General features: G+C 33.8%; 4 protein-coding genes and 3 pseudogenes across 5 annotated transcripts in view; 2 read left to right on the forward strand and 5 right to left on the reverse strand.

Moving 5' to 3' along the window:
* Positions 1 to 8,293: 8,293 nt before the first annotated feature.
* Positions 8,294 to 10,789, reverse strand: LOC143573673 (G-type lectin S-receptor-like serine/threonine-protein kinase LECRK3; annotated as a pseudogene).
* Positions 10,790 to 13,291: 2,502 nt separating this feature from the next.
* Positions 13,292 to 16,035, reverse strand: LOC143573669 (G-type lectin S-receptor-like serine/threonine-protein kinase LECRK3). Its single transcript, XM_077058484.1, has one exon. It carries the CDS (start codon positions 15,713 to 15,715, stop codon positions 13,328 to 13,330), a length of 2,388 nt encoding a protein of 795 aa, XP_076914599.1. The 5' UTR covers positions 15,716 to 16,035; the 3' UTR covers positions 13,292 to 13,327.
* Positions 16,036 to 18,293: 2,258 nt separating this feature from the next.
* LOC143573685 (G-type lectin S-receptor-like serine/threonine-protein kinase LECRK2) lies at positions 18,294 to 21,049 on the reverse strand (annotated as a pseudogene).
* A 1,770-nt stretch (positions 21,050 to 22,819) lies between these two features.
* On the reverse strand, positions 22,820 to 25,320 carry LOC143573686 (G-type lectin S-receptor-like serine/threonine-protein kinase LECRK3; annotated as a pseudogene).
* Positions 25,321 to 37,899: 12,579 nt separating this feature from the next.
* LOC143573674 (uncharacterized) lies at positions 37,900 to 38,295 on the forward strand. Its single transcript, XM_077058487.1, has one exon. It carries the CDS (start codon positions 37,900 to 37,902, stop codon positions 38,293 to 38,295), a length of 396 nt encoding a protein of 131 aa, XP_076914602.1.
* Positions 38,296 to 39,656: 1,361 nt separating this feature from the next.
* On the reverse strand, positions 39,657 to 47,980 carry LOC143573687 (linoleate 13S-lipoxygenase 2-1, chloroplastic-like). The gene is made up of 8 exons (XM_077058497.1): positions 47,599 to 47,980; positions 45,808 to 46,076; positions 44,776 to 45,022; positions 42,969 to 43,289; positions 42,322 to 42,407; positions 41,965 to 42,075; positions 40,815 to 41,122; positions 39,657 to 40,698 (listed from the first exon to the last, which is right to left on the reverse strand). The coding sequence occupies exons 1-8, from the start codon at positions 47,978 to 47,980 to the stop codon at positions 39,672 to 39,674; spliced, it is 2,751 nt and encodes a 916-aa protein (XP_076914612.1). The 3' UTR covers positions 39,657 to 39,671.
* Positions 47,981 to 70,828: 22,848 nt separating this feature from the next.
* LOC143573671 (protein FAR1-RELATED SEQUENCE 4-like) overlaps positions 70,829 to 72,089 on the forward strand; it is a 4,226-nt gene continuing 2,965 nt past the window's right edge. Inside the window, exons 1-2 of one of the 2 annotated variants that reach the window (XM_077058485.1) lie at positions 70,829 to 70,948; positions 71,720 to 72,089. The exon at positions 71,720 to 72,089 is cut by the window's right edge and continues 1,721 nt beyond it. In XM_077058485.1, the coding sequence (XP_076914600.1) occupies positions 71,819 to 72,089 (271 nt within the window). In that variant the 5' untranslated portion in view covers positions 70,829 to 70,948; positions 71,720 to 71,818. Of the gene's footprint in view, positions 70,949 to 71,546 lie in introns of those variants that run through there. The other variant, XM_077058486.1, reaches the window with a different exon arrangement.

Below are 72,089 nucleotides of genomic sequence, written 5' to 3' on the forward strand. Positions count from 1 at the left end.
CTATAGTGTTCAATTTCACTTTAGAATTAAAAAAAAAAACGAATTGAAAAATCTAGGGTTCGTCGGACAAATTAAACAGTCGAATTCGACGGAAGCATGAACTGGATTGTCAGATCCGACTGTCTTTTCCTCCGACGGTTCGTCCTGCTAATCGGTAGGCCAAAACCTTAAAACGTCGTATCCGACTGTCTTTTCCTCCGACGGTTCGTCCGGCTAATTGGTCGGCCAAAACCTTAAAACGTCGGATCCGACGGAACATCAGGCAACGTGGCGCATCGTGATAGGCTACAAATTCTGTTGTATCAGGTATTGTTTCGGTCGGACCCGACGGAAAAATATGGCTAGTTTGGGAATTTGGTTTGGTCTTGGGCCAGAATTTGAAAAACTTGGTAAAAAATGGCTATTTTGGGATATTTACTTATAAAAAAACATACAACTTTGTGGACGAAGAAGAACCATAGGCGGTGGCGGTTGATGGTAGGGGTGTGCACAAAATTAAAAAAACCGAACCGAAACCGATAAAACCAAAAAAACCGAACCGAATTATCAACCGACGGTTCGGTTTTGAACTTTAGCAAAAACCGATATATTGATTTTGGTTCGGTTTTGTATTTTGTTAAGAACCGAAAAAACCGAACCGAACCGAAATAAACAAAAAATTGAAATAACCATAATATCTTATCCGTAACCATTAAAACAAAATCTACTGACAACCATTTTTTTAGTTTTAACATATTGTTAATAACAAATATATTTGGTTGCTACATATGGTTAATAACTAATAATACTAGTACTTTTAGTTTTGATTGTGATTATTTATTTTAAATGTATCTTTTATTAGTTTAAAATATTTGAATATCAGGTATTCAATATTCTATTAATCATTAGTTTAGAGAAAAAAATAATGCCCAATTTCAATATCTTAGGATAAGTTTTTTTTTTGCCAAAATGTTTTGGTATGATTAGCAAAACAGAAAAAACCGCATAAAAAAACGAACCGAACCCAAAAACCGAAACCGAACGTTTTAAAAAATCATAAAACCGAAATTTTGGTTTTTGGTTCAAATTTAGTCAAAAACCGCACCGAACCGCACCACACACACCCTAGTTGACGAGATGAATCATGTTAAATGTTTGGTCATCGCCTATGCAATTCGAGTTTCCCACGAACACACAGTTCAAGTTTCAGGGACATATGCTGCCATTCATTTTGAAACTGGAGCGATAGCGTTTTTTAGCAAAGATTATGTCAAATTGGTAATCTGGTTGTTAAAGGGCATATGGTTTTTGTTTGGCGTCCACATTTGTCCTTCACTGAATCGTTATATTTTAACATAACTTTTTTAAGTACAACATGATTTGTGAACGAACTTGTGATTTCCTTATGATTTAACCGCCATGTTGGCAAATGAAAATGGGTGAACTTGTACGTGTTTGGTTGGGCTGATCCTAATCAACTCGAGGGTATGCAGCACACGTATGTCATGTCCCCCAAACCCAAAAGGGCTATTGGCAGGTGAGTTATTACTTAAACAAGTTAGAGCCTAAAAGTGAGCTTTATTAATAAAACATTCCCGTGCTGAACTTAAACACGCCCAAGCTAGAAAATAAGCTTATTTAATCTGGGGTGTTCGGTTTTCGGGTGTTGTTTAATCAGGTTTTGGGCTGCATCGAGTCGGGTTTGATATTCTTTTTGTTGTTTAATCAAGTTTTGGACAGTGTTTTTCACTCAGGTTTTGGTTGGCTTCGGGTTGGGTTCAGTAAGTGAGTTCGGGTCGGTTTCAAACGGGCCATATTAAATAAATAACTAACAGGAAAATGGGTCGAATAAGTTCAAGATATACTAAATCATTTTGTTAAAAGATTTTGCTTATTATTGAATAATAAAAGATATCCATTGAACACCATTTATTTTTTTGTAAACTTTCTCCAACAAAAAGGTCAAGTTTGGCCAAAAAGGTCTATTCCACCTGTTTGGCTAAAAATTTTAATCGAGCCGGTTGGCTTAAACGTTTTATTTGGCCCGTTTGACTAGAACCAAGGAGGAAATTGGTAATTTAGGGTCAAGTTAATGGTATTTGGAAACTGAAAAAATCGAAAATCGAACTGAAATGAAATCAAAAAAACTGAAACCGAACCGATATGGATGAAAAAGCTGAAACCAAAACTAAACTGACTTAAAAGTAACTTAAAACTTTTTTTGTCGTGTTTGAGGTTTGACCCATATTCCGACTTTTGACCGAGTTGGACCTTGGCGAGTACTGGTGGCCGAGTTGGGAAAAGACGGCAAGGTTGATGTCCGAGGACCTTGGAATCGCCGATTCCAAAGTCTTGGAATCCGAATTTTACAACATTGGCCCAAATGTCCTTACTATTTTTTAACTGCATCAACACTTTTGGAATTGGTAGATGATATGCTAGTAGAAACTGCAACTGATAATTAAACATCACAAACAAGTAGGGTTATGCTTCCCAATCTGTTGTGGCATTACGTTGTCGGGTTATGATGCGTTGGAGATTGCTAACAAGATTGGAATTATCTAAGCTAAAGGTTTTATTCCTTCAGTCAAAAGTTGTATTTTGATTTTCGACATTACTGTTTTGTTGTCTTGAGTAGATTTAAAAATTTCTTATGTTTGTTCAAAAGTTGTTAGTGGATCATATTTTTAATTTATATATTTTATATTGAAAGTACATTTGTTGTAACTTGAAGAGCTATGTTTCCATATTTGTGATATACTTAACAAACAAATAGCAGTATTTGTTACATGGTGATCTGAAGTTTCAACACAATCCTAGTTTAAATTTATACTTTGTCATTATGGTATTAAAATAATTGGTTTGTTTAGATTGAAAATATAAGAAAAATGCTGATGTGATTATAACATGATAAACGATAAACATATATCAAAAGGATTGATAAAATAAAACCAATGATGACCGCATAGTATATTGTCGGCACCGCAACATCGCGCGAGTCTCCGACTAATATATATATATATATATATATATGTATATATGAGAGAGAGAGAGAGAAAGTGAAAATATGAGGGCCCACCAAACCACCACAAGAGCGCCGATCGTTATGAAGCCGCCCTCTTCTCTGCGCCCCAAGGCGGTGTTCAATCCCAACCCGTCCCAAAGAGCGCCCCATAGCGAGCTGTCTTATGTTTCTTATTTCCTCATAATTTATTATATATAACAGAGACCCACTAAACCAAAATATCAAAACTATCATTACACATTTGAAGATCTTAGGTGATTTGTTTGGGGTTTGGAATAATAATAATAATAATAATAATAATAATAATAATAATAATAATATATTATTATTATTATAATAACTTTGTTTAAATCTATATGATAAGATCAGAAAAATTATTAAAAAAAAAATACTAAACCTTTAATAAATAAACACAAATAAAAAACATTAACGAACACAAACATGTGTAATCGAATGAACATTAATAGATATAAATGTACACATTATCAAATGTTCATGAACACAACCAGAGGCGGACCTATATGTGTCCGATGGGGGGCGATCGCCCACCTTAATATTTCCGATTTTTAGTGTATATATGTGTTGAAATTCCGAGCGCCCCCCTAAAATTTTGTAATTGCCCCCATCAAGTTTGACTTTAGAAATAGGCTACTAAGAAGACAACCTCTTATTTTAATAAACTTTTTGGAAATCCCGTCTATTTTTCTGACTGCTGCAATGAGCAAACGTTTGGAACCATTTTGGAGAAGATAACTATTATTTAAACTTGTAAATGAACGGTATTCTTGTAATTTATCACTAAACAAAAAAGTAGTGTTTCAAAGCAAAAACATTGAGTGACACGTGCACTCTTTCTTGTTACATTAACAAAACTTTGATTTTGCAGTCAATGTAAAATATTTGATAATAATAAATAAGAAGAAATTTCACTAATGTAACATATTTAATAATAATAAAAATGAAGGTTTCTGGTTGATTTAAATTTCTTCTTTTAAGTTTTCTTTGTTTGTAATTTGATTTTCTTATTGTGATCATGCTTATTTATTTATTTACGCGGATTGTCAAAACACTTATTATATCCAAGTGAATTTGATATATTTGTCGTTTAACTCATTTATATTTATATTATTGGGGAAAAGATCCAATACAATAATCCTATAACGTACAATACGTACGCGAATTCATTTTTTCACGAATCGATGCATGAAATCACATCCAAACATCTTGGAATCGTCAATTCATATCCAATCAATCACTGGTTCACCGAAAAAAATAGTTTTGGATGGTTAACCAATCAATTTTTCAATTTTTTTCACAAAGACCGTTTTCGAGCGTTTATGTCACACCCTCAAATTTCGACTAATGGAGTTTAACCGCGAGGCGTGTGATATACCAGGATCTAGCTCATTTGTTATACCAAACATTCAATTCAAATATTCAAAATATTATTTAGGTCTCATTCAATCATGAGAAAACAAAAACTAAACAATACAATTTAAAGTTTTGCGGAAGCGTAAAGTAAATGGTTTAAAATAATAAAACACGTGCTCAAACATGCACAACCTATCAAATGTGAAATAAAAGTTTATGCGACAACTGTGACTCCTGACATATGCAATGCAACCCGCTCCTTAGCACATCTAGCAATCTGGGCAAGTATAAATACTCAAGGGTCAACACGAGGTTGGTGAGTTCAAAAGTTGTAGTAAAATGTAGTATAAATAGTATATGTAGTATACGTAGCATAAGTAGTATATGTGTAAGTAGATTTAGCACTTTTCAAATATACCAGGGTAGCTAACCCATTTACAAGCTACTAGACGTTTGAACCGAAGCTGACTGTCTGTATGCCTTCTTACCAGGTATATCACCAAACACTGGCGCAAGTATGTTAGGACAATTTACACCCGTCCGACCTTCAGTCGAGTTTTAAACCCAGTAGTACTACTTAAATTTCCCCGCAATCCCATCCTAACGGTTCAAGGTATGTAAGGACTTTAAGTGATATGAGGGCATCTAGTATACACTTGTGATATATAAGAAATTACATAAATCCAAAATAAGTTGTTGCGTTTTCCTCCAGAAAACCAGTATGTAAGTACGTCCCTGTTTTCAATCCAGAAAACATGTATAGGCAAATGTTTTGTTTTTTCAATCCAGAAAACAAGTATACTAAAATAGTTTAGTGTTTTCAATTCGGAAAACATGTATACAAAAATAGTTTAGTGTTTTCAATCCAGAAAACAAGTAAGGAAAATGTTTGGTGTTCTCTTTCAAGAAAACAAGCATACGAAAATAGTTTTGTGTTTTCTCTCCAGAAAACAAATTGGTAAAAGCATGAACTCACCTGATATCGCGTGTAACATACTTTTCTCAAAACTAAAAGGATGCACTTGACTCGCTAATCGTTACCTAGTAAAAGTGTTTAAGTTATGAGAATGTGTTCAACAACACATGACTCTAAAACCCAAGTATGGACTCACAAAAACTTGACCCGATGACTCATTGGTGATAATAAGTAATTTCAAATGTACTAGAAGTCTTAATATTTATCCAACATCATATCACGGCAAATAAACCAAATATTTATCATACAACTCAACTTATGATCATTCAGTTCACGAGACAGATTATGGCATGTACTAACTGATTTTATTAACTAAGTAAAACTTAAGGATAAATTATACAAAATTTACCACAGTAGCATATATGAATTAGGTTTCTAAAACAATTTTTATTATATTTTCTCATGCATACAAAATGCACAATAATTCAATCATTGCAGATAGGTACCGACAGTTCAGCAGCTTGCGCAACAAAAAGTGTTTCATGGTTCTCTCAACTCATTTATCCAAATTGTACAAGTCCATTTGGGTTGTCTTCTAGACTTCAAAATTATAAGTTTCAGAACTGAAACCAACCTATTTTAACTTTCCAAGAAAGAGTTATGATGTTGGGAAGACAGACCAGAATCTGACTCCCCGTATCAGCTTTAACACACGTTTTTGTAAAATCATAAAAACAATTCAATACTTGTCCAAAAATTATAAAATTTACATTTCTAGAAACTAGACTCCGAATACTATATCCTAGAATCAAGAATCGATCAATAAGAATCGTTTAACATCAAGTTACAAATCAGTCAATAAACGAGAACGAATCTGTCAGCAAACTGTTGTCATCAAAACTCAAACCTTAACATGTTTATGTCATCCCTAGGTTTCTAAATCATCAATTAACATTATAATCATCAGAGTTACATAGATTGAACATCTAGGGTTTCACAATAACTCATCAAAACATAAAAATTGATACATAAAACTTATCAATTAACATTAGGAATCATGTGAATCACTCAAAAACACCTCTAATTGCAAGATTAAGATTGAATGGATGATGATTGTGTGATGATCAAGCCATATGGGAGCTGAGAGGCTGGTTACGATCCAGGGTTGGGGAATTAGGGTTGGGTAATATGTGATTTAATAAAATATTAATCATATTTACAACAATGACCCTTTTTTAATGAGTTTCGGCTTAAAACGAACCTTTTAACACCAAAGCGAATTATAACAAACCATTATGACTAAAATGCTAACCCAAGGTAGTGAAAATAAAGTCTCATTGATATATTTGCTATAACTATTTTATAAAATCCGAAAACGTACAAATCACGTGCAATCGAATGCAATTTCATGAAATACGCTATAAACTAAACACATAATCATTTAGCAAGCAATTTCACACAGATAATATTATAAACATATGCTTGAGGTACTATATCATAAATAATAGCAAGTTAAGCGAGCATAATGTACTAAATCGTGTAACACATAAAATCATCTAGCACATAACAATTCTATCAAAATTATTTATTCATATTTCATTCGACATTAATCACCAACGCTACTAACAGACTCATGTTTGTGACTCGTTAATGACTCGTGTAAATGTTATGCATGACGTGTAAGATAACGAAGTTTGTGTTAACGGTGTTAATGTGAAAGTGCTGGGTGTCACTGTTTAAGTTTTTGTGAGCGTTTTCTGAGCGTTTTAGGTTTTTGCCTTTGTTTTTTTGTCTTTGAGCGTCTCGCGTACCTACCTTACGTTAAGGCATTAGCGTATAGTAACTGCACCCTATATTATTTATATTATCTAACGAACAATTAAACTACGGGACACATGGCATTTTATGGCCTTAAAATTTTGGTTTATCTCTACAATAATTTGTGAATACGTGACAATGTGATTATTGATTTGAATGGGAATCATGGTAAATTAGTAAGATTTGAATTATTTAATTTAATTTAAAATACGAATTATGAGTCATATAATATAATGATTCCCCAAGAGTAAAGTTGGAGAATCATCTCCTAAAACTCCCGAATACAATGGCCTGACCCGAACCAGAATGTAAACAATTACTATGTACCGATATCCAAACAACCCTTAAAAATTCCGCCCCCCATGAAAAAATTTTCTAGGTTCATCACTGAACACAACTGAACGAACATGACACTTGTTCGTGTTCGTTCATTTAGTTATTCAAACAAAAATTTTTATTCATTTACATTCATTTATTAAACGAACAAACATAAACAAATTTACCACAAAACAGTTCTGGCATAATCATAAGTACTGCATATGAATCGAAGGTACAATACGTGTTTAATAATGATCGTTGATTGGATAGAGGACTCCTGAGGTTGGTTGGATCCGTTTAGGTATGGAGATGGCTCAAGCAGGTCAGGACAGTGATGGTGGGTTAATCTCCAATGTTACACCTAATGGAAAGGACGAGTTTGGTGACGATGCCGAAACTCATGGTTATTCGGCTAGTGAAGAACGAGAGGACAACTTGAGAGCATATAAATTAATACTAACTGGCAACAAATACCATAGACTAGTACTTGCTAATATGGCTCAAAATAAACTAACCCATTAGTTGACCTACTAATTAGACAATGCAAATAATCTACTGCATGACCACCAAGATGCCTGGCTTGTGTATGTTGTTCATCACATGGCCTACATGGGTATCGTTACGTATCTATGCACACTTGTACATCGTTTTATTTACCAACTTGAATGTGTAGAATTTTGGTTTCTAAAACTGCAACAGATATTTCATTAAAACTGATCGGGAGAAAAACAATAATATAAGAAAGACTTTGATACATTTGATATCAACTACATAGTTTAGCTCAAGATATAATAATGAAGCTGCATAGATATAATAATGAAGCTGCATAGGTCAAATCTTTTATTTTACAATCTTTATTTGTTTATTTATGGCTTAGAACTAAGCCTAAGAAACAATACATAGAAAGAAGTACCAAAACATGTGAAATCAAATTCAAGATTAGCAGGTGGTAACAAAGAGAGGGTATGGACTAGAGATCCAGTCACTTCAATTTCTCCTTCAAGCATAAGGATGACCTTTTTCATAGTTGGCCTTAGCGAAGGGTTTTCTTGTACAGACCAAAGACCAACCATCACAAATGCTGTTAGTTTCTCCAAATCATCTAAGGCCTCCAAATCATTCTTGATGAATGCATCCGATCTACCGGCTTGATAGCAATCCCATGCCATATCTGTTAAAACTGCCACATCTTCAGCGTCATCATCGGAAACCACACTCTTTCGGCATGAAATGATCTCTAATAACAAGACGCCGAAGCTATAAACATCAACCTTGGTTGTTACAGCGGTGATCCTAAACCATTCAGGAGCAACATATCCCTTTGTTCCTCTAATTCCGGCATTCGTTTTACTTTGATTAATCTTCAAAAGTTTTGCCAATCCAAAGTCAGCAATCTTAGCATTGTAGTATTTATCAAGAAGAATATTCTGAGGCTTTATGTCACAATGGATGATCTGGTTGCTACAATCTTCATGGAGGTATGTGAGTTCCTTTGCAACGCCAATAGCGATATAAATCCTTTGTTTCCAACTAGGTCTCGTGCCTCCAAATAAAAAGCCTGCCAAAGTGCCATTTGTCATGTATTCATAAATCATTAGCCTCTGCTCACTATCATCACAATAGCCAAGAAGCTGCACCAAATTCTTGGGATGAGTCCTTGCAATCGTGTTGACCTCAGCTTTGAATTCCTTTTGTCCATCTTGGACCACAGTAGTTTCCAGCTTCTTAACCGCCACGATCTTTGTCCCTATTATACCTTTATAGACTATCCCGAAAGCCCCCTTTCCCAATTCATCCTTGAATCCATCGGTAGCTATGACTAGTTCTTGATAAGTAAAACGAGGCAGATTAGTTTCCTCAGTTGCGCTACATGCAAATGGATTTACAACCTTCTTACGAATTTGAAAGAAACCCGCATAAATCACACCAGTCAAAACAAGAATTCCCAACACATAAGTACCTAAGAGGGTTGATCCCACATATATCAAACTTCTTCCAGTTTTATCTTCTCCTGATCCACTTTTATCTTCTCCGGTTCCACTTTAATTTCGTCCGGTTCCAGAAGGACCGTCAATTTTCCTAAATTTGATGGAGGCCTTCACATTACTTGAAGGATCTTTAAATCCAGTGTAAAGTGGAAGCTGCTTCTTCTTACATACGATGCCCTTGTGAATCGCAACTGCACAAAAACAATCTTCCAAGCAGGAAGTTCTACAAGTTTGTTCGTTACTTGGGCCCAGGCTCACAAAGTCGGATCCCGGCCAATCAATATTTGTGAGTTCGATGAAATCAAACACATCGTCCCCATGATTTGACTTGCTTTCATCACAGCTCGGAGTGAAATACGGCTTGCAGTCACCATCTGGGATATTGGGATCAACCAATGAGAACCCCTGTGGACATTCACAGTTTGGCCGATTGCCATCAAGTCTGCATGTTTAACCCACAAGCTTTGCTATATTTAGTCGAAAATATGTTATCCACGGGCACAAAATATATAATTTTCCAACTTGTACGCTCAGTGGTATTCTTGGGATAGTAGTATTGAGTAAAAATCCCATCAAAATCAAGAGTAGCTCTGTGATAGTAATCTCCAGAAGGAAGAGAGTCTCTTGGAGTAAAATAAATTCTTTCGCCGCTCGCTATCACTACAAAAATGTATCCCGTGGCCTCAAAAAGCAGTTGGAAACCAGAATTCGTTGAATTGGCGGCGTCATATGCACCACTAATGTAGTAAGCATTATCAGGGGTGCCAGTAACCATATCTCGAGTATTAAGAACAAGATTCCCATCTGGAAGCAGACGTAATTGGTATCGTCCACCAGTGAAGTTCGTTTTGCCCATTTTGGAGTTGATTACTCCACCTCTAGCCATAACCTGAGTAGGCAACATGGTATCCGCGGGATGATCAAAACTCTCCCATATATTGCGAGAATTGCTACCCGCGATTACAAAGTTACCAGTATCGTTCATATAACCATATGCAAGATCAGAAATGGAGCCAGAAGTCCATAACTCTCTGCCTTGAGGATCACTAAGTACGAGCTCACGCCTATCTATCAGGTCAACTTTGGATCCCGTAGACACTGTTGGACCGCCTTCTGGATACCATACGATGGTTTTATCAGGTATCTTGTCATACCATATGGATAACAAGAAGTTATCGCTGCCTTGCACTTGTTGGAACCCGAAGGCAAATTCACCCGAAGATGAAAGCCATGGTTTGGCATCAGGTGTTGCTGAAAGTGATGCACCAACAGATACAGAATCGTTACGCTGTTGTGCTGCTACAAAATGTAGCAAAATAGTAAGAGAAACGAGACGAATTGGGGTTAAGGCCATTAGAAATTGTTTGAATGGTTTAGAACAGTAACAAAAATAGGAGTTTTGAAGGATGTTTGCTTCTAAGTCACCTGAAAGACTTTCAAGTCAACCCATGCACAGGAGTCTTTTGTTTAGAGCATCCACAACAACAAACCTTCACAAACCGACACATCAACGCCACGTCAGATTCCAAACTTTTCTTAATAACCCAAACTTTCTTCCATAACAATAAACTTTTACAAACCTCATTAAAATATTATTAAAACTATATATATATAATGTATGTACATATGCATGTGAGAGTGTGGAAATTGGACCCACCACCCCCTTGTTTGTTACAGGTTTGCATATTCAAACCTACTCTCACAAACTTTGCACCACAACAATAAGTTGCTTACCTAATTTTCACAATTTACATAAAGTCGTGAGGCATTCAATGTGGAAATTATGTTACACGCTATAGACTAAGTAGACTAAAACATTTTAACTACTACCAAACTTTTGAAGTTTTTTGCATTGAAGTATCTCATATTTATAATCGAAACCATTTTCAAAGGGGGTGTAGATTATTTACACGACCTTAAAATGATTAGCTTTTAAGCTGTCATCTATATCAGTTTAAACTGGTTAGATAAATTAAACAACTTGTTTAAAACTAGAATAAAAGACTCTTTGAGATAAAACCGTTTCAAACCATTTTAACCATTTAAATTAATGGGTTATGGGCCATGCTCTAGCTAGAAACATGATTTTAAGTGTGATAAGGAAGCAAATAAACATGCCATGAGTCCTGCTCTGGTTCATCAATCAACTTAGGGGTGGAAGCAGCCGAGCTTAACAAGCCCGAGCGCAAGCCAAAACTAAAACTCATTTAATAAACAGGCACGTGTCACACACCAAGCATAACCATGCTCACAAGTCTAAACAAAAGCTTGGTTATAGATCTTATTTTATATAAATGCATTACAACTGTTATATTATTAATTTAACTCATAACAAAAATAACTTAATAGTATATATTTTGTTATATAACTAAATAAAGTTCTAATTGTAAAAAAATATTAAATGTTCAATAAATCAGATTCAAGCTAAAGTTCAGAAAATTGTTAATTGAGCTTGAGCTCCGACATAGAGCTCAAAACGAAGAGACTCGGGCTCTGGTAAATTAAATGAGTCGAGCTCAAGCTTAAGATGAGCTACGATTCGAGTCAGCTTGTTCACGCACCTCTTATTCAACTTGCTAACCCGACACGATTGATGAACACCAAGAGTGGTTAAAATCTTAGCTAGTGGTAGCTCAATTATTGATGTTCATTCATTGGGCTATATGCCTAAAGCTGTATGATTGTAACTGGCCAAGTGGTCTTTTCCCGGTCTAAATCATCTAGGAGTACCATTCAAAATATAAAATAAAAAATCTAGGAACATTAATTATAACAAAACTGAACATGAAAGTCTTTCCTCTTTACAGTATTCTAACATCTACGTGTAACTTTTCTTGGATCATTCCAGTTGTCATATTGTTTTCAGAAGAATCCTTTACGATTGATAAAAAGTTAAAAACCTATAAATTCTCTTCACTACCAAATCAAGCAAAAGACGGTTGAGTGCAAAATACATCTGTCATATTTTAAGTCAACACATATTCAAGTGAAGAAGAGTGACTCAAATACTCATGTAACTGTGTTTGTTACTCTGTTTAGTTAAAGTGCCCATTTAGAACTGTAATAAAAATATAAGATCAACCCGGTTACGACTCATTTAAACCATTTATCACTAACTCTTTTGACTCATTTATAATGTCATGTTCAGATTACATGATTTTTAAGTGTTCGGCTTATGGTTGTATTTGACACGAATAGATATATGGGTCATGTTTGGATTCAACAATCCAAAGCAAGCGTGAGCCTAAACTAAAACTCAACCAAGCTCAATTTGGAGCCTTCACATATAGGCTTGACTATGCTTGCGATCCTAAATGAGTATGTTATTTACACACATATTATAGTTACTATTATATATATTAACATAATTACGTAAGAAAAACTATTATATATAAACTTATGATTAAAATAACTACAAGTTTTAATAATAAAAATGTAAAAAAGCTGTGTTTGTATATAAATAAATTAACTAATTATTCAGTAAGTCCAATACAAGCTTGAGCTCTAGATATAAAGCTCAAAATGAAGACAGCCCAACCTTTCGATAAAATGAGTCTAGCTTGAGCTCAGATAAGCTCAGACTTAACTCGTTTACACCCCTAATTCAGTCCACTACTAGACAAGATTTACACCCTAGTTGTTAACAACACTTAAAAAAGGTGGTTTAAATCTTAACTCAGTTATTAATGTTCATTCAGTGGCTATTTATATGAGAATATAACAAAACAGAACATTGAAAGTCTTTCCTCTTTACATTATTTTATCTTCTACGTGTCCTTTTCTTGGATCCTTCCAGTTGTCATACTTGGTATCACTTTCAGAACCATATAAGCAACCCATGAAGTTTATACTTGTTTTCAAAAGAACGCTTTAAGAAACAATATATATAACGAGGTACAAAAACAAAGTAGTTCAATTTGAAGACGAGAAAGAGGCGACAGACAACGGGCATGGACAAGGAGGTTCGGTCACTTCAATTCCTCCCTCAAGCATTTGAATGACTCTTTTCATGGTTGGCCTTAGCGAAGGGTTTTCTTGAACACACCAAAGACCAACCATCATAAATGTTGTTAGTTTCTCCAAATCATCCAAGGCCTCCAAATCATTCTCGACAAATGCATCCAATCTGCCGTCTTGGAAGCAATCCCATGCCATATCCGTTAGAACGGCCACATCTTCGGCATCATCATCAAACACCACACTCTTTCGGCATGAAATGATCTCTAATAGCAAGACGCCAAAGCTGTAGACATCTACCTTGAATGTGACAGGGGTGTTCCTAAACCATTCAGGAGCAACATATCCTTTTGTTCCTCTAATTCCAGTATTTGTTCGACTTTGATTAATCAATAAAAGCTTTGCCAGTCCAAAGTCAGCAATCTTAGCATTGTAGTAATCATCAAGAAGTATATTTTGAGGCTTTATGTCACAGTGGATGATCTGGTTGCTACACTCTTCATGAAGGTATGTGAGTCCCTTTGCAACACCTAATGCGATATAACTCTTCTGTTTCCAACTAGGTCTCATGCCTCCAAAAAGAAAGTCTGCCAAAGTGCCATTTGCCATGTATTCGTAAATCAATAGCCGCTTCTCACCGTCATCACAATAGCCAAGAAGCTGCACCAAATTCTTGTGATGAGTCCTTGCAATTGTGTTGACCTCGGTTATAAATTCCTTTTGGCCATCTTGAACCACAGTTTCTAGTTTCTTAATCGCCACGATCTTTGTCCCTATTACACCTTTGTAGACTGTCCCGAAAGCCCCTTTTCCCAATTCATCTTTGAACCCATTAGTAGCTTCGACTAGTTCTTGATATGTAAAATGAGGCAGATTTGTTTCAACAGTTGCACTACTTAGAAGTGGAGTTCCCTTCTTCTTTTCGGTTTTAAATAGATGCACATAAATAACACCAATCAATACAACAGTTACTAACACCGAGGCACCTAAGAGAACAGATCCTACCAATATCAAACTTTTTTCACTTTTATCTTCTCCGGTTTCACTTTTATTTTCTCCTGGAACAGGACCATTAAATTTCCTGAACTTCAGGAGCGCCTTCACGTTATATGCAGGATCTTTATATCCGTTGGTAAGCGGAAGCTGCTTCTTCCAACATTGGTTGTCCCTGTAAATTGCAACTGCACAGAAACAATCTTTCAAGCAGGAAGATCTACATGTTTCTTCGTCACTCGGGTTCAGGCTTACAAAGTCAGATCCTGGCCAATCAGTATTTGTGAGCTCGATGAAATCAAACACATCTTCTGCGTTACTTGACTCGCCTTCATCACAGCTCGGAGTGAAATAAGGCTTGCAGTCACCATATGGAGTATTGGGATCAACCAACGAGAATCCCCGTGGGCATTCACAGGTTGGTCGATTGTTATCAAGGATGCAAACATTGTTTAGCCCACAAGCTTTGGCGTCTCTAGTCCGACATATGTTTTCTGGTACAAACCATGCGATTTCCCAGCTTGTACCCTGAGTGGGATTCTTGGGATGATAGTATTGCGTGAAAACCCCATCAGAATCAAGTGTGGCTCTGTGATAGTAATCTCCAGAAGGAAGTGAGTCCCCCGTAAGATTAACACTTTCGCCATTTCTTCTCAATATATACATGTACCCCTTTGGATCAAAGATCAACTGGTCACCAGAATTCGATGAATTGTCGGCATCACGAGTGCCACTAATGTAGTAAGCATTATCAGGGGTGCCAGTAAACACATCTCGAGTATTAAGAACAAGATTCCCATCTTGAAGCAGGCGTAACTGGAATTTTCCACCAGTGTAGTTTTTTTCGCCCATTTTGGAGTTGATTACTCCACCTCTAGCCATAACCTGAGTAGGCAACAAGGTATCTGCTGGATGATCGAAACTCTCCCATATATTGCGAGAATTGCTATCCACGATTACAAAGTTACCAGTATCGTTCATATAACCATATGCAAGATCAGAAATGGAGCCAGAACTCCATAACTCTCTGCCTTGAGGATCACTGAGTACGAGCCCACGCCTATCTACCAGGTCAACTTTGGATCCTGGAGACACTGTTGGGCCGCCTTCTGGATACCATACGATGGTTTTATCAGGTATCTTGTCATACCATATGGATAACAAGAAGTTATCACTGCCTTGAACTTGTTGGAACCCGAAGGCAAATTCACCTGAAGGTGAAAGCCAAGGTCTCGCATTCGGTGTTGTCGTGAGTGATGCACCGACAGATACAGAACCATTAGGTTGTTGTGCTGCCACAAAATGTAGCAAAATAGCTAGAGAGATGAGACGAATTGGGACTAAGGCCATAGGAATATGTTTGAATGGTTAAGAATGTACGGTAACATAAATAGGAGTTGTAAATGATGATTGCTTTTAAGTCAACTGAAAGACTTTTTGATAAATCATTTATCAATATACATAAAGTCTTTTGTGGTGACAAAAAGTTAGGTACCTAATGAATGTGACTTCTATGGTTGTATTTTGTTTGTAATTAATTGTGACAATTTCTCTGAAATTTCATTTGGTCCTACATAAAGTTGTGAAGCTTTGAAGCATTCAATGTGGAAATGTTCCACGCTAGAGATCATCTAGACTAAAGATTCAAAACCTAAGCGTTTGAATTTTCTCACCGAAGTTTTTCTACAGCGGTGGTAATTCTTTACACGACCAGAAAATGATTAGGTTTTAGATTCTCGTATCTGTCCTTCATGTTTAACCTTATTAGTTAAGCAATTCGTTTAAAGTTAGAATAAAAAGCTCGTACAATCACCTGTTTTTAGGCCATTTTAAATATTTATTGCGACCGGCCGACTCATTTGATTAATTGAATTAATGGGTTATGGTCACGATCAGGTAACACGATTTCAAGTGTGTTCAAGGACACAAATAAATATGTAATCATGTTCGGTTCATCAATCAACCTATCGGTGTAAACTAGTCAAGCTTAAGCAAGCACTGGCCCAAGCCAAAGATAAAAATCATGTAATTAACGGGCACGCTTCACACACCAACTAATTTAACCTACATGTCTAAATGAGCTTGTTATATAGAAGTTTATAGATTTTATTTTATATAAATGCATAATATATAAATTTATGACAAAAATAACTAAATAGTATAACGTTTGTTATGTAAATAAAGCTTTAATTAATTGTAAGATTATAAAAAAAGTTTCATGTTTAGATAATTAGATATTTTGTAAATCGGATTCAAGCTTAAGTTTGGGAAATTGTCGACAAAGCTAAGCTTCAACTCCGACATAGAGCTCAAAACGAAGAGATCTTGAGCTCTGGTAAATTAAACAAGTCGAGCACGAGATTAGATGAGCTCCAATTCGACCATCTCGTTGGCACCTCTGATTTGGCTTGCTTACCTGACATAATTGATTGACACCAGAGTGGTTAATTAAAATCCAAAAAGAAATACCGCCAAGCGCCTTTTGGCACGTATTCATAAATCAATAACCGCTCCTCACCATTATCACAATAGCCAAGAAGCTGCACCAAATTTTTGTGATGAGTCTTGCAATTTTGGAAATATTAATGTGATGAAACAATTTTTTTTAAATAAAAGTTAGACCGAAAAGTCTGAATTTTCTTTTTGTATGTGATCTAAACCGACCTTTGCTGAATTGAAAAACTAATACTTAGAGAGAGACAGTCTACCCAAAAACTTTCCGACCCACATGAATTTTTTTTGGGTCTGCAACATGATGATGCCGAGGCTAGAGGTGCACAAAAAACCCGAACCCGGAACCGGACCCGAAAAAAAACCCGGAACCGGTTTTTCTAAAAACCGGGTTTTTAATACCCGACCCTACCCGTAGGGTACGGATAGGGTATGACTTTCAATGTTGAAACCCGAACCCGAACCCATACCCGATCTAAACCCGATAATACCCGATACCCGGTTCTAGGTATACCCGAAACCCGAAACCCGGTTTAAACTATACCGAAACCCGGTTCTAGTTATACCCGAAACCCAGGTTTTTGCATACCCGAACCGGATTTTTTGCATGCTAGGATATTAGTGTTTGTGCACATGTTTTTGTGTGGCTGTCCACAGATCTATAGTCGTTCTCCAACGGATCTTTTTGCAGCACGTATATGATATAAATACTTGTTTAGAGCAACACCTTTTGATATACCAAACAACAACTGAAAACACATAAAATATATGTTTTTTGTATCATTGTTTAGTTGTTTATGTATGTTTGAATGAATTTCGAAGTTTGTATGCAAAAAAATGGAGTTAGGATAAAAAAATAAAGCAGACTCGTTAATAGAAGAAAACTGTAGAAAATGGGTTTTTTTTAATACCCGGAAAATAGGGTATTCAAAACCCATAAAAGGGGTTTTTTTCAACACCCGAAAATAGGGTCTTCAAATACCCGGGTATTGAAGACCCGGTTCAATACCCTACCCGAACCCGGTACACAGGGTATGGTTTTTCAAGCCAATACCCTACCCGAACCCGACCCGATTATTGTTAATACCCGATTTTTGAATACCCAATCATACCTGAACCCGGTTCCATACCCGAACCCGGTTTTTCATAATACCCGATTTGTGCACCTCTAGCCGAGGCTAGTGGTGATTCGGCTAGTGACGCGAGGACGACTTGAAAGCACTTTATGATCCAGTTTGAGGAGGAATGAGAGGATAACTTGAAACAATTTTCTAATTTTTATTCATGCAGGAAACATATCGGTATCATGACGTATCTATGGCCATTTGCACATAAGAACTTTAACAAATTCTTTATTTAAGAAGAAAACAATAATATAAAGAAAAAAATTATACATTCGATATCTTCTACATAGTATAACTTTCAAGATATAATAATGAAGCTACATGGTTTAGAACTAAGCTTTATATATTTATGTATTCATGGTTTAGAACTAAGCTTAAGATACATAAATAGATGTATCAAAACATGGCTGATCAATTTGAAGATTAGCAGGTGGTAACAGAGAAAGGGCATGGACAAGGAGGTTCGGTCACTTCAATTCCTCCTTCAAGCATCAGGATGGCCTTTTTCATAGTTGGCCTTAGAGAAGGGTTTTCTTGCACACACCAAAGACCAACCATCACAAAAGTTGCTAGTTTCTCCAAATCATCTAACGCCTCCGAATCATTCTCGACGAATGCATCCAGTCGGCCGTCTTGATAGCAATCCCATGCCATATCTGTTAAAACAGCTGCATCTTCAGCATCATCATCGAAAACCACAGTCTTTCGGCATGAAATGATCTCTAATAACAAGACGCCAAAGCTATAGACGTCAACCTTGGTTGTGACAGCAGTGTTCCTAAACCATTCAGGAGCAACATATCCCTTTGTTCCTCTAATTCCGGTATTCGTTTTACTTTGATTGATCATCAAGAGTTTTGCCAATCCAAAGTCAGAAATCTTGGCATTGTAGTAATCATCAATAAGAATATTCTGAGGTTTTATGTCACAATGGATGATCTGGTTGCTACAATCTTCATGGAGGTATGTGAGTCCCTTTGCAACACCTACTGCGATAGAACTCCGGTGTTTCCAACTAGGCCTCTTGTCTTCAAAAAGATAGAATGCCAAAGTTCTATTGCTCATGAATTCGTAAATCAATAACCGCTTCTCACCATCATCACAATAACCAAGAAGCTGCACCAAATTCTTGTGATGAGTCCTTGCAATTGTGTTGACCTCAGTTTGGAATTCCTTCTGGCCATCTTGAACCACAGTTTCCAGTTTTTTAACAGCCACGATCTTTGTCCCTATCACACCTTTATAAACTCTCCCGAAAGCCCCCTTTCCCAATTCATCCTTGAACCCATTAGTAGCTTCGACTAGTTCTTGATAAGTAAAACGAGGCAGATTAGTTTCAACAGTTGTACTACTTAGAAGTGGAGTTCCAGCCTTCTTCTTGTGGCTTTGAAAGATACACATATATATCACACCAATGAATGCAAAAATTCCTGTCACAGATGTACCTATGAGGGCTGGTCTCATGAATATCAAACTTTTACTTTCATCTTCTCCACTTCCACTTTTATCTTCTCTGGGTGGGCATTTACTTCCTCCTGTTCCAGAAGGACCATCAACTTTCTTAAATTTTAGTAAGGCCTTCACATTATATGAAGGATCTCTAAACCCATTTGCAAGTGGAAGCTGCTTCTTCCAACATCGGTTGTCCCTGTAAATTGCAACGGCACATAAACAATCTTTCAAGCAGGAAGTTCTACAGGTTTGTTCGTCACTTGGATTCAAGCTCACAAAGTCGGATCCTGGCCAATCAGTGTTTGTGAGCTCGATGAAATCAAACACGTCTCCCACATCGCTTTCATCACAGCTCAGAGTTAAATTAGGCTTGCAGCCAGCATTTGTAGTATTGGGATCAAGCAATGAGAACCCCGGTGGGCATTCACAGTTTGGTCGATTGTTATCAAGGTTGCAAACACTGTTTAGCCCACAAGCTTTGCTATCTTCAGTGCACATGTCTTCTGGTATAAACCATGAAACTCTCCAGCTTGTACCCTCAGCGGTTGGGATGGTAGTATTGAGTAAATACCCCATCAGAATCAAGAGTAGCTCGGTGATAGAAATCTCCGGTAGGAAGTGAGTCTCTCGTAAGATTAAATCTTTCTCCATTTCTTCTCAATACATACATGTATCCTCCCACATCAAAAATTAGTTGGAAACCAGAATTCGATGTGTTGTCGGCATCACGAGTGCCACTTACATAGTAAGCATTATCAGGAGTACCCGTAAACAGGTCACGAGTATTAAGAACAAGATTCCCATCAGGAATCATTAATATTATTATAATTAGTAGTAGTTTTTATATAACTGTTAAACTTTGATTTCCTTTATTTTGCTTCATACACATGTACTTAGAGCCGAGGGTCTCTCTGGAAGCCACCTCTTTATTCCTTTGGATAGAGGTACGGTGTGCCTACATCCCACCCTCCCCAGACCCTACTTATAGCTTTGCTGTCGGTGGGATTTCACTGGGCATGATTGATTGATTGATTGATATTCCCATCAGGAATCAGACGTAACTGGAATCTTCCATCACTGAAATTTGTCTTACTCAATTTAGAGTTGATTTCAACAAGTATATCAATAACCTGAGTAGGCAATATGGTATCTGCTGGATATTTAAAACTTTCCCATACATTGCGAGAATTGCTACCCACAATTGCGAAGTTACCAGTATCATTCATATAACCGTACGCAAAACCCGAAAAGTTCCCAGAACTCCATACCTCGTTGCCTTGAGGATCAGAGAGCACGAGCCCACGCCTATCAACCAGGTCAACTTTGGATCCTGTAGGCACTGTTGGACCGCCTTTTGGATACCAGATGATGGTTTTATTAGGTATCTTGTCGTACCATACGGATAACAAGAAGCTATCTTTGCCTTGAACTTGTTGGAACCCGAAGGCAAATTCACCAGATGATGAGAGCCACGGTTTGGCATCGGGTGTTGCTGCGAGTGATGCACCAACTGGTACAGAAACCATTAGTCTGTTGTGATGCTACAAAATGTAGCAAAATAGCTAGAGAGATGAGATGAATTGGGAGTAAGGCCATAGGAAAATGCTTGAATGGTTTAGAATAATTAATAACAAAATTAGGAGTTAAATTAGATGATTGTTTTTAAGTCAACTAAAAGTCTTTTAAAGATGAAGTCTTTTGTGGTCACAAAAAATCCTACTTATTGACCAGAGTTATGTGGTCACAATTTCCTTGACTAATTTCCATTTCCACACGGTAGGAGGCATTGTGGAAATTTAGTACTAGGTTAATGAAGCTTTTGAAATTTCTCAAGTTGAAGTTTCTTAGATGTCGAACCAGTAATAATTCCTTACACGACACGAAAAACTTATTAACAACCTTATACCTTCATGACATACATAGGGTCGAAATATAAACAATGCTGTATGTATCTTTTTATGTTATGTATATTATTAAATTAATTCTATATCTATTTGATTAATCGAACCGTCCCTTACCTAATTAGATTGTTTACTGCACACTCTCGCAAGCACAACACACATACATAACCTTTGTGTTGAGTAGAATTGATATATTCAATTTGGATCTAACAGTTTACGCCCCTGATTCAACCTGCCTACATTGGCACCCTAGATATCAGCAACACTTAAAAAGGGGTCAAAATCTTAGCTCAATTATATTAATGTAACCGAAAATCAAAGATTATCGAAAGCTTCGGCTAATATTCCTAAAGAATTAGCCTTTTATGATTTGTTTATTCATTGTCCAAACATCTGGGAATACAACAAATTGAACACGAAAGCTATGCAAAATCAAATATGGCCGCTATTTGAGATATAGGTTATCGCATTGGGATAATAGTAATTTTAATATCATGCAAAAAAAATTATATATGTATAAAATGTAAAACATATATAATATTTATTAATAGTAATATCGAAAGACAAAACACAAAGGTGCCAATACTTGAAACATAATCTAACCATTAGCAATGAAACAGAGCAGTAGTTAACTTAAGGAGTTCTGGCAAGTTTCGGAGACATAAGTTACATCTGAATACATTTTCTTCTCTTGTTATTATCTTCAAGTTGTTGATGTTTTTAGGGTTCATCTTCATCGAGTTGATGAATACCTGTTAGTTTTAGAGAGTTGATTTTAGATGGTATTAGTGTAAATCAGTTTTTGTAACTGGATTTGTGGTTGTTCAAGTTTAATAAAGATCTCGTTACAGTTTTGACAGTTGTGCTGGAAGCAAAGATCGAGCACTGATGAGATAAACTGAAGTTTGGTTTAGGATTAATTGAAGTTTGGGCTTCTTCCAAAAAAAGCATTAGTATGGGCATTTTCTTAATTTGGCCCAAAAATAGCCATCCTGAAAAATCGGTGCTATGACCACTATCAGGGAATCAAAATAACGGTCAAATAGCGGCCAATAATATCGGTTCCGCTATTCTGGACCGCTGTTTGAAAAGCTATTTTGCAATGGGACGCTAACCGCTATCCCACTGCTATTGACTGCATATATACCAAGTCAAGCAAAGACTGCAGCTTGAAGTACAAAATTCATCTGTCATTTCTTAAACCAATTCAAAGCAACACACCTTCAAGTGAAGAAGAGATGTTTCAAGTACTCAACCCATGGTTATAAAATAATCATCCTAAGTGCAGGTTCTGGAAGGTAAATGAAAACGTTAGTGACAGCTCTAACAGATAAAAAGAATTTTCAATACTCTATTAACAAAGTTGTCACAATAAACAGACCAAATGCACATTAAACCTTCAATATGCTAACTGGTTAATTCAGATGGTGTTGTCCAAGTACAATTATCTCAAGAAGATTGACAATAATAACAATTTAAGATTGACACCTTAATAAGCAACACATCGATTCAGAACATATATACCGATTGATGTTTTATAAGTTTACCCTTTTTAATTACATACTTGATAGATACTAACTAAACATACTTTGGCATATTTACATAGACGACCTAACAGATTGAACGATAAATAAAAACAGTTATACAATGAAAGGGGACGGACAAGGAGGTTCGTTCACTTCCACAACTCCTTCAAGCATCTGAATTACCTTCCTATGGTTGGCCTCAAAGACGGATTTTCTAGTACACATCAAAGACCAACCATTAAAAAGCTTTTTAGTTTCTTGGCATCATTTAAAGCCTCCTCGTCATTCTCAACAAACACATCCAATCTCTTTTCTTGATAGCAATCCCATGCCCAATCAGTCAATATTGCTCCATACTCATCACCACTTTCATTCTCCTTCACACTCTTTCTACAAGATATTATCTCTAACACAACACACCAAAGCTATACACATCAACCATTACCGTAACAGGGGTGTTCCTAAACCATTCAGGAGCAACATATCCTTTTGTTCCTCTTATTCCCGTATTCGTTCGACTCTAATTCATCAACAACAGCTTTGCTAATCCAAAATCAGAAATCCGAGCATTGTAATACTCATCAAGAAGTATATTCTGAGGCTTTATGTCACAATGAATAATTTGCGTACTACACTCTTCATGAAGGTATGATAGCCCCTTTGCGGTGCCTAATGCTATATTGCACCGTGGGTTCCAACCGGGTCTCATGTTTCCAAAAAGAAAGCTTGCTACGGTTCCATTACTCATGTACTCATAAACCAGTAGCCGATGCTCGCCATCATCACAATACCCAAGCAGTTGAACCAAGTTTTTGTGATGAGTTCTTGCAATAATATTCACTTCTGTTCTGAATTCCTTCTCACCATCTTGAACCATTCTGTCTAGTTTCTTAACTGCCACGGTCTTTGTCCGTATTACACCTTTATACACTATTCTAAACGCCCCTTTTCCCAGCTCATCCTTGAACCCGTTAGTAGCTTGAACAAGTTCTTTATATGTAAAACGAACCAGATTCGTTTCAACGCCTTGGTTGAGCTTTCTAATCTTTTTATCATAGATTAGGAACATACCAACACAAATTGCAACAATTAAAACTATGTTTACAAACACAGAAGTACCTAAGAGGGTCGATCCCACGATTATTAAACTTCATCGACCATCGTTCGCTCTCGAAAAATGAGAGTTTCCCGGAGGATTAATATCTCCTTTTGGGAATTTCACAAAAGCTTTGACTCCAAGTGAATAGTCAACCTTTCCATTGGAGAGTGGAATCTTCTTCTTCCAGCATTTATTCCCTCTGTAAATTGCAACAGCACACAAACAATCATTCAAGCAGGAACTTTTGCAGTCGGTTTCACTAGTTGGGGTTCAAGATGGAATAATCAGCATACGGCCAATCGATATCCATGAGCTCAATGAAATCGAAAGTGTCCCCCTTGGACCCACCTTCCTGACAGTTTGGAACAAAATATGGCTTGCAGTCACCATATGGATTTGTGGGATCAACCAAAGAAAACCCTTTCGGACACTCACATTTCGGTCGATTACCCTGACTAAGGCTGCAAACATTGTTAAACCCGCAAGCACCGCTATCTTCAGAACCACGAAAACTATGGCATATGTTTTCAGGATATGACCATACAATTCCCCAACTTGCATTGGCAGTGGAATCTTTGGGGTGATAATATTGAGTTAAAACCCCATTAAAATCTAGTGTAACTCTATGGTAATAATTTCCAAATGGAAGTTCTTGTTTAGGAGTAAGATCAAATCTTTTTCCGTTTCTTGTAAGTATATACAAGTATCCTATTGAATCAAAGATCAACTGCTGACCAGAATTTGATTCATTTGTAGGATCATTGGTTTTGGTGGAATAATAATCAGTATAAGCATAACCAGATGCTATATCTCGTGTATTAAGAACAAGATTCCCGTCTTGAAGCAGACGAAGTTGAAACCTTCCTCTAGAGAGGTTTACTTCGCTCATTTTCGAATAAACAACTCCATTTCTGTCCAAAACTTGAGTTGGCAACATAGTATCTGCTGGATAACTGAAACTTTCCCTTATCTTCCGAGATTCGTTACCAAAAACCATAAAGTTACCCGTATCATTCATAACAGCATACGTGATATCTGAAGCAGGCCCTGAAGTCCATATGTTTCTTCCTTGAGGGTCACTTAATAGAAGCCCACTTCCACTAGTTAACTCAACTTTTGATCCTGTGGATACTGTTGGACCGCCTTCTGGATACCAGATGATGGTCTTTTCGGGTGTTCTTTCATACCATATGGATAACCAGAAGCTATCATTGCCTTGGTTTTGTTTGAAACCGAAGGCGAATTCACCAGCAGATGAAAGCCATGGTCTGACATTAGGTGCTGCTGTTAGTGATGCACCGACACGTATAGAAACATTTGTTCGTTGTGAAGAAACTAAAAATGGAAGGAAAAGTGTTAATAATAATAATATCAGAAATATGAGTGATGAGATCCTTTGCATTGTAAAACAGTAAAAACTAGACGATTGACTCAAAAAGATAATGATAAAAGATTTTTAAGTCGTAAAGATATCTAGTCTTGTGTTATATACTCTAGCTAGCATATTGTAAATAAGTATATTAACCAGTTTCTATGTACTGATGGCTAATTAATAAAGAAAATCCAATCATGTTATAACATGGCGTGATAGGGCTACGGCTTTGAAATGCAGACTGCGTATCTCACCCAGCGAGACATGGCCTTAATTATAACTAGCTTTAGAAGGAACACGGCTCTCATATCAACTTATGGGTTAAGAATAACACTTGTGTAGCTTCTATACATGATAATTATATAACTAGTCTAATATTAGTATTTGACAAATAATTTTGATTTATAGATATACCTTCATGAAGAAAGGCGATCTTATAAACCAACTAGACAAATTGTATGTGAATGTGGTAAAGGTTACATAGTAAAATCTAGGGGTGTTTACAGCTCTTGGTTTTAACGGTTTTAGTCAATCGTGAACCAAAACGTTAGCAACGTTCATTATTATTATTATTATTGAATACTGAAACCAAGATGGCAGCCTATTAATCAAGAAAAGTCAATCATGTGATCACAAATAGTCAATAACCAGTCAAAACTGTAACAAGGTGATGGAGACTAAACACAAAATCAACATAAAAAGTAATAAATTTATTCATGTAATAGATTAAGAAGCTGGTCTCAGTCTAACTTTTGATTAAATAAATCCGGAGATAAATGAAGAATCATAGCTGATGGCGTGAATGTATCTACCCTCTCTAATAAAGGAATCAACAATTAGACACGTGTCATCTTCTCAATCACCCGTGCTTTCTTTTTCCCGCCCATATATTTATTAAGGGCTTATTAATTTCACGGGTTATTATATTACCAAAAAATCATCATCTCAAACACAGTCTTTTCACAATTGTGTCGGGTTCTTCATATGTAATTTCTAATCTTCTAATCGCCTCCCCAGATGATTCTTAAAAACGATGTTGTCATATGGTGACAACATGGTCAATCGATGAATGGTAGTCAATTGATGCTTTAAGGTATTCGATTTAGGGATAAATCTGGTTACAATGGTAGATGAACGAAAATTTAGTGGTTTTTCGTATTCCAGTTCGTTGATTTCATACAAGCATTAGAAGTTCACAACTATCATCTCTCATTATTTTCATAAAGGTATTCAATTTTCAATTACAATTACTCTATTTGGATTTTATTTTCTATATATCCCTATGTGTTTTAGAGATTAATCTTCTTGATTTGGCTTTTATGTGTTTTTAGTGATATTTGATAAAATTTAGACACGTGATTTTTTAACTAAAGTTTGAGGCACACCACGTGAACGCCACAATGAGATTTAAATGGAAAATATGACATTAAACATGTATATGTATCAATGTATCGTAAAAATAATGTTGTTTCATGTGAGGATTGAATTTAATGGTCTTACATAACGCATTGTAATGTGGTGTGTTGACTTGAAAATTAGTTACTCGATATGAAGCTTATGAAAAATTTGGTAAAGTTTGGAATTAATTTCATTAAATGTATTGTTGTTGTCCATGTTGCACAATTACGGGCCGAGGTTTGTTACAGGTATTAGATAGTATTCGTTTTATACGACTGATCATGAACCCGTTAGGCAGATTGCTAATTCTATACTTTTTGTATTTTTACTGTTCACTTTGATTATATATATTTGTTGTGTGTATTCAGCCTGTGTTGAATGGATAGGGTTGCATCATTCTTTTACTATATTCGAATCACTAAATTGTCATAACTGACTTGCTTTAATAACTAAACTGAGTGTTAAAATATCACATTAAACTTTAATGTAAAAAAAAAGGTTTTTATCGAATATCCCTGATTAAGTAGTTTGTTTTTTTAGTAACTTGCAGAAACTATGGTTGCATCATTCTTATCAGTCCCGTTTGAACACTTTAGGCGATCTACATAGATTACTTGGTTAAAATGGTGATGTGGCAAATGATTTGCTATTATCAACCACTGGTGGCAATAATGGAGAACCCAAATAGGTATGATTTGTTTCAAAAGGCGTAATGCAAGTCAACTTAATTTAACCTGCAACTCAATTTACATATCATTTTAATCCAAATAGCAATACAAATTGATCATAAACACCTTATGTTTATTAATCTATCATAAAACTCAATCTACATATCACTTTCTTTTAAAATTTTTAGGATGCATAACCTAAGTCAACTTAATCATAAACATCAAAAGTCAAGCTCGCGTGTTCTATGAATATTTGAAAGACCTAAAGTTTCTATCATTATGCATGTTGATATTTAAGTTAAAATGATATCTAGATTGAGTTGCATGTTAGATTAATATACATAAAGGTGTTTGTGATCAATTAGTATTTCATATAATATTTGAATCTGGAATGACTATTGATGTTTTTGAAGGAGGCAGTTTTTTCACATGGGCAGCTATACGTAGCATTATCTCGAGTGAAAAGTAGAGACGGACTTAAACTATTAATCTTTGACAAGGATGGTATGTTACCAATGCAACCAAAAATGTGGTATACAAGGAAGTATTTAGAGAGTTAAATAATTTAAAATTACCTATGTGTAATGTAATTTGATTCATGTATTGACTATGGTTTGCAATTTATTTTATGGAACACTTTAGTTGTTATGATGGTATCATATTTAAGCTTACGCATTTAAATTTTGTGTTTATAATTTATTCATTATATTCAGGACGTTTAGGTGGTTCGTTGGCTAATATCATTTTGTTTTTTTCTAATTAAATTACAATTTCATTGTTTCAGATTGTTATATTCTCCATCCTGTTAACACCACCAATAATTTTTTGTATCATTAGTTCTCTGAAGTCTCATCACAAAGTCAACCAATCATTACAAGCAATTTTTATAAAACATATATTAACATATATTCAGTTTTAATTAGTCAATTGTTCAGTAATGTATAATTCTTGATTCGTATCTTTAATAACCTAAGGTCAATCTAACTTCTCCAAAGTCCATCAATCATATAACAATATAAGTTCCGATCTCTAATTTAGTCAACGTTTAAATGCATTTTCTACCCATTAACTTTTATTTTTTTATTCAGGTATGACGTGTCACAAAAAGTGATTAACAAGAACGTTCGTGTTACTTCAACCAATATCTAATTTGTTTTTTTCTTTACTATTATTCAAATTTATTTTCTCTGATCCGTGTATTACACGGGTTACTAACCTAGTGTATACATAAAGGAAAAGTCTTTCTTTTGATTCATCAATTTAATCATAAATAATTCACCCTTTAGTAATCAAATTATTTCCACCGTCATAACGGAAGAAATAATTACGCCGCATGACTTGTACGTTCGTTGAGTGAAAAATATACACTCCGTTAGCATGCGTAGTTGTAGTTCTGATATATATACTATATAGCGCCTAAAATAACGCCTATTTTTATTAATTTATGAAGAACGAATGTATGTTAGCAACTTAGCATATAGTTGTAGCGGGAGCTTTTAATTTTTAATTAGATAATTTCATATATACCCTTGCATATATAGAAAATATCATATATACTCACTCAAAACTAAAAATATCATATACGCCCTTACAAAGTTATTTATGTATCATATATACCCAATGCATTAAAAACAAATTAAAAAATCACCATATTACCTTGGTTCGATTATATGCGATAAAAGGTTTACAATGTAGAACATTCGACGCGATAAACCTTTGAAAGGTTTGCAATTTTGAAAAATTGACGAGAGACAATTTGGTGGTTGTTAAAGATGAGAAACGTCGATTAATATTAAATTAAAAACAGTGGGTATAAACATATGATGTAATGTGAAGGGGTAGAATGTTCTATTCATTAAAAAAAATTGGCAAGTATGAAAGTTAAAATTTTATAATAATAACAGTAAAATTGTCATTTATTAAATTGTTGTTAATGAATGGTGGTATATATTATACTTTAACTATTTGGTAAGGGCATAGATGATATTTTAATTGTTTTGTAAAGAAATATATGATATTTTAAGTTTTGTTTGAATATATATGGTATTTCTAATGTTTATAAAGGTATATTTGAAATTAATCATTTAATAAAATTAGTTGGGTGCCCACGCGGTACGTGGGGTGGGCGCGCAACCTGACATCAACCACATAATCAGCGTTAATACATGATCCACTTAATGACAGTGCACACATAACTCGAATGTAGGCGTGTAATTCATGCAAAGGTAGTATGCGTGTAACCGATGGCTAAATCAAGAAGCAAAGCCGAATATACATTAATATAAAATTAATTAATAAGTTTTTGAACCAACATGTTTTGTTCCAAATCTCGTTCTGACGCGACACTTTTCTAATCTTAAACCTAACCTGACTCCTTTCGACTCAAAACTGTACCAACACGAACCAAACTAGATTAACCATTTTTTTATCGATTCGTTCATTCCCTAATTTGGTTTTACACATGACCTGAGCTCGCCTGACTCGATTTGTTTCCGATCCTAACCAGTAATCACATAATATGTTAATTATTTAAAGTTAAAGAAGTATAGCAATATCATACTCAAATTAAAGATAATAAAATGCTCATTTTTATGATGTAAATTTAAAAATAAAAAATATTAGTGTGTGAAAAAGTTATGGCCTCTTAAAAAATCATGGGATAGTTGGTTTTGAATAACGGTTAAATGTGTAACTATTATATAAATTAACAAAAGTTAATAAACGTTCAAGTAAAATTTCAAATATAAAAGCTTGTAGCTTTTTATCAATGCTAGTAGTAGTAGTGTTCAAATTTGGAGTTTTTTCTCATAACCTAAAAGCTTCAAGCTCTTTCAACAAAGGAAAACTTTTTATTGATTGTGAGTTTTTTCTTAAAATCTTGAAGCTGAAATTCAAGGTAGATTGAATGATTATTTTTTTTTTGTTTACCAAATGACAATAATGCTCTTGAAAATTGGGTTCATCAATATTGTTTTTTTAATTTTAGTTGTGTGTGTTTAAGGGTAAACTTGAAATTGACTAATAAATTTTGAAAGTGAACTCTTATAATGGGGAAAACAAAAAATGAAATATAAACACTTTTAATGGGACGGATGAAATAATATATAATAAACATATTTCTTTCTCCTACCGTATCACAAATACAATGAAGAACGTGTGTGAGCTAGTTTATGATATAAACAATGATAAAATATTGTCATGCAGAGCAAAGACATACATAAACAACTAAGTTATATAAGTGGTATATATAGTGTTATTCGGCAAGCTTAATTAATTGTTTATATTGGAACGTAAAAAAGATTTTTTCTACTTTCGTTTGAAAACTGTTTCTGGGGTTTGGACATCGGCGGTGGACAGGGTAAGCAAAGGCTACGATCAGAAAAGGATTATAATTGTTTTTTTCCAAGGATATCCAAAGGCCCTGAGTAGGTGCGGTGATTTACTTTACGGGCGAGGTTTTTGGTGCAAGTGCAGGATGGCGCAGGTTGTGGTATGAAAAAAACTTAATGCAGTTTTGATTGTTTAATTAACTTGAATTGTATGTTATAATAGTTACCGGGAGACATGACGTGTGGCCGAGGTAGCTAGGCTTTCAACAGCTACTGGAAGTGGCTATTCTGAGTGGCACTTGATTATACGCAACAACTAGGGTTTAGGAGTGGAAGGGTGACACCTATTGTCATTGGTGTGAGCCTAATACGTGTATGTGGTAACTAGGATTATGAGTACCTTACCTTAGGAAGAGTAATTGTATGTGGATAATGTTCATAATAGAGTTAAATATATAAAGAGAATGATGCTACATTGGGATATTTCTAAATGTTATAATCATATAACTAGTCTAGCATTAGTGATATGTGATTTTAATTTGTCTGTTTATACTTCGGTTGGAAAAGGCGACATTGAAAACTAATGAGACAATGTGGTAAACATCAACGAGTTTTCAGGATTGGGGTTGTCGACACGTCGACGTCAACAGGGCTTTTGTTCATGATAATTTACCTAAGATGTGTGTGACACAACCTCCCCACTCTATTCACCCAACTCGCCCACATAATATCTACATCTCTATTGAAATTTGGCTTTAGTGAGTGTCCTTCGGATACTTTGTATTTATTTATTACCGATATTCAATCACTTATTATGTGCTAGTATATATAGATGATATGCTTGTGATCGAGAGTTATTTCGTCTTTTATATCCAAGGTGATTTAGCTATTATATTCTTAGTCCACTCTTGGACTTCGCCAAATTGAGCTATTTTCTTATAATAAAAGTCACATTCTTTCATGATACTCTACACATGTCTCAACAGTGTTATTTTTTCAGAGCTTCTACATCGCACTAGCGTATCTCAATGCAAACATCTTATCAGTTTCGTTTCTACGTGTCAATAACTCTATTAGTATTCTTGATCAGTTTCTATAGACAACCCCTTACATTATCATGGCACCATCGGAGCATTAAATTCTAAAATGACCGATAAGGTTTCTCAATTTCTTCTTAAAGTTGTTGATGGATACTTGTTAGAATTCAAACACATATTCTAAGAGCATTCTCATCACATTCATCATCTTCTCCCCCATCTTTAAATTTTAAAAAGAAATCTAAAACCTAACTCTATCCCATCAACCATTTGTTTACGCTAACCTTAATTTATAAAAAGTTGTTATACCAACAACTTTTTATATATAAAAAGTTACCATTCATCATTCTTTAAATTACTGTGAGTATATAAAAACGAGAAATATAATAAAATAATTGTTTGTGAGCATGAAAAAGATATAAACGATGAATGAGTTGTTGAAGATTTTTTATAATGTGTATCAAATTTCAAAAAAAATAAATTTTAGTTTAATCACAATGCTAAAAAATGATGAATGAAATGTGAATGCTATAAGGTATTTTAGGACAACATTACTCATGGGTTGACCATCTCTCCTTTATCTATGACTATTATGTATTAGTACATTGATTGGTTATGTTTCGAACTATTGGTTAGTTGTGTGTGGTGTTTAATGTTTTGTTTCCAATCTTTATAGTTGGAGTGTAGCATCCCATTTTTGGGAATATTCGTAAAATATTCAATTTGTGTGAAGAGTTCTATATACATAGATTGTTTTCTTTTAAAGCGTTAAAAAAATGAAAAGTTGAGTTAAAATGTTAATGTGTTAGTTTTGTGGTTAATATTGTTTGGCTATGTTTGTGTTCCTAACTTAACGCTTAGAACTTGGAGGGTTAATTATTCCAAAGGGTTAAACTTTTATTAATGTAGTTAAAGGGGAGAGCTACAAAGTTTTGTCGAAATAGAAAAAAAATGTGTGTTCTTTGAAAAAACAACAGGAAACAATGGAGAAGTTGATGATTAAAAATCAACCAAAATATGATAGATCAAGATACTTAATGTTCTTCATTCTTAGGTGAATAACAAGTCTTGTAAGTAATTTATAACCTTGAAAGTCTAGTTCTTGATGTAACCTTTGATTTAGAAATGAATGTTGCTTGAAACGATGTAATATCATAAACATTGTTGAAATGGGTTAGTTATACTTATTTCATAGTCAAGTCATGTCAGGACACATAAATCTTATTGTTGAATAATGGTCGGTGTGATAATTAGGGTTCTTCACTATTCTAAATGAGAAATGCATGGGGTTTTTTCTTTACATAGGATTCATAGTAAGACCAAACGGTGTGGGCTATATAGTGGCGATAAAGGGGTGATATGACCAATGAGGGCTGCTTGGGTTAGGGGGGGGGGGGGGGGTGAAGACGGGCAACATGGGGGAAGGGTGGGGCCATGTCTCTCTCTCTCTCTCTCTCTCTCTCACACACACACACACACATATATATATAAAGGATCAAATACATTATCATCATCATCATCGTACTCAGTATATCCCACCAATAGCAAAGCTATGGTAGGGTCTGAGGAGGGTAAGATGTAGACAACCTTACCTCTACCCCATGGGGATAGAGAGGCTGCTTCCGGTGAGACCCCCGGCTCGATAGTAGTTTTGCATCAAGCCTTGGACATATTACATAAGGCACATAGCACTCAATCATCGGGACGCCGGCTGATTGGTGCATGTACCCTTGTCTTTCGGCTATCAACGCCACCACATGATGCCTGATTAACCTTCCATCACTTTTAACGTTATTTTCACAAAATTAGTAAAATAACGTCAAAATTAGTGCAATTTTACTTTTGCCCACCCGAGGGTTCACACATATATACATTATATGCGCGCACCGCAAGCAGGGCACAAGGATCAAATACAATAATCCCTTATCATACAATATGTACGCGAGTTTGTACACCATCGATTTCAAAAAACATGCGACCTTCCCCTGCTCCAATGCTTTAATCCTCTACTCCCATCAACTCTAATCCACCGCTCCATCGATTCCGTACACGTTCACCCTCACCAACACCGTCCAATGATTGCATCCACCGCTGCGACCGTCGAGGTACCGTCGTGAACACCATCTTCCTCGTCACGCCTTTTTCACATGCCAGTTGATAAAATTAACCAATTGAAATTGAAATTGTTGCACTAATTGATCAATTAAACTTTGAAATTGGTCCAATTAATCATCAATTTGAAGTTTCAATTGATCAATTTTGAGTTTTGTAGAAACCCAGTTGCAAACGTTCCATATTTTGTGCATATGATCGAATCAATAATCAAATTAACGGTCGATTGACGATTGTTTGATGATTATTAGATTATATGAAGTGGTTTCAGTGTTCAATTTCATGTTTACATGTGTTTAATTTTTTTTATGTTAGTTTTAGAAGTTCTGAACACCCAGAACTTCTTAGAACTTCTAAACTTTTTATCAGAACTTCTAAGCCATTTTAAACACCCAGAACTTCTTAGAACTTCTAAACTTTATCAAAACTTTTAAACTTTTTTAAACAACCTGAACTTCTTAGAACGTATTAGATTGTTTAAAGATGTTCATTTTTTTTGGACACCCAGAACATCTGTGAACGTATTAGAACGTTTAAAGATATTCGTTTTTGGCCAGAACGTTTAAAGGTTTTCAGTTTTGTTTCAGAAAGTGTAAACATAATATTTTGAATCCTAATCAGAGCTCGATTGAGTGCGTTATTTCTGCAATTCCGTAATCAATTGATGTTTTTGTTAGAACTTCTAAAGTTTTGGTACAGAACTTCTAAACTTGAACGTTTAAAGGTGTTCGTTTTTTGTCAGAACGTTTAAATGTACAGTGTCTTCAGTTTTTGTTTAACATCCAAAATAAGTTGCAACTGTAAAATTGAAGGCTCAAATTTGTATGATTAGGCGAAAAATTGAAGAACAAACAACAATCGTTTGTTTAATTGCAAAAAAAATTGACCCATTGTGTTTGAAGTTTATTCGCAGGTAACGAACATTTTTTAGGTTTAGATAACTCAATTTAGTTTGATGTCAATCTGTAGATTAGTTTGTTATGGATCGACGTACGATTGAATTATATTGATATGGATGGACGTCTGATGAATCAATTGATGAATTAGATTGTATAATTAGATTTAGGTTATTTACGATTATGCCACCGCGTAAAAATTAAATCAACGTTCACGTACCTAATGTATGATAACTGATTATTGTACAATAACCCACCCATATATATATATATATATATATATATATATATATATATAACACATGGTAAATTGGCTTTAAACCACAACGGGAAGGGTCCACACTGGACAATCTAAGGGGAGGAGGTGGGGGCCATGGTGCTTTTTACATACACACTCCCCTCCCCCTTCTCTCTCACTCACACACACACACACACACACATATATATGTGTGTGTGTGTGTGTGATAAAGGGCTTTAAACCACAACGAGACTTTATGAAGAGAGGCATTAAAGCCCCGTTTCCTACATGACGATGACGTGAAGGGGCGATAAAGCCCCCCCCCCCCCCCACCCAACACACATTCTAATCATCCATAACATTGTGAATGTAGTTTGACTGACTCTATTATGATTAAATTGGGGTAGTTGGAATGAGTTAGAATGATAAAAATTGATAAATCTATGTGTTTCAAGGTTTATTATACATACAGGTATTTGATGTAATGCCTCAACTACGAATTATACTAAAATTGATAGTGTTTAATTAGGGATCCTATTAAACCATAATCGTTATAACTAATTGGTATGACATAAGCACGTCTCAAACCCGACTCATTGTCATCCTTATCTAACAGTGGGTTAGAAGATCTAAATGTCAAACTCCTAACTCTGCCGTCAAGTTGAACTAAATAGCCCAAAATTCGAGTTCCTTAGCTTACATGTAGACGACCCGTATCATATAATACGTTTGTATCACAACTGTTTTTCCGAGCTACTTCTACTCTTTCTCATGAAGTCGGTATCATGTTTTACATACAGTATTGTCTCTTATGATTCTTGGTTTCTCAACATGTCCAATATTGATTCTACCACGTCGTTGCTTCTTTGGTTCCCGTCAAAATTGTTCAAAACACCAAATAAACATGCAAATTCAAAATTTAAGCAATTAAGTACCAAACCTTACTGAATCCGTAAATAAAAATAATTAAATTTAAGACTAGTGTATTATAAGGCCAAACGTAGAGGATGGAGGGAGAAACGCCCCCTCCTTTAATTCTATTGTTTCTCATGAATAATGACCACAGTCTCAAAATTTTGACGCATTTTATACAAAGCGCTGATTTTGAATCCCAAATCGCTTCATGGGATGGTGTTCCCAACGATATTAGAGCTTTATGCATCTCTATGTCGCTCACTACATCATATCTAACTATATGTATAAATTAGTATAAGCAGATAAGTTTAATTTTTTATCAGGAGTTTGGGTAAGTTTTTAAAATATTTATTTACTTTTCAAACAATAAATAGACAGTTTTTAAAAATTCACCCAAATAGCAAAGTCACACCTTTTTCTTTATAAATTAAACATAACTTAAAATGATGTCATATTAAATCTAGACATAGAATAGAAGGGATCACATTTATGAAAATAATACTTTATTATTTCAGACCCCTTCACTATATCCACCCTTCACTCTTCAGAATTCAGACCCCTATTAAGATACACACTACACTACACTACACTACACTACACTATGCCCATTTCAACATTATAATCTCTCTCATCTCTCTCTCTAATCATCTTCTTCCATATCTGATTATCTACTTACTGTATCTGCCCATCCCCTCTTGCCTTGGGACCACTTCACCTCATTCATTCTATCCCCAAATCACTATCTATCTTCATCAAGGTTTTGTGTATCTTGCTTAAATTCACTATCTTTTTTTTAAAAACTATTTCAACAACCATACATGTTCAAGACATTAAGATGCTTTTATACTTGATAGATTGATTGATTCTCACATGGTTAGTTTTAGTTTCTTTCTTTTAATTTGGTTTTGTTTTTGTGGTCATTTTTCAAGATTCTACATTTATCTTGTAATGTAAGCCAAGATCTTGTCTTTTTAATCAAGTTAAAACAAAACCCTTTTCTTATATCTTCCAAAATCTTTAAACAACTCATGCATTTCTTGTTTTTTAGGTTTTATGTTATTATATAGTTGGTTCTGCATATGCTGTTCTGAAATGATTTTATTTTCAAATTTTGGTGCATACTCTTTTGGATTTGAAGGTTTTGAGATTTTTAAGGTTTATATTTTGACTGTTTTGTTCTTCCCTGATCTTTAATCCACTCATGCATTTTTTTATTTTTTTAGGGTTTATATGATTTTGTTTCAAGTTTACTGGCATACCCATGATTTGGATTTGGATATATCAAGTTTGTTGTTGATAAAAATTGAATCTTTTTCATTTGATTTGGTAGAACAGCTTCTGTGTTTCTTGAATCTTGATTTGAATACTTTTGAGTTTGTTAAGCTTTATTCTTTGACTGTTTTACCCTTCCTTGATCTTTAATCAACTCGTGCATTTCTATGCTTTACTTTTTCTAGGGTTTACACTTTGAAATGATTTTGTTTCAACTTTAGTTGCATACTCATGATTTGGATTTTAATATATTATGTTTATCTTCTTCATTTGATTTGGCATAATAGGTTCTGTTTCTTGAACCTGATTTGGATACTTTGAGTTGGTTAAGCTTTATTCTTTTGATTGTTCTACCCTTCCTTTATCTTTAATCAACTCATGCAGTTCTATTCTTTACTTGTTCTAGGGTTTACACTTTTGCAATGATTCTGTTTCAAGCTTAGTTGCATACCCATGATTTGGATTTGAAGATTTTGTGTTTGTTCTCGATAAAAATTGAATCTTTCATGTTTGTTCTTGATAAAAACTGAATCTTCCATGTTTATTCTCTATAAGAATTGAATCTTTCATGTTTGTTCTTGATAAAACTTGAATCTTTTATGTATTACTTGATAAAGATTGAATCTTTCATGTTTATTCTTGATAAAAACTGAATATTTTGTTTGTTCTTGATAAAAACTGAATCTTTTTCAATTGATTTGACAGAACAGCTTCTGTGTATCTTGAATCTTGATTTCTGTAAGCATGGGTAGAGGAAAGTCTAAGAAGTTCACTTTGACTAGCAATGATGATACCGGAAGCGGTGAAGAAGAACGAATTCCCGCCCAGAAGAAAAGAGGCAGGCCTCTAAAACCATCCGCGGATGAAACCGAAGAAGATATTGAAAAGATTGAAGATGAAACAAACACCAAATCAAATGATGTTGCATCAGACAAAGATGTGAAGGTAACCGAGAATGGAAAGAAGAGAAAACGAAGCAAGCAGTCAAAAGACGAGGGCGATGTGGTCAAAGAGGAAAGTGAAGTTGGAACTCGGTCAAACACGAGTGAGTTGCCTCAGGTTAACGGTTTTCGACATGTTGGAAGTAGGAGGAAAAGTAAGCCGCGTCGTGCAGCTGAAGCTGGGGTTGAATGCAAATGAAATTAGTAAATCTCAGTCTCATTTTGGAATTTGGTATCTATTTTGTTTGTTTTTTGGTAAGTAGTTTATGGTATGATTGAACGGTAATTGCAGACTCTATAACTAAAATTTTTGCATCATATCGGTTGCATAGATCGTATTCTAAATGTCTTTGTTCGTTTTGTCCTGTTTTCAGCTAATTATTCATGTTGTTAATTTAGTTTTAGTATAATCTTCTGCTTGATATGCAAACATGTTACATGAAACTCGGGATGCTGATCATTTGTGAAATTACTAAAATACCCATGACCATAGACTAGCAAGATTTTAAAAAAAATTGCAGACTTTAAAAACACTTTTGTGATGAGATCAATTACAATGATTGTGTATTTGATTTCATGAGAGGTTGGTGATATATGCAGATGACAGCATATAGTCATATAATGTAGGGTACTGGTGTTGTGTTTGTTTGATCATCTTTTTGTAGGGCCATAAGTTTTATGTAATGTCGCTTGTGTTGTTTTTGAGGGTGTAACAGTCATTTTCCAATGTTGCTGTGTAAATATTCATTGATCCAACATTTGTTGCTGTTTGGTGATTCAGATACCACCTTGGTTGATTTGCATATCCCAAATTTGCATTTTTAAAATCTTGGTTAAAAAAAGATTTCACAATCAACTCGTAGGTCGTGTGTATATTAGCTTTTTAAATATCTGATAAAATTCAGTTTGAAGCGGGCTCGAAAAAGTTTCCAACTTGAATACGAAATGAACGCAGCTCACTTGACACGTTCATTGGTGATGTCATTCTTATTTAAAGAAAGATAATTTCTCATTAACTCGGTCACGCGTATATTAGCTTGTTAAATACCTGATACAATTAAGTTTAAAGCGGACTCGTTTAAATTTCCATATTGAATAAGAGACGAAGGTTGCTCGCTCGACATGTTCATTGGTGATTTAAGATTGTTAATGCATATAAACATAGAACATATAAAAGCATTTAAGTTTAAAATTTGAATTGTGACTTCTTCTCTTTTAAGTTACTCTAATTATTGTATTGTTATTGGTGATGTCATTCTTATATACTTTTCGTACCTACCACTATTTTCATAACCAAACTAGTCGGATCAGAAACGTGTCACATTACCAATTTAAATAGCTTCTATGATTTCAAGTTTTAAAAAATCTCACTTATAATAATAATAATAATAATAGTATTCTAAGCTTTATATTTTATTAAAATTGTAAATCAACATTAAAGACAAAGCAGTTTCGGTTTTTTATTTATTTTAAATAATAATTACACATAACTTTTATTTTAACTTATTTATTACATCATTTTATTATTAAATCGGTTTGACTAGTGAACCAGTAAAAAAAACCGTTCACACCCATTTAGATAGAAATACTATTCGGAACGCCCATACCCGTCACACCGGGTTCCGAGTAAGGCTTCAAAAGGTTGTACGGTACAACCCCGACACCATTCCTATTCTTCCTACTCTCATCAGCATTCCTCCCATCAATAATCCCTTCCAACTCCTTTAACCTCCCAGCAAACACTTCATAAGCGCCTTTAATTATCGGATCCACTTCAAAAACCGGCTCAATCTTCGCCCCGATATACTCCTCATCGGGCGAATGATTCGACAACACGTCCAAAACCGCCATTACTTGCGACGCTTGTATTTGAGATGGAAACGCGGACAAAAGTTCGTCTTCGGGCCTATGTTTAAACGCTTCCCATTCATCATCCGTCGGGTCCTCACACGGCATTTTTACGCGGGCTATAGTGGTTCGGTTAGGAATGTAGCCCGCGTAGTCATATTGCCCGAAGTTGACCGCTGCATGGTGGCCCGTGACAACCCATATTATCGTTGTGAGTATCCCGATAAGATCTTTTGGGGCTTTCAACACGGGCCACCACGGCTCGTCTTTTTTATCCGCATGGCCCACGGTTCGAATCTCGGTCCACCATGCTTGAAGTTCGGTATCGGATTGTACTAGGCTCGAGTCCGGATAGTAATGTGTCACATAATTAGTAACCCACTCTTTGATAATATCCCAAAGGACTAAACCATCATTTGCATACGGGTAATCTTCGATGGATAGTTTTAACCCGTGTGGTGAGTCCGGGTCTTCGACAGCCATGCCTCGGGCAATAAGGTCAGCTGGTAACGCTTCCTGGTCAAACCGCCAAAGTTGACCGTATGCAACCGAGCTTAACTCAATGCTGTACTTTCCGGGTGAGAAACACGACTCGATGATCCCACCAGCGTTTATGAGGGCTTCGCGGGCCAAAGCGTTTATCTCCATGGTGTAACGGAAATGAGGATGTAAGAGGCTGTGTATCGGGTGCATTTTGCTGAGCTGGCGGTTGGTTGCGATTATATACGGCTCGGTGCAGCAGTGTGTTCTCATCCTGCAAAGATATTTATTAAGGGTGTCAATCACGTTAGGTTGGCAGGTGTTGACCCGTTTAATAAACCAGTCCTGTTAGTCAACCCAAAACCTTATTAAAGGGTGAGTCATCCTTACCAGTGACTATAGAGCTGATGAAAACCGCTATCATGAGCAAGAACATGGACCTTAGCAAGCTTCCATAGCCACATACCGGTTGCATCCCAACAAGGGGTGAACACGCGTTTCCATTGTGGTTTGTCATTGCCAGGTGGACGAGTCAACTCGATGGCTAGCGGCCTCAATGTCCCGGTTGGAGTAAGGTACATTAATGTTCTTGATCCATATAAAGTGGTCCTTATATTTTTCAAGTCTCTAACTTTGTGCACATATGGCAGGAAGATGTCATGGTAATCTAGTATGAACAGCTTCTTGTTCTCTATTGCCTGCATATGATGCAAAACATTTTTTTATAAAATTTACGATGTTGTGCATGTTAAATAAAAAAAGTGAAATAAATGATGTTTCTTTTACATTTTTTTTTCTGAAAACCAAAAGTTATTGTTCAGTTTCAGTTATACCTCGTTTCAAAACCGCATAAAAATAGTTTTAAGGACTATTGTTGCATTTATCGTCCAAATTCATTATTTTGGTCCGAAGGTTTTAGGCCCAAATTTGTTAAGCTGTTAACAAATACTTTTGGTCAAATGTTTCGGGCAAAAGTCCGTTATTATGGACTAAGTTTTTAGGCCCAAATTTGCTAATAAGCAGTTAACAAATACTTTTGTTAAAAAGTTTCAGGCCCAAGTCCCACTATTTTGGGTCAATTTTTTAGGGCCCATACACTTCAAGTCCACATGTAAACTGAAAACCGGCCAATAACCGAACCCATATGCAAAATCGAAAAACCAAATCTGAACGGTTCTTTTTATTTAACCAAAAATTACTATATGGTTCCTATATACCTTGTTCCAAAAACGCACCAAACCAGGGCACCGAAACTTGTTTATATGTTATTCGATTTATGGTCCAAATACATTATTTAGGCCAAAGGTTTTTAGACCCAATTTATTATTAAGTAATTAACAAATACTTTTGGTCTAAAGTTTCGGGCCAAGTCCATTATTTTGGGCCAATTTTTTTCGGGCCCAAACACTTCAATTTTAAAGTAAAAACAAAAACCGACCCATAATCAAACCCATACGCAAAACCAAAACCATACGGTTTCCTACAACCGAAACTTCGGTTTGAGTCCAAAACTGACGCATGCACACCTTTAAATTCATACCTCCTCAAGTGTGCAAAAGCCTCTGATTTGTCTCTCAACAATCTCTTTGGTTATTGCTGATTCAGGAGGACCGTACACTTCCGGGTCAAGTTTACTTCTCAGTGGCCATTCCTACAAACTTTCAAATTGTTACATTTATTGACTACAGTTTCATTTCTTGATCATCACATATACACAACTAGTGAAAGAATCAAGATCTGGAAGAAGCCCGACAAAACGGGCCAGTTAGATAACGGGTCAAAACAAGTTCAGGCCAAGTTAGTATTTAGCAAGTTTCATAACAGATGCTCATTTTGACGAGTAACAGACTCAAATTGACCCGCTGTATAATTTGAGTTGACCCAAGTTGGCCCGTACCTTGACCAAGGTTATACTTAAAGGATTAAGACCAGAAACAGTTTGTCTACCAAATTCTTCATCCCTGGTCCAACCAAACTTATCTCCTGCAATCAACACAAAGGTAAAATCTTGAAACTGACTAAAAAGAGTCAAACAGAAAGTTAAAATATCTGAAACCGAACCCGAATTATCTGAAATTCATATCGGAAAATTCCTATTGAATTTTCAGATTCGGATAACCATTTTAGAAAAGAAAATTTCATGTTATTTCGGATATCCGAATTATCATAATTAGTTTTTTTATTAAATAAAAATATTAACTATAACTGCATATTTTTCAGATATTTCGTATATCCGAAATAATCTTTTTTTAAAATTCTTAACTAGTTTTTTAAATATGATTAAACAATTAATATTTTTACCAAATTTGGACATCCATTTGGATACCCGAGTCCCAAATCCGGAGTTTCAGATATCCGAAATAATTTCCCTTTTTAAAGTCTTAGTTTTAAATATTATTAAATAATTAATAATTTTTTTTAAAAAAACTCGGATATCCGTTTGAATACCCGAATTCAAGTTTCAGATATCCGAAACTTTTGGATATCAAAACTCCAGACATCCAAATTTAAATGCAACTACAAAAGAGTGAGAGCTGCAATTACTGTCAATTATAGAGGGAGTCTCAAACAACAAAATATTATTCTGAACATCTTCAATAGACTTCAAAAGCCTAGGCAGAACATTCTTCAAAAACCCATCACTGTCAATTGGTGGTAAATTAACACCCTCATTGAACAGAGAATCAATGGCCGTAAAGTACGGGAACCCGAGGTTTTTGTCGATCATCGTCATCTCCAACGAAGGTATCACCGCCTTCAAAACCGAGTTTATAGTTTGCACATTGAATGATAAGTTCTTCACTTCTGAAAATGCTTCATCTCTTGGCACATAAACTTCACTGCTTCTTGTTTCGGATAATGGGTCTGCATTTGAAATTCTGTTAGTGCACGCTAGATTTGAGCTCGGCTCGTTTTGAGTTATAAAACTCGAGCACTGTTAATGAGTTTTTTTATTTAAGCACGGGGTTGGCTCGTTTATTGTTTACAAATGAATAATTAATTTATAAACATTTTTAATTATTGTTATACTAGCTTTAGAAACCCGTCTATTACACGGGATAAATTAATGTATAAATTATAATGAATAATTTAATACAAATAAAAAAAATTAATTAAGTCTCTTTATATTATGTAAAAAATGTACTCCCTTCGTCCCTCTACAAGTGTCATAATTTGAAAAACACAAAGTTTAAGAAAGTTTGAATGATTGTACTTTTAACAAATGACTATAACGCCCTTAATATATATAAAAAGACAAAAAGTTAAGAAAGTTTGAATGATTGATTTGTGTAAGGGTAAACTTGGAAATTAGTTAATAAATTTTGAAAGTGAACATTTGTAATGGGACAAACTAAAAAGGAAATGTGGACACTTTCAAATGGACGGAGGGAGTATTACATATATAGTCGTTTTATATCATCAAATATATTTGAATTTTAAATCGAGAATGAGTTGTTTTACCAGCAGTATACAATAATGAAGCAATATCACTGAAAACAACATTTAAAAGTTTTAAATGTTATAGATTCCATACATGACAATAGACAAAAAAGAATGAGTCATTTCGATGTGAAAGATGTAACTAAAGTCTTTCACAAAAATGTTATAGATTCCATACATGACAATAGACAAAAAAGAAATCAGATTTTCATTTTTAAACAGCTTTCATGTTGTCCTTATAAATACACTATTGTTCAACTTTCACAATAGTCTTATAATAAATATAAAAATTGACAAATTTGTCTATAATTTTTAAAACTGAATATTTATAAAAATAATATATATATATATATAGTTTTCTTTAATATAAAGATGCCTCAAAAAATTGAATGTTAATGTACTCTTTAAACATAAACTCTTTTATATATACATTTCAATTTTAAAAAAATATATTTATGACACATAATAATTATATTAATATTTTTTTTATATTAAGTATGTTTATAATATAATTTATGACATTAAATAATTCATTCAATGAAGATTGACTAATTAATACGGTTTAAATTTATAATCAATACTATATTTAAAATCAAGATTTTTTTTTTCCTTTGATAAGTGATTTTTGCGGGAATTATGATAGTGAGAGTTAACATTAGAATGCCATGTGTCCTGAATTATTTTCTTTTATTAGTATAGGCAGATGTTTTGACTTTTAAGAAAACATTAGTCAAAGCTCGACTCGAGTTTAGTTGTACGGTTGAAATTAATGTATACAAGTTCAAAATAGTCAAAAACTTATAATAATAATAATAATAATAATAGCTTATCATGTTAGGTTTGAGTTGGGCTCGATAACTAAACGAGCTTAATTTGAGGCTCGGCTCGGCTCGTTTGCACCCTTGAATACCTGATTTGGTGCGAGGTCGACCGGTTTTGCAACGCCTAGGGTGAGGGAAGTCTTTGTTGCCAAGAATTGGGCGAGCCAATTCGGGATCCTTGTCCGGATCGCCGAGGTCGTTGTATACATCATAATCGTAGATTCTATCATTTTTTTCTCGAGGTTTATCGGGGACGCTGTCGCCGCGGAGAATGGCGAGTTCGCTTTCTCGAAGTGACTTTAGGCCACTGGACGTCTCTGACGGTAAGCAAGATACCTGTGTAAAAAATAAGGTGTTATCGATAGTTTTTTATTCGATTTATTAATACTTAGGCGGGCAAGAAAGTCGACATTTCAAAAAAGAGTTAGTTATATGGGCAGTATGGAAGAATGAGGTGAATCGAAATGGGTAATGGCGTTAGACCGTCTATTATACCTTTTTTTATCATTTTATGTCATCTCAACGTCACCACTCACAAACACCATCATCCTTAATCTTTCACCGCAACTTTTAAAATATGTTATATTCATTTTTATGTTTCAACCATTTTTTTTTTTGTTAATTTTTGTATTACAGGTAGTATTTATTAACAAACTATTTGTTTTTTTTTACATAACATGTTTATGAAATATTTAAATATTTTTATAACGAAATATGTTTATGTTTCAAGATTTGTTTTTTTTAATATTTTTATGTACACACTAAGTGTATAATACTATAATTGTTATTATCTGTATCTTTTCTTAAAATAGAACATACATATATTTTAGTTGGAAAATAATTTCAAGTTGTATGCATGGTCAACGCATTAATCTAACCTATGCTTTCCATCCGCATCTTGTGTTGATATGTCTTTGTCACTCGTAATAAATTAATTAATTTTATATTGGTCGTGTCTCTTTCATTTGATGTCTTTTAACTAACTTCTATTTGTGTTTTAACAATGATTTGTCACAAATAAAATAAACAAATGATCATCCATTGTTAACTACAAAATTAGTGTTCGAAAAGAAAAAACAATATCTCTCTCAATGATTAAACCATAATCAATAATTACTAACCTTGTCAACGAAGAAAATACGTTTCTCGGGATTGTCGAACTTTGAGTGAACCCATGAGTTACATGAGACAGTAATTGGGCCAATAGCGGAGCCTTCTATGACAATAAATTTCACAAATACCTCCTTGTGATGTTCATTTTCTATTTTAATAGCCCCGATGGAACCAAAATCCTCTGATACTTCAAATTCTGCTAAATATGTTGCCTCATTTGCTCGTTGACCGGTTCGGTGTGCATAATCTTTTATTGTTTCCTTCATTAATCCCGTCTCTTAAAAAATCGGACCGAATGAAAAACAGAAAAAGTATAAATTAGCTATTACAATTTTAATTAGTTATAAATCCATAACAAAAGTTATTTACACGTATTCTATTTTGCGAAAAATTCGCAAGATGGTAATGAAGTTTATCAATTATTTCATTAATCTCGCTAAAACGTTTTTACTCTAGAAATGCTTAACTTTTATTGATTTTTTCAATAACATGCGGCACTTAACTAAGTTTGTGGGACATTTTTGCCCTAAAACACAAACTCTCACTCATTTGTTCTCTCAAAATACAACACAAAAATATCAACACGAATCTATAAGAAAATCAGCTAAAAAAAATTTAGTACAAAAATTTCAACACAAAAATCAACTTTATAATGCAATTTTTTTTAAATAATGTAGTATTAAAAGTTTTGAATGTTTAAAAAGTGTGGGTAAACTTGAAAATAGTAAGCAAAAATGACTTCCCATATTATTTCTCTTCCTTTTACTAATCTACATTTTAATTACAACCATTGAATAAAAAATGAAAGTTTAAATGTATTTCTAGCTAAGAAAAGTCAAGTTTTTATTTCATTCTTCAATGTGTAAAAATAAATAATTATTTAAATAAATTTGGTTGTAACCTTTTTATGTTTGATTATAAATTTATATGATTTACTATTGTTTTTCGCTAACGTGCTTTAAGTTTATCATCACACGGTTCTATTTTTTAAAGTTACATAATTATGTGTTTTTTATTTGCATGAAAATGACCGTATATAATATACTACAACGGGACCACTAAAGGGAGATGGTCATTTTTTGAAATATATAGTGAAAGTGATTGACATAATAATATTGATTATTTTATTAAATAAGTTCATCTTAAACATGACGATTGACTCGATCTCTAGGGGCAACAATTGGCAATTCAATTTTATTTTATGGACCAAAATACTCAATCCTAAATAATCAACAAAAATGAAAATTAGAGTAATCATCTCTCTCCTTGAGTGTCTATTAAACATTTAAATAAAAAATATTTGAAAAACATATGTTTAACTAGGGCTTTTGGAAGGGGCTAAACAAATAAAGATAATATTATCCCATTGTAATAGGCTAAACTCCATATCATTTTGGATTTTAATATCACGGCAATCTTCACCATCTAGTATAATTTAACTATATATGTATTTAATTCAAAATAAATAAGTAATACATACATATACATATATGATCTATGTATCATCTTAAGTAGATTATTGCGATACATTTATATAAGTCCTTTTAAATTATAACAATTTTTAATCGTCTTTAATTTTCTTCCACAACGTACATGTAATTATTTATATGCATTAGGTGCAAGCTTTTATGCTGTTCTCATAACTATATATCAACTTCAATATAGTTTCTATTTAAAAAATCCATTTCATCTTTGTACCTTTGTTCTTTGCAAGTTCTAATCATCTGATGGATTTTCATTAATTATTTCTTTCAAAAAAATTACATAAAAGATATTACCGCTATGTAGTGCACACTTACTAGGATCGGTCTCGGACGCAACAAGCTCCAAAAGGAGTGATTTCCCAATCAAATCAGTGAAGCCATCAAGCACTTTCACTATAGGGTTAGACATGGCTCCACCCATAGTCAACTGGACCGTAACCACGACTTTGAGCCTCATGGTTTTGATGGTAGTGCCAGTAGTGATTTCACCGGTTACGGCTTTGATTTGGCTGGCTGATTTCCCCATGATCCGTGGAGAACATAATGGTTTAATGGGAAATAAGAGCTTGTTATGAGATACAAATGAAGTAGGGTTTTCGACACCTTCTCGGGCTATAATAAACGATTTTCCCTGCGTAAGTAAGGACGGAGCCGGGATTTTTGGGTGGTGCAGGTGGTTGACTTGAGGTTTCAACATGTTTGTGATTTGCATATGTTACCATGCATATGATATACTTATATAGAAGACAACAGGGACGGAAGGTGTAAAAAGATGTAAGTTATGCAAACTACCCATGAAGAAACCAATGTGTGCAGCTTTACTCTTTTTGTGATACACTTACCTAATTATTATTTTATATGAAATGATTTACTATTTATTGAAGTTGACCAACTTCGATTTAAATTTACTAATCCAGTTTTACCTGAACTAATTGGTCTACAAAACTAGTTAGTGCATAATTTAATATTAAACTACTTGCTTAGCATGTTGCATCGGGGTGCGATGAAACTTGATAGGTATCGATTCGGTTCAGTTCGAACCTTATTAAGAATATGGAGGGTTGCTTGTGTATCTTAATGACATAAGGCTTACCATGTTAAAAGGTTGTGGCCTAACTATGTAATAAATGAAACTTGAGGATTACCATGTTAAAAAGTTGTGGGATTTAAGGATACTCTAACAAAAGGTTCTAACATTTAAGGTTACTCTAATTCATCTTAACTCCACATAAGCACAATATTATTCATTTTTCTTTCTTTCACTAGTTCATCTAAACCCAAAGGAAATGGTTTAATCCTTTTAACTTCATCTCACCCCTATTAATTGTTAGTTTAATATATTGTTTTTTGCTTTTTAACTCGTTAAAAGCATAATCCAATGTCCCTTTTTAACAAATTTAATACAAATGAGAAGTGGTTTAATCCAACTTTAAAGTAACATGCTATTTTAACCTATGTTGAGGTTAGAATATACCCAATGACCTTTAGATACATACTATACTAATTGAATTCATTATGTTGTAAATCAATTAATTAGAGTGTTATGGAGTGGAAATTGAACACAAATAGCCAAACTAAGAATTCATGTAAAGAAGCTTCTCATTATTCATATATTATGTCACTCGTCAAAGTTTGAATTTGTATTTATTTACCTGATCCGGGTTTGCAATTTCAATCGACTATTATTAATAAAATTCGCATTTATTAATAATTTTTGTGTTTAATTCATTTTATATTGTTATGTCATTTAAACATGTAAAACAATTCTTAAATTCACTTATTTTGTCCTAAAATTGCATTTAAACAAATTCATGAGCTGATGAATGACAAAAACGAAACTTGTTGGTGAACATCCTCTCCGCGTAGCGCGATCATTTGCCAATGCAGTCGGTTCGTGTTTGAACTTCGTTTTTGGCTTGTTTTTATCCGATTTTCGATTTGCTTCGCAAATCTTCTTAATTAAATGATAGCTATGTATGTGAACATTATTCTAAACTTGTTCATTATCTCAATCCTTAAGTTTATCTGTCAAATCATTTAATTTTTGAAATATCTTCAAGGTTGGTGATAAAGTTGATCTTATAATTCGAACGATTTTGTAATCCTCAATCTCAACCAAGTCTATATAAATCTTCCTTAGCTTCTCCTTTATGGTTATTAATCCTCAATCTCATTTCAATCTGTGTTTGGTGCTCTCAATTCATGTGTTTTTGTTGCTTTGACCTTTGAAAGTCAACCTTGCTTCCCTTAATGTTTTCTCATAGTTCTTCAAGGAATATTGGGAAGTTTGTAAATGTTTGATGTTGCAAATCATACATGGATCAAAAGGCGTCAATTAATTTCGATGAAGGAGGGATTATAACATCCAATTGGATTAAATCCGTTATAGGTTTCTTAATGCTTTAATTTGGGGATTTTTGCTTATTTAACGCACTGATTAGATTTAATTCTAATTGTTGGTGCATGTTTTGTAACAGATGATCTTTAGTGTTAGTTAGAATTGTGAACAACGGTCAAGGGGGAGTCTGTTGGTGCATTTTGTGACCGTCGCTATGCAATTCCGACCAGCTGAGGCGAAGTGGTGAAGTTAGAACAACTTCGCCGTAGGCGAAGTTGTCTTGAAGAAGTTAAGCAACTTCGCCTAGAAGCCCAAGCCCAAGCCCGCGAATTTGTTATCTATATATGTGTGTCATGTTTAGGGTTTCTGGTTAGTAGTTCAGTTGTTCAGTTGTTTAGTTGCATAGAGAAAAACAAAAAGTGAGAGTCGCGTGGGCAGACACGAGGTAGGGCTCACCTCGGGTCGGTCGTAATTTGTTTTCTCGTTCGGTATGTAATGCGTTTTGATTATTATATAAAGCGATCTGCAGATATGTGTTATCCCATTCGTGTGTATGTTTGTGTTTATTCGTGTTCTTCGTCTCTAACACCATAAACGAGTCTAGGAGGATTCCGCACTCCTAGACCTCGTGCGGATCTCGTATCGATCACCATCGCACCGGGGACTTACAAGTGGTATCAGATCCGTAGGCTCTTATGCTATGGTTCGATATCTGCGTTTTGGTATTTTTGGCACGTTTCAGATCGATTTTTGGTTAGGGCAGACGTCGTCGGCGAAGTTATAGGGTTTAGGCGAAGTTATCATGTGAAGTTAAAGAATGGCGAAGTTATAACTAGGCGAAGTTATTGGGTGCGAACTTAATGAAAGCGAAGTTGACAGGCGAAGTTATGTGAAGTTCACCCGTTGGTCAGATTAACGATATGTTTTCCTTTCCTCCGACGTTCAAGATATGACATTCCAAAAAAAAAGTATTTTCGGGAAATTTTCTTGAACGAAAATTTTCATATGTCAGTTATATGAAAAGAGGATCATTTAGGAAAAATTTGGTGATAATATTTTTCCTAGAGTTTCCGTCCGAATGACCTGGTTTATACGATTATTATGAGGCCGAAAACGTTCTTCCGACAAAGAGTCACAATTGGTATCTCTTGGTCTTACATGTGAACAACTACGAGTCAGTCATTTAAATGAATTTATGGACTCGTTTGGATATGGAGTTAAAGTTGTGAATGAGATATTAATTGAAGCTGGAAATTGACACATATTTGGTTATTTGGGCATGTTTTGCAAAGAAAAGAGGGGGTTGCAAAATTGAAGATGCTCGGGTAATAAAGATCATGGAGGCTTGGTTAAGCTTTAGATGATTATTACAGGGCATGTGTGTTAGATTCTGTCAAGGTGGTTTTGTGATGAAACTGATCATTTGCTATTGAGTAGTTGAAGATTGAACCTTATCTTACGAACCGAATGGTTGAGATGATTGATTAGGCACCGGGATGCAGATCAAAGATCTCGATCGATATAATTTGGAGGGGCTTACACTGAAGGGGAGATCTGATATGAAAGACGTCAGGTGATTGGTAGATTTGTGAAGCTACAAGACAGATTCAGACACTGCTGGTTGAGGACAGGATTGATGTTGCATATATATGTGAAGTTCAACCTTGAAGATCACAGTGCAATATCTGAAGATTGGGTCCTACCAGAAGAAGAACACAAAAGATCATCAGTTAAGGGGAAGTCTGTTGGTGCATGTTTTGTAACAGATGATCTTTAGTGTTAGTTAGAATTGAGAGCAACGGTCAAGGGGGAGTCTGTTGGTGCATTTTGTGACCGCCGCTATGCAATTCCGACCAACTGAGGCGAAGTGGTGAAGTTAGAACAACTTCGCCGTAGGCGAAGTTGTCTTGGAGAAGTTAAGCAACTTCGCCTAGAAGCCCAAGCCCGCGAAGTTGTTATCTATATATATATATATATATATATGTCATGTTTAGGGTTTCTGGTTAGTAGTTCAGTTGTTCAGTTGTTTAGTTGCATAGAGAAAAACAGAAAGTGAGATTCGCGTGGACAGACCCGAGGTAAAGCTCACCTCGGGTCGGCCGTAATTTGTTTTCTCGTTCGGTATGTAATGCGGTTTGATTATTATATAAAGTGATATGCGAATCTGTGTTATCCCATTCGTGTGTATGTTTGTGTTTATTCGTGTTCTTCGTCTCTAACACCATAAACGAGTCTAGAAGGATTCCGGCACTCCTAGACCTCGTGCAGATCTTGTATCGACCACCATCGCACCGGGGACTTGCACTAATTTTTCTTTATATCATCTTAATTTTCATATTTTGGACTTGCCGGCCAATAGTTTGTAACTTGGGATTGTTATGGTATATTTTTAAAGTTCGTCTTAGCACTGGTCAACGGAACAAAGTTTGAATTACTAAAATCAACATCTATTTAATCTACTATATTCAGTGACTTTAAATTCTAGATATGGTAGATGGATTTCAATTTCTAATCAATCCTTTATATATCTGGCTATGACTATATGGTAAATGTTCATAAAAACAAAATAAACTTTCAGCTTATGAATCGTACTGGTATTTAATAAAACAAAAGTAACTAAACCATCTTAAATTTTAAAGGTGAAAGAGATCATTTATGAGTTTACAAATGCCTAAAATGAGTTCTATTTTAAAATCCTTCTAATAGCAAATCTTAACTAACCCTATGATACATTATTTGAACAATAATCTTGATTAAGCTATTTGGCTGTATTCCTTTCTCCTTCATTAGTTTCACATTGCTTTACCTGAAGACTTAAACCATGCCTTTATGACCTAATTCATAACTGAAAGTGACAATTCTTATTGAAATTTAATTTCTATTGCCATTTTTGATCGAAATCTGATAATTTTTGTATTGAAGTTATCTAACTTACAATGTATATACATCGACTAGGCTAGAGGTGTACAAATAGGGTATTTTCAACACATGGTTTCGGGTATGATCGGATATTGAGAAATCAGATATTGGGTCATAACCTGGTCGGGTATAACCGGGTCAGATATGGAACCTGTTATTCAGTGGCGAAGCTTGGACTGAGGCACCGGGGGGGGCTCAAAATGTATACAAAATTTCACAAATGAGGGAGGCCAGACTCAAATTTTCGGCCGAAAATGCTAATCTTACACTACGTATAAAAATTTTTGGCCGAAAACGGGTAAATTTACACTACTGCGCAAAAAAAAAGGGGTCCGGGGCCACCCCGGGCCTCAATGAAGCTTCGCTCCTGCTGTTATTGGCTTGAAAAAAAATACCCGGTGTCATTGGTTTCGGGTAGGGTATAAAACTGGGTATGTCATACCCTATTTTTAGGTATAACAAAACCCTTATTTTTTCGGGTATAAATTGAGATCTTTAAGTGACTGCACTTTTTTGTGTATTTTTCGAATTTTTTCAGGTATAGATCGGGTATTTAAAATGCCGGTTTTGGGTAGAAAACTCGGTTCCAGGTATGGAACCAGTTCCCATATTTTGGTATTATCGGCTAAAGATCGGACTCGGTTTCGGATACAGGTTTTGATACTATAATACATTAATGCATATCATATCCATATCCTACGGTAGGGTCGAGTACTAAAATACCAGTTTTTGGTATTTTACCGGACATTCCGGGTTTGGTTTTTTGTGCAGCTGTAATCTAGGCATTAATTATTGTCCGGGATTATATTTGTTTTAGTCCAAACACAAGATAGACGATATCGACCTTCAAAGTATATATTCTTGTAATGATTCTTACAAAAAACTAAACATAAATTACAATTGTTATTTTTTAAACTTTATCAAATTATAGATTGAGTAATTTAAAAAAATAATGTTCACTCCCGGATTTTTAAACTTATACTCTAATCTTAATCAAACTGCAATAATTGTTTCAATCAATACGTAAACGCAATTAAAAAAATATATATATACATCTTAGACTATTATTTTAACTTATATATGATATACACTGTGTCAACGATTTTGCTGTTAATATTCTGATACATATGTGAACCACGTGATTCACAAGTTGGCAAATGTTTTATTATTCGCATAGTAAATTACAAAATGATTATTACAAAATCATTTAAATTGAATAAAGCCAACTTAGCATACATTCCTTGAAAAATATGTTTTTACGTAACTAAAAATTACGATGTAAGCTACGCTCAAAGTAACAATGTTTCACTAGATATTTTAATTAAGAGTTTTTAAAAGCTTAAAGTTCGAGCAAAACGTTAAAAGACTTTAACTCTGGTTTGAAGCTTTAGTTCGAGATTCAAATACCTTGACAAACATACTTATAATTAAGGAATTTTGTACAAAATCTTTCGATAGTAAATTACGCTATCTAAAATACAAATAAAGTAATAATAATTATTATTACTTTATTTGTATTTTGTTCTAACAATACAAAACTGTGACAATGTGAAATTAATTTGTATTCACTCTGTACATTTTGTATGTTAAAAATGTTTTGTGTTAATCCTAAACTTTATTTGAATCTAAATATTAAATAATATAAAGCTTTAAGAGCTTATCATTCTATTAAACTCACACGCATGTGTTAACATGAAATTACATATCTTAGGAACTTGTTTTATTTGTATATTTACTTCCAACGTCAAAAAAATTTAGTTATACCGTAGATGTTTTATTTTTAATTATACTTGAGATTTGACCTGAAAATATAAGCAACTGTAGTTGATGTATGAACTTTTTTATTTTGAACAATAGATTATTATATTTATTTTTATCTACTATGAGATTTGAACTTTAATAAGCTAGGGATCTTAACAATTTCTAGTTGATGATGAATTAACTTTATATTACTCACTCCGTCCCATTATAAGTGTTCTTTCAAGTCTTTATTGTTTAACTTTGACCGACAATATTTTTTTTTATGTTATAATACTTGATGTAAAATATATGAATGGATTGGGTTTTAAATGTATTTTACATTGATATAATTTTCATCAAGTATTATATGACACGAACAAAAATATTTGCGGTCAAGGTTACAAAATAAAGACTTGAAAAGTCAAACTTTGACACTTATAATGGAACGGGGGGTATATTTCTACACGACTACACCACCCCTCATATACTAGTGTGTGGGCAAGTTTATGATTAGGCGTTCAGAAGGCATGCTAAGATATACTTTTAAAACATTTAACTCAATATATAAATAATAGACGTCATAACGGCATTGTCGTTATGTAGTTTTTTGTTATGGATAAGTTAATATCATAGATTGTGTCTAATAGCTAGTTTCGTGTATGAAACTCAGGCCTTGAGTATTTTTTTTAAGTGATAATTAATTTGTTTTCGAGCTTGAACTCAAGCTCATTTAAGCTATGGTTAATTTAAGCTTTGACAAAACAATTTTGAGGTGTGCTTTTTTTTTTTTCTTTTGATGACTTTGGCATCGATTAGAAATTGTTTGTTATTTATGACGTATAAATGTTCGCATAAAGTAATATTAATTAAAATAATATAGGCTTTAAAAAATAACCTAAACACATCAGATGTTGATGTGCCATTAATCAATTTTCTCACAACTAATAACAGATTTTTTTAACACTTGAAACAACCCCTAATATCTAATGAGTCTTTTTAAAATGAAATGTCAACCGTCAATATTAATTTTGACATTCAAAGCATAATTTATCCAGGAACACATCAAGAGAGAAGCTCACCAATATTACAATAATAACTTTTAAAAATGTATATAATCGCATTACGCTGTCACGTCTCATAAATTGTTGTTTGATATTGCAACAATGATTGTATTTGTCAAAAGGAATACAAGAAGTATAATTAATATACTAATTTAATTAATTAGGCCTATTCAAAGACATGTAAATACTTTCTTTTACATCTAAGATTCTAAAGGATATATGGCAAATGGCAAAATTCGGGTTTATTAATATCTTCTCATATTCTATTAAAAAATTGTGTCTAACAGCATAAATGATTATAAATTGTGTTTACTATATATTAGTCACTCGTTATATTCTCACATGTATCAGGCATATCCTGATATATATATCCACTAGTTTGATCCTCCCGTGTTACGGGAGTTTATTTAAGTTTTTGTTGTTAATCGTTTTGTTATTTTATGATGATTTATTTTGTTTTTTAACGTAGTTTGTTTTAATTTAATACATATATATTAGTTTGTTATTATATTTTGTATTTGGGTATTTTCAATTGAGTTGTGTAGGTTTTTTAGATTTTTAACGAACAAAAATACACGAACACGTTGATTTTTTTAAATGAACAAACATAACCATAAATATTTGTCTAATGAAAAAGGGGACGTTGATGTAGTTGAAGATGTCGGGTAGTATCCAAAGTTAACCGACGATGGAGATAGATAAGTTAAATTAGGGTTTGAGGATGAAAGTATTTACCAATAAATAAGATCCTTATAACCCATAACCCGTGGAAATTATTCTTTGATGATTAAGGGGTTATTTCACAAATAAATGAGATGGTATAACCCGTTTAAGGGTTATCCGGGTTTGGTGATACCCATGACCCGCGAAAATTATTGTTTTATTATGAAAGAATTTCACAAATAAATGAAATGTTATAACCCATTTAAAGATTATCTGGGTTTGGTAAGACCCATACCCGCGATTTCGGGTCAAATGCATGAGAAGCCTCTATTTAGAAATTAAGCAATCTGGTGGCTCTAGAAAATGGGAGGAACAACCTGAGAACGACACATAGGATTTCATGGTAGACAATTATATAGATAGTTTGTATAACTTTTTGTGATTAAAAGTTACTTGAGTGATATTTTCTTTACCTAATGCACTAAAAAACAGCCTAGGAGTGCAATATGAAAAAAAAATAGGATAATCCCATGTACCTGTCCTTGAAAGTAAAATTTATCTTCACTAATCACTAGTCTCATCCACCTAATCCTTAATTTGTTTAAGCATCTCACTAGTCACTAAATATGTGTACGGCCGAGTCTTGAAGGTTGTGATCCATCGAGGTATGATTATTGTTAAGTAGTTTTGTACGGTGCATCGCTTGTATCACCTATTCACTCTGTTATAAAGACACATACATGCATGTACTACCAATTATGGGTACTCGTGATACATGTCCTAAGTATATAACGACTTGATATGGTTTTGGAGTTGAAAGGTTGTAGATGTACTACAGTCGATCAACTGCACATAACCAAAACCGCCACGACCATTATACCTCAACATAGTAATCTTTAGAAACGGTGCTGAGTAAATTTTAGAAACACAATTAAGGAGGTATATAATATAATCAAGGAGGCATAGCTTTATGTACTATGAAACTATGTTTATGATTTCGGTTACGTTGTTAACTACTCACATAGTCACATAAACTAAACTTGATTCTAAATATGGTTTCATGCCATAAATTTGGTAAACAAACCATAATGGGAAATTTGGTAGAAAATTTGAATATTTTTAATAAAAAAAAAATAAGAACATTACATTAAAAAAAACTATAAATGGCGAGTGGCAACTATTCAATTAGGCTAAGTTCATTTAACAGCCTATATTGTATACAACAATTACAATAAAAAAAACAAATACTTTAAATTATATGCAATATTATTTTATAACCGTGTTAAATAGTTATAAAATGGATTTTTAATAATTTAATATTTAATTTGGGCGGCGGGTTTCGAAAGAACGCAAATATTTGTTGCGTTTCGTAACAAAATGTGACGTTTTGGCATGTATATATTTTAGAAATTAGAAATAAAATATATGCATAAAGGCATCACAAATTGGAAAAACTTGCTAACTTATTTGTATGATAATTAATCCGGTTGCCTGGTAGATGTAATTGGTTGTGGTCCCAAATATTAATCATGGTGAATTAGATAAGAACGATGTTAAATATAACAATTAAATATTTAAATAAACAAAATTAAGCAAAATAAATACTTTTTGATTTTCCTATAAATAAACCGAATCAACATAAATGCGACTTGTAATTAATATTGGTTATCATTAGTCCATTAGATGAACATAAAATTTTTGTTCTTTTGTGTTCTTTTGTTAACATTGTTAAAAAACGTAAACAAACAAATTACGGATTTAAAAAAATTAAAAATTTGAAAATAAGTAACGGGTTAATAAGTTAATGTGTCAAATCAAGGTGTCTAAAATCTTGAAATCATATTGGTTCTTAATCAGTATTTGTAATATATAAATTTAATTAAATATACGGTAATGAACAAATATAAACGAACATGTTTACGCATACATGGTCACAACGTGTGCAATGCGCTATATATCATTCCATGCATTCTTTAATCATAATAATAATAACGGACATAACCAATACGGTAAATCTCTAAGTGATCTCTAGATTCTTAAACTTCTTCATCACAATTCACAAAACGAAAGATCATAGTTTAGCAACAGAAGAAGTGTTGAACGTGCGTCATGGATTAATATTTTAAACGTACGGTTGTTCACCCCTACCTTCATTGTTCATTGTGACCTGATTTAGATTGCTGATCTCTTCATATAAGAAAAACATTGTATCGGTGATCTCTATCATTCTTAAAGAAAGTTTTAAAGGTGATGACTGCCTTATTAGTGTGAAGACTGAGTGGTGTGGCAAGACGACTGACAGTCGACAAGAATATATATTTACGAGAAAATGGTGTTGTAAACGAATAACAGGATTCTCAGACAAGAAGCCAAGAAAGAAATTTCAGCATGTAAAAGTAATTTCATGCATTTGACAGTTGACAATAAATTTGGTATCAACTATCAACATGGAGTAAAAGTTTTTGTAATCATATACAATATGGGCCTGATGCAAGCCCATAACTAAAATAAGAACAGAGCCTTGATATTAACTTTGAATAATTATGAAATTTGAATTTACAAATAGGTAGCCTAATGTTACTACAGGGTTTTCTATGTCTCACTTATAAGGCCTATAGTTTCAATATTATACATTGATACTCTCTCTAGCTTAATAGAATCAAAGAAATAACTCAAATATTATGCGGATTGAGTAAACTGAATTTTGCACTATTTTACGCTCCGCCGTGAAAATATATGGGTATCCCAGGCACTCTCTCAATCCCCCTATATCCGCCCCTGGCAGTAAGAATTTTTAAAGATAAAGGTGAGGTCGTAGACGAATAGTAGAGAACAATGGGTGGATCAGAATCATTTGTCCATGTGATTGAATAAATTATCACTATTGTTTTTAAGTTTTTCGTTAATGAGTATTTAAATCATTTTACATAAATCTAATTGAGCTTTTTTTTAATGAAATTTAGTATTAGACTCCAAACTTTGCTACAAATTAAAGTCATATAACTCAAATATAACCTGAACCTTAAGTGTGTGTGACTAATGCAAAAGCACACAGACTATGTAATTATCTCTAAAATTATATACAAAACTGGTTACACCTTGAAATAAATCAAAAGAATGAAGAAGAAAATGTGAGGTTTTGTGTTTTGACACTCGTCCATTAATCACATTGATGCAAAATAATTACCAACCACATGTAATTCAATCGGTACCGTGCGTTTTCTTAATTATGTAAGCGTTCTAAGTTAGTGATCAAGAAAGCGAAAATGATGTTAAAAAATATAGAAAAATAGAATAATAATAATTAATACTGATGAAATTATAGAATATCCAAGGAATCATATTCGTTCTTCTAAGTTCTAACCACTTGTCTACTTAATTAAAATGAAATTTATAGCTATACAATCTGCAGTTCACCTTTAAACAAGTTCAATTCATTGTAATATACAAAAAAGAGAATGAAATTACATCGATAAATAATAATCTTAATGTAGATCGAAAATTTTTAAATAAAAACAAGCATGGTTTGATGTCTAACTTCAAGATAGTTCATGAGTAGATGACATGCTCTTGTAAATCTCATAAAGAAGTCTATTTTGAAACTCATCATTAGAACTCGCAATTTTGGATGATCGGCGAGCCTTTGAAGCATCTTTTCCATGTTTTCTTGACTTGTTGAACATATTCTTGATCCTCCAAACTCCACCACGGTTGTCCTCTCCGAGACGAACAGTCTGTATGCTCCTTGCCCCATCAGATCCTCTGTATGTCGTACTCCTCCACAGTTTGTTATTATCAACCGAACTGGAAACACTTCTTGAAAAAGTTCTTGATAGGCTTCTTGAAAGGCTTCTACACAAGTTTTCCATCTCTTTGTGTATTTTATGAGTTTTGATGGCTGTATCTAGAGAGATGGTTTTGTTTTATGAGTTGTGATGGTTGTGTTTAGAAAGATGGTTTTGATGGCCATTTATACATATGTAAGATGAGGCAAGGTCCCACTAATTTAAGCATGTGTAATTTAAACCACTTATGTTGACCATACAATAATGTCAATAATAAAGTTGGTCTTATATACATATGTAAACACTTTTGTTGACCATACAAATCTACAATACATTTTGATTCATTAATACTCTCTACGGTAGAGGTGCACAAATCGGATTTTTCGAATACTTGGGTTCGGGTATGGAACCGGGTTCAGGTATGACCAAGTATTAAAAATCGGGTATTCGTAATACCTGGTTCGGCTTCGGGTCGGGGTATTGCATCTAAAAACCATACTCTATGTATTGGGTTCGGATCGGGTATAGAACCGGGTATTTGAATACCCTATTTTCGGGTTTTTTCGGGATATTTTTTGGGTATAGATTGGATATTTTAAGGGGTTTCACTTTTTAAGGGTATTTTCCAGATAATTTTGGGTATTTGAAAAACCGGTTTCGGGTATTGAAAAAACCCGATTCTGGTTTTCGGGTATTACCGGGTACAAATCAAGTCCGGTTCGAATACGGGTTTTAGTACTGAAATGCATACCCTATCCATACCCTACAGGTAGGGTCGGGTACATGTTTGGGTATTAAAAACCCGGGTATAAAAAAATCGGTTCCGGGATTTTTTTTCGGGTTTGAGTTTTTTGTGCACCTCCACTCTCTAGCTTAATAAATAACTCAAACATATTATGTGGATTGAGTAAATTGAATTTTACACTATTTTACACATCCTCGTGAAAGTTGAGGAGTATCCTGGGCACTCTCTCAACCCCCTATATCCCCGATATCCGCCCCTGTAAGTAAGAATTTTTAAATATACAGGTGAGTTCATTTAGTAGTGAACAATGCGTTGATCAGAATGATTGTTCATGTGGTTGATTAAATTATCACTATTGGTTTTAAGTTTTTCATTAATGAGTATTTAGTCATTTTACATAAATATAATTGAGGTTTTTTTTTGCTTAATGAAATTTAGTATTAAACTCCAAACGTTGCTACAAATTAAAATCATATAACTAAAATATGCAGTAACCTGAACCTTAACTGCGTGTCTGCGTGTGACTAATGCAACACTATAAAAAGTACACAAACTATGTAATTATCTCTAAAATTAAATATAAAACTGGTTACAACTCGAAATAAATCAAAAGAATGAAGAAGAAAATGTGAGGTTTTATGTTTAACAATCGTCCATTAATCACATTGATGCAAGATAATTACCAACCAAATGTAATTCAATCGGCATCGACGGTACCATGCTTTTTCTATGTAAATGTTGTAAGTTAGCACTCAAGAAGGCAAATATATTGTTAAAAAATATAGGAGAGAAAATAATAATAATAATAATAATAATAAATAGTGATGAAATTATAGAATATGATATAATTAAGACAGAATTACAGAAATTGTCCTTCATATTTGTATCAAATTTCACTCACCGTCCTTTATCTTTAAAATTGATATGTTTTATCCTTTACGTTTTAAAATTCAACAACGTTTGTCCTTTAGCCCTAACCCAGTTAGTTTTTCTCGTTAAGTCAGGGCATATGCAATGCACATGAGGGCAAATTAGTCATTTTACTCATTTTATTAAAAAACAAAAATTATAATATCATCTTTTCCCTTTCACCATCTCCATTCCCATTCATAAAACCCAAGCCCACCACCATTATACACCGCTACCAGTTGACCATCACCACCACTGCTAGCCAACCATCACCACCACCACCACCACCCACCCTCTTCGCCATTTTCATCTTTTAACAATGGAGCGGCGGTGGTTTGTCTGAAGCCATGGCGGCTCAGCCTCTGTTTTAGTTAATGATTAATGGTTTAAATTTAAATGTTTTAGTACAATGGAAGGTAAGCTGCTCACATAAGTCATGCGGGGATTGTTAGATGATTTTTTTAGTACAATGATTAACAGTAACAGCAAATTACTGTTACACAACGGTGGCGGTGGCGGCGGCGGCTCCGGTTAGCAGGAGCAAGACACTCAGTTAAAAAACGGCGACCTATTTGTTCTAAATTCTAGCTCCGGTACGTCATCGTCATCTCCGGCATCTCGTAAGATATCCCGGTCAAAATACGGCCGTCGGTGAGCATTGAATGGTTGGAACAGAAGCATCTTCAGTTTATCTTGAAGAACCAAACATCTTCCTTAATCCACAATAATTGTACCGTCCCCTTTCACCTCAATTTTCCCCAAATCGCCACCAAACCCTAAACTTAATTCTTTCTTTTCTAGAGATGTGTCCTGGTTGGAGTTTGTGATTAGGACATGATGTTATAATATTTACGGTAGACGGTGGCTGGGTGGTGGCGGTGGTCGGCAGGAGGTGGTAACAGTTGGTGGTGGCTAGAGAGGTTTCTAAAGATGGTGAAAGGGAGAAGATGATATTATAATTTTTGTTTTTTAATAAAATGAGTAAAATGACTAATTTGCCCTCATGTGCATTGCACATGCCCTAACTTAACGAGAAAAACTAACTGGGTTAGGGCTAAAGGACAAACGTTGTTAAATTTTAAAACGTAAAGGATAAAACATATCAATTTTAAAGATAAAGGACTGTGAGTGAAATTTGGTACAAACATAAAGGACAACTTCTATAATTCTTTCTATAATTAATATCCAATGAATCATATTTTCGTTCTTCTAACCAACTTGTGTACTTAATTAAAATGAAAATTTCAATTTTTTTATTTTATAGCTATACAATGTGCACTTTACCTTTAAACAAATTGTTTCATAGTAACGTACAAAATAGAGAATCAAACAAATAAAATTAAATAAGGCATATCGGTAAAGAATAATCTTAATGTAGATCAAAAAGTTTTAAATAAAAGCGAACATGGCTTGGTGTCTAACTTCAAGATAGTTCATGAGTAGACGACATGCTCTTGTAAATCTCTGAAAGAAGTCTGTTTTGAAACTCATCATTAGAACTCGCAATCCTGGATGATCGACGAGCCTTTGAAGCATCTTTTCCATGTTTTCTTGACTTGTTGAAGTTAAACATATTCTTGATCCTCCAAACTCCACCACGATTTTCCTCTCCGAGACGAACAGTCTGTATGCTCCTTGCACCATCAGAAGATCCTCTGTATGTCGTACTCCTCCATAATTTGTTATTATCAACCGAACTGGAAGCACTTCTTGAAAAAGTTCTTGATAGGCTTCTTGAAAGGCTTCTACACAAGTTTTCCATCTCTTTGTGTATTTTATGAGTTGTGATGGTTATATCTAGAGAGATGGTTTTGTTTTGAGTCGTGATGGTTGTGTTTAGAAAGATGGTTTTGATGGCCATTTATACATATGTAGGATATGAGGCAAGGTCCCACTAATATAGACACGTGTAATTAAACCACTTTTGTTGACCATACAATATTGTCAATAATAAAATTGGTCTTATATACATATATAGGATACGACGAAAGTTCCCAACTAATTTAAGCATGTGCAATTTAATCACTTTTGTTGACCATACAAATATACAATATACAGTAGTCAATAACTTCGTGTTCACATCATGTAGCCTACCACAATCGACTTCCTCACATTTCTGGAAGACGGAAAACAGATTTTATAATCCTTTAAAGATATATTATTAATTATTGATATTCAAACAAAATTACTTGATTAATATACAAAATGTTGTCTTTTAAGTAAAAAAATATCTATACCTATACGGTTTAATAAAGAGAGATCCTTCATTCTAGTGCCAATTTTATATACATTTTCATCCGGTCTTTCTCTTATTAAATATTAAATGCACCTTTCTTATGTGACAATAATATAATTTTAAAGAAAACACTATTATACAAATCAATAATATATATAAACGAAAACATAAAAATCCTAAGTGTCACGATGTGGTCGCTCCCCATTTTTTTAGAGTCACCAGATTTGTTTGATTTTTAAATGGAGGTTTCTCATGCATTTGACCCGAATTCACATGTATGGGTCTTACCAAACCTATATATTTCTTAAACGGGTTATAACATCTCATTAAATTAAAAATTATTCTCATCAAATTATTGATGTGAAAATTCTATAAAATAAGATATAATAAAAATTATTATATGATTATTTAAAAAAAAATATTATTTATAATTAATAAACAATTTTATAGTAAAAAAAATAAACGGGTCTTGGGTATTACCAAATCCAGATAACTTTTAAACCGGGTTATGACATCTTAGTTATTTGTGAAACCTTTTTATCATCAAACTCTAAGTATATTATAAATTTCATTACAATAAATAAAATTAAACCCAAAAAAGTATATAAATATTAAAAACGAGTAATGTAAAACAGACCTCGTAATACGGGGGATAAAAACTAGTAAAACTCATTTATTTTAAATTATCCTTTACTCAAGAAACTTTAAAATCTAGTTATGTATTTTTGTTTGAAAAAGACAAGTTGTATTAAATAGTAATTAATGTATTTTCAGGACTCATATATATATATATATATATATATATATATATATATATATATATATTAATGTTAAATTTTTTGAACCTTTTTAAATAGTTAGTATAAATAATACATTTTCCGCATATAAAATTTACATAAGTATTTAAAAAGTATTGATATTTTCCAACCTACACAATACATAAATTCTAAGCTAGTTATATGAATATGAGATGTGATTCTACATGGTAAAAGTACATCAACTAACTTTGTTTATTTTTAGTTGTTTAAGAGTCAAAAAAATTTTAAGGAATAAAGGATTGTTGCATTGACTAAAAGATGTAAATGGCAATTTGGGTTTTAAAATTCATGATAACTGTTTCAAAAGAATAATTCGGCACATTTCATCGGTTTGAAAATTAAATAGTTTGATATTTAGTTTGACAATTTACGGTTCAGTCTTTTTATATATAAATGATATCACAATTCTTCACACCCCCCTCCCCTGAAAATTTACATTATTATTATTATCATTATTTTGTCATATCTTTAAAGTTTAGGTGATGGCAGGTATTTGTGGATACGTCTGATGGATGATAGAAATATAAAAGATATGGGGATAGAAGTAACTTTTTTTAAAAAATATTATTTATAATTAAAAAACAATTTTATAATAAAAAATAAATAAATGGGTCCTGGGTATTACCAAACCTAGATAACCTTTAAACCGGGTTATAACATATTAGTTATTTGTGAAACCTTTTTATCATCAAACTCTAAGTATATTATAAATTTCATTATAATAAATAAAATTAAACCAAAAAAATGTATATAAATATTAAAAACGAGTAATGTAAAACAGACCCCGTAATACAGAGGATAAAAACTAGTAAAACATATTTGTTTTAAATTATCCCACTCAAGAAACTTTAAAATCTAGTTATGTATTTTTGTTTGAAAAAGTCAAGTTGTATTAAAAATAAAATAGTAATTAATGTATTTTCAAAACTCATATATATATATACACACATATATATATATATATATTGATAAATGATAGAATACGAAAATCCTTTATCGTACAATAGGTACGAGACATTTTTGAACGTCCATCTTCAATAACCATTCTAATCCTAAAATCACAATTATGCGAGCCGGCCTCCGTCAACCTCTTCTCCCGTCGATGCCGTCCACCTTAACCATCGCCGTTTAACGATTCCGTCCACCATCCACCTTCGCGACCACCATCTTCTTCCGACACAACCATCAATCGTTGCTCACATGTCAGTTGATAAAATTGCTCAATTGAAATTGAAATTGTTGAACTAATTGATCAATTAAACTTTGAAATTGGTCCAATTAATCATCAATTTGAAGTTTCAATTAATCAATTTTGAATTTTGCAGAAACCCAGTTGCAGACGCTCCATATTTTGTTCATATGATCGAATCAATGATCAAATTAACGGTCGATTTGACGATTGTTTGATGATTATGAGATTATATGAAGTGATTTCAGTGTTCAATTTCATGTTTACAGGTGTTTAATTTTTTTTGTTAGTTTTAGAAGTTCTGAACACCCAGAACTTCTTAGAACTTCTAAACTTTATCAGAACTTCTAAACTTTTTTTAACAACCTAAACTTCTTAGAACTTCTAAATTTTATCAGAACTTCTAAACTTTTTTTAACAACCTAAATAGAACGTATTAGAACGTTTAAAGATGTTCATTGTTTTTTGAACACCCAGAACTTCATTGAACGTATTAGAACGTTTAAAGATGCTCTTTTTTGGTCATAACGTTTAAAGGTCTTCAGTTTTGTTTCAGAACGTTTAAACATAATATTTTGAACCCTAATCAGAGCTCGATTGAGTGCGTTATTTCTGCAATTCCATAATCGATTGATGATTCTAAAGCCTCTTACACATCAATTCGATTGATTAAATCATCAATTTTTGATCAATTTGATGATTTTTTGATGTTCAACGACGTTCAATTTTGATTTGGTTTTTGACTTTAGAGATTTCATACTTTAAGCTGTTATTAGAGTTTAGAAATTGGATTAGATTGAGCGACAAGTTCCGAATTTGGATCAGAGTTGATTTGTAATCGACAAATTTTGATCGCGAACTACTATTGGGTTATTTACGAAATTGCCACCGCGCGTTTTTTAATCAAACGCTCTGGAATGTCGCGTACCTAATGTACGATAAGCCCTAATGTTAATTTTTTTGAATCTTTTTAAATAGTTAGTATAAATAATACATTTTCCGCATATAAAATTTACATAAGTATTTAAAAAGTATTGATATTTTCCATCCTACACAATACATAAATTCTAAGCTAGTTATATGAATATGAGATGTGATTCTACATGGTATGTAACACCCCGACCAAAGGCGGCGGAACATGCCGGGGTGTAACGTGATTGGATAAATACACATGACAATATTAAAGTGACAATATTTAATCAACTCATTAATTTCATTCAAACATCAAAGTGACACGTATTGTTCATACAAATAAACACCAAAATATAAAAGATAGATATTGTTCATTTTTCTGATAACCTAGCGGTATCAAATAGAATGACGTATTCGCACTCCAACTCAAGTAATAATCAAACATGTAACAATGCATAAAATAACATTTGTTAACACGTATGTTGGTGAGCAATTTCATAGTTTTGAGTATATATAATATGAGCGAAATCCACAAACGTATATGAGACTATAAATAAAAGCATCAATCGTGGCATATAAAACATATGTAAATGAGGATCCTTTCTACTCGGTAACAACCGACATACTCGGATAATGAGGCCCTATTCTACCAGCACAAGGCTAAGTAGTTAGGGGAGCGTATGATTATACTTAATGAGGCTCAACAACAACATAAAAATAAACACTCGTGCAAGTAAAGCATACGAGACATATAACACACAATAGAGCAAGTATTCTAGCATCATACACCCTAAAGTTTGTGGTTTGAGAAATAAGTATAATATAAATCATTTTTGTTGAATAAGTATGCATGTTACCCCCAAAAGATAAAAGTGAAAACGGATGATGAAATGTACTCACTTAACTAAATAACTTGAAAGATTGATTCGTGAATAATCGGAGATCGGGTTTAGCGAGCAAGACCTAGATTAAATGGGTCTTAAGTTAGTAGGTAGTCTTGGAAGGGTTAAAAGTAAAATATGACAAGTAAAGTAAATAATGAAGTTCGTGGTTTAAAAATATACATTGGGAAATTAAAGACATGTTCTAAAAAGTAAGTTTACTCGAAACTGGGTCTTGGTATTTCATTTATAATTATTACTCAACCTATGTTAAGTAACTTATGTGGGTTATAATGCACTAATGCAAGACCCTTTGGGTATATGAACACCAAAACAAGGTTTTAATCGAGTGTTTGGATTTGTTAACTTGGGTCTAGATAATTAACTAAACTCAAAGTTAACTTTCCAAAATGTTTTGAGATAACTCAATAAAATCGAAAGACTTAACCAAGTATATAGTTCTATTATGAAGAACCTTAACGTCCGTTAAGTGAGTATTTGGTTTCACCGGTCCAAGCTTGTTATAAGATCAAGTTGGATACCGACACACCAAGTAAGTTGATAAAATACTTAAAATTAGTTTAAAATATATTCTTGAAGAAAATATGAGTTTCGATGGCCAAAAACACACTTGTGTGTCTTAGGCAAGTGAACTCGGTTAGTTCGGTTTTGGTTCGGTCCTTGACTCGGAATGATACCGAGGATGGTTGCCACATACCCAAATACCATAGAACTATCAAAATGGTTTTAGAAGTTACAAGGTTCAAATCTTTCATAAGCATGTTTATTTAACTATTTTAAACAAAACTAGTAAACAAACTATTTTAAACAAAGGCTAGCAATCAAGAGTTCGGTCTTGGTTCGGGTCTAATCTCGGGATAAAACCGAGACTAGTGACCTCATACCCAAGACCATTAAACTCTTTAAACATGAATTAAAACTAAACTATTTTAACTATTTTAAACAAAACTAGTAAACAAAACTATTTAAAACAAAAGCTAGTAAACAAGAGTTCGGTCTTGATTCGGGTCTAATCTCGGGATAAAACCGAGACTAGTGACTTCATACCCAAGACCATGAAACTCTTTAAACATGAATTAAAACTAAACTACTTACAATATAAATAAGACTAGTAAAGCATTAAAGGAAAATAGTATAATCAAGAACTACAAAGAGTTCTCCATGAAGCCTTGCCTTGTAGCATATCACCTCCCGAAGAAGATGAAAGCAGAAGGAAACAAGGGGTGCATATTATATATATGTTGTACCACAAGATATGAATTAGTAAGTAACAAAACAAAAATTAAAGAAGGTTGTTGTTTGATAATTATGAACCTTGAAGGTTAGAGATAAGGTTCTTAGTTTGAGAGAGAAAGAAGATGAATGAACAAAAAGAAATGAAGGGGATGGGGTTGTTTATATAGGGAATGAGTCAAACTTGTTTTCCTTGTTTTATATCAATACTTGCATGTGTTTTTTTTTAAAAAAAAGTTTAAACAAGTCAAATAATACAAACTAGTAACAAATCCAAAAAGTAAGAGATAATTATGAAACATAAAAATCCAATATTTTATATTAGTGAAAGATTTGGTTTACAAATTTGGTCGGGTTTTGATAAAAATACAAATACAAAAGAAAGACCGAAAATGACGAATGTTACATGGTAAAAGTACATCAACTAACTTTGTTTATTTTTAGTTGTTTAAGAGTCAATTTTTTTTAAGGAATAAAGGATTGTTGCATTGACTAAAAGATGTAAATTGCAATTTGGGTTTTAAAATTCATGACAACTGTTACAACTGAATAATTCGGCACATTTCATCAGTTTGAAAATTAGATAGTTTGATATTTAGTTTGACAATTTACGGTTCAGTCTTTTTATATTTTATTATAAATGATATCACAATTCTTTACAACCACCCCCCCCCCCCCCCACCCCAAACTGAAATTTTACATTATTATTATTATTATCATTATTATTTTGTCATATCTTTAAAGTTCACGTGATGACAGGTATTTGTGGATACGTCTGATGGATGATAGAAATATAAAAGAGATGGGTGATAGAAGTAACTCAATAAGATTAGTATAAGCGTGAACAAGGCGTCATTGGAAACCTAATCCAGTAGTTTGGGTACTTTTAGAATAAGCGTCAAAGTATTCCGGTGAAAGAAATAGGTTAAAGTAAACCACCTAAATGTTTACCGAAAGAATTTGAAACCATGTGTGAAACACAAAGAAGAATAACAAAGTTTGTTCGGTGTGAGTCACAATTTTATTCACCATAAATGCAAATTAAGTTACTAGAAAAATGTAAAGTTCGCCTAACTATAAAAAAACAGTATGTTGGTCTTGAAAATTCCAACGAATAAAGTTATACTTTTCCATACCCGAAAATGAATTTGTCACTAATAAAGCACTCATAACTTATTTGAAGTCTAAATTTTAAAGTCCATCCTATTTTCTTCTTTTCGATCAAGGATATTTTTAAATGACATGTCGAGATGAATATTGGAGAAACCCAAAAGAGCATCTTTCATGGCATATTGATAATTACAAGCTGAAGAATTTGGAAGACCCGTAACTTGAAAATTCATGAAGGTCAGGAAGTCAAAATCGAGGAGCTGATCGGTGACATGAAGTCGATGTGCTTCCATTGTATTAAGCATATTTGTAAATGTTATGAAGGTAATTGGTACAATTGGTGTAACATGCTTTAATATAACTTGTTTTGTTATTTGCAGTGGCTCCTCCGGGCTCGGTGAAGGAGTGCTATTCCACAACCAAAGGATTGCACGTGCCATCTCCACAACACGAAGTGAACTAGAAACCAAACCAAACCAAACAACTCGAGCAATTAAATTAAACTGAATGCGTCCTAGGGTGTGTAAGAAAGCGAAAAAACTGATTCGAAACCAAATCGAAACAAAAATCGATGGTTTTGTTTTATATTTTTATAAAAACCGAACTAACGGTTCAGTTTTGGTTTTGCATGTAATAAAAATCGAACCAAACTTCTAAATTTTTAGTTTTTTTATATTTTATTTTAACTACATTTAAAAACTATGTAATTCAAATATTTTTAGTTAAATGTGTAATGGTCTATTAGTTAATAATTAACAAAATTATTTATACTTAAATTCATTATTTTTTGTCTAACTATTTTTTCAGACTAAAATTTTAAAACTCAAATGACAAAACCAAAACTGAACCAAAACCAAAAAACAGAAATTAAAACGGTTTCAGAGAATTGAAAAACCGAAATTTTGTTTTTCGATTTGATTTTAGTCCAAAACTGTACCGAACCGCGTCACCCCCGCCCCATTTGTTTTAACTTTTTGATTTTTAAAACCTTCTTCCCCAAATTAACATACAGACACACACACGAACCCTAAATTACTCACCTTTAATCTCCGCCTTCAATCAATCAGAATACATTCAATTCTCTCTCGATCCGTTACCAAATCCGGTAAAATCCTTCACATCACAACTCTTCTTTTAGTTTAATTGTGTTTAATTTCGATTCAAAATTACATTACGTGATTCTGTTGATCGATTATTATATCATTATCAAACAGTTAGGATTTATATGTGTACTTTTAACTTTTAAAAGTTTCAATGTCACGCGTACTTGCATTTATTGGTTAGTATTATGTGCTGATTCTCGTTAATTAACGTGAATTTGAGTTCAATTCGATTTTATTACATTTAAAGTTGAATTTGACTTACGAGAGCTTGAGCTCGGCTTATTTTGAGCTCTTTTTTGAAAGATTGAGCTCGGCTCGTGACTAGTTTTTTCAAGCGCTGTCTCGGCTGGTTTGTTATTTATTAGTTAAATTATGTACGTTTTAAATTATTTTATATATATAGATATATATTGAGAAAAAACGTTAACGAGCCTAACCTCGGCTCGAGCTTGTGTAGTACGTTAAATGAGTCAAACCGTGGCTCGAGCTCAGCTGTACAATGTTATATCAATGCAAGTTCAAAAGAGGTAAAACTTTAAATTAGACAAAGGCTCGATCTCGGGCTCGCTAACTAAAAGGCCTTTATTTGAGGCTCGGGTCGTTTCGAGCATTTTATCGATTCGATCTCAAGTAGCTTGCGAGTGGCTTTGCTCGCTGGCACTCGTAGCTACGAATTATGTGCTAATTCCATCACAGTTTATATGGATTATGCTTCTTGGATAAACTATTATATGCTTGTTTACCACTATTAATTTAAGTTTTGTTTTTTCTAGGTCATCCACGAGTGATCACTGCGATAAAGTTTCAAGTATTGCTGCATGTGATAGACTAAATATGAACCAATATTGTGATTAAATTGTGTTACTGTAAATATGGATGTCAATACTGTCTCCAATGGTACTAGTTCAGAACCACAAGAAGCAATGGAATTTGATTCAAATGAAGCGGCATATGAATATTATAAGGAATATGCCAAATCAGTAGGGTTTGGAACCGCCAAACTGAGCAGTCGTCGTTCTAGGGCGTCAAAAGAGTTCATTGATGCTAAATTTTCATGCATACGATATGGAAACAAACAACAATCTGATGATGCAATCAACCCGAGACCTTCACCTAAGATAGGCTGTAAAGCAAGTATGCATG

The sequence above is a fragment of the Bidens hawaiensis genome, unplaced genomic scaffold (genome assembly GCF_021521415.1).
Source record: "Bidens hawaiensis isolate Kalapana, Puna unplaced genomic scaffold, B.hawaiensis_p1.1 tig00026608_1, whole genome shotgun sequence".
Lineage (NCBI taxonomy): Eukaryota > Viridiplantae > Streptophyta > Magnoliopsida > Asterales > Asteraceae > Bidens > Bidens hawaiensis.

What these genes read in the sequence shown, in the direction of transcription:
- LOC143573674 (XM_077058487.1), top strand. Translation starts at nt 37,900, where the DNA reads ATGGGTAGAGGAAAGTCTAAGAAGTTCACTTTGACTAGCAATGATGAT.
- LOC143573669 (XM_077058484.1), bottom strand. Translation starts at nt 15,715, where the DNA reads ATGGCCTTAGTCCCAATTCGTCTCATCTCTCTAGCTATTTTGCTACAT.
- LOC143573687 (XM_077058497.1), bottom strand. Translation starts at nt 47,980, where the DNA reads ATGTTGAAACCTCAAGTCAACCACCTGCACCACCCAAAAATCCCGGCT. An exon ending in TGCGTCCGAGACCGATCCTA is followed by an intron (nt 46,077 to 47,598) that starts GTAAGTGTGCAC and finishes CGATTTTTTAAG; the next exon opens with AGACGGGATTAATGAAGGAA. An exon ending in GTATTTTCTTCGTTGACAAG is followed by an intron (nt 45,023 to 45,807) that starts GTTAGTAATTAT and finishes TTTTTTACACAG; the next exon opens with GTATCTTGCTTACCGTCAGA.